Source organism: Perca fluviatilis, chromosome 5 (genome assembly GCF_010015445.1).
Source record: "Perca fluviatilis chromosome 5, GENO_Pfluv_1.0, whole genome shotgun sequence".
NCBI classification, from domain to species: Eukaryota; Metazoa; Chordata; class Actinopteri; order Perciformes; family Percidae; genus Perca; species Perca fluviatilis.
The window spans coordinates 1,207,004-1,267,951 of record NC_053116.1 but is presented as its reverse complement, the minus strand read 5'-3'; the positions used below and the strand labels follow the sequence as shown (position 1 = coordinate 1,267,951).

Genomic DNA, 60,948 nt, shown 5'->3' with positions numbered 1-60,948 from the left:
CTCATATCACCCTGCCTATAAGCTTCATTAGAGTTGTAATAGGTTAGTTGGCTCCAATAAATAAATTCAGTAAAAAGTCAATTTTACACATATAAAATTGTTCCAAGATCTAAAAACGTCTGCCTCTCTTTTCTTCTTATTTTTGTGAGTGTGGGACGTTTATGGGCGTCAACAAAGAGCCTTTAGGCCCCACGTGGCTGTGTAACCCCCAGCCAATAACAGCATGCAGGTTGTGCAGCTTTTTAGAACCAGAAGCTATGTCCACTTCTTTAAAACAGTCTACAGTATGCCTTAGCAGTATGCTAGCTTTGCTGTGATTTCAATCTCCAAGGTAATGTTAGAGCTTCCTGCTGTGCCATATAGTTCTGATAACAAGCTTCATAAGAAAAATGGTTAGTTTTAGGTATTAGGTAACTGATTGTCCAAGTGTGAAGACATTTTGTTAAACAGACGGCGCACCCTTACCCATACTGTATTGCAGGAAGTAATTGAATGTGCTTTGCCAAAATGTATGACCTAGATAGAACAGGAATCTAAATACATGTGGCAAGCAGTGACAAGCTGATTTCTAGCTGATATGTAACTGCATCGCATATCTTTTGATTATCTTACAGTTTTACATACAGTATGGTGGTAGTCTCAGCTCCTCGTGGCATGTTGAGGCAGGTCTGATAATGACTTTTGATTTTGTAGTATTTCCATCCTGTCAGCCTCCACAGACTGTAGGAACTAAGATATCACAGATGATTGATGAAGAGACTGGAGACTTGCATCATGCATCATCATTATTCATTCATCGTTTCAATCTGTGGTTATGACCGCATTATGACTGAAGCAAGATGGAAAAAAAAAATGTGCATTCTTTTTTGTTTTTTAAATGTAGAATGTGTATTCCTTACTAACGCATATTTATTACTTGTTACTGTTACGTAGTCTAGATCAACGGAAAGTAAATTTCCATGATAAAGCCTGAATTACGCTCTCTGTGTGATGCCATTCTCAAGTTTTCTTTTGCAGGGTACAAATGTTCCACCAAAACAAGTTCCTTCCTGAGACTATTTAGCCGAGTCACCGTCGCTGGCGTCGGAGCTCAGCCGCCGAGCAATTGTGATTGGTTTAAAGAAATACAAACAACCCAGAGTGTTTGTTTCCTCCTATCCTAAAATGTATGGATGGTGTAGTCAGACCTTACTCCATAGATAGAGCTAGGACGATAGAGCTGGCAATGCAAGACTACTATTACCGCTAGTAAATTGAAGGCCTTCTGGATAAGACAATTTACACTTACATGTATATACACACATTGTATGGCAACTGTGTAAAAATAAATGTAGGCCAGTTTAGAAGTAAAAACATACTAAACTCACTGTAGACTTGTTGCTGTCAGAAATAAATTGCACTTTATTTCTGTTCTGTTCCTATTATCTGAAAACTGTGTACAGCAAGGTTTTCTTTGTTAAAGTTTGAGGGAATATTGCACTTTATTTTTACATGGTATGTGATATGGTCCCAGCCCTAGTCACATGACCAATTCATGTTTCCATGATGACTATCCAAATATAGAAAATGTGTGTTGTATTTAGATACACAATTTGTTGAAAATAAAAAGGGAAATTAATAATGAATGTGATGTGTTTTGTTTAGCAAAATTACATGGTGTTGTTCGACCCTATCCAATATTTCCTATATTTCTAAGCAGATTTATTATGCTGTATTCTGATAAAATCCCCTGGGCCCCCCCTGACTGACTATTGGTCCTCGCTGTGCAACCCCTTTTATAAAATCCTGGAATCGTCCCTGCTTGTGCCACATGATCTTAAGATTATAGCAAGATACTAACATGGGGGTGACTCCTTGCTAGGCTCGACTCGACACCTAACGAGACTAATTATTTTCCGCGGAACGTGTGTGTATTGGAAGTCTAAAACTCTTAGGTATTACATTTTCTTCTATACGAATTTGCTAATGTTTTTAGCCATGCTAGCGCGGAAGGCTCTTTTAATATAACAATGCCGCACTGTTGGTCGGTTCACCGCTTTGGGTCAGAATATCTCAACAACTATTTGACGGATTGCTGTGGCATTTTGTACAGCCATTCATGGTGACCAGAGGATGAATCCTACTGACTGCGGCGATCACCTGACTCTTCGTCCAGTGCCATCAGAAGGGTCCAACTTTTCATTCATCCTGTGAAATATTTCAGCATCTACAAGATGGATTGTCATTCAAGGTTCCCCTATAGATGTATATACCCTTAATGAAGTTGGTGATTCCCAGACTTTTTATCCTGCCTAACTTGATTTATGGCTTCATAATTATGGAATAATTGTACAAAGACACTGTAGTTCCAACCTGGATTCAAAAGCTTTCTCTCCTCCCTTAATTGACAAATGTAACATCTGTATTCACCTTAATAACCCATTGGTAACCCTATGAACCATTTTAAAAAAACTATAAAAGGTATATAACAATCCCTGAATGACAGGTGAGTCATGTAAGGGTGCCTCGGTTTCTAGCTAACACTTGTTAGTGTTGTGTGTGTGTGTGTGTGTGTGTGTGTGTGTGTGTGTGTGTGTGTGTGTGTGTGTGTGTGTGGTGTGTGTGTGTTGGGGGGGGGTGGGAATCCCTGTATACGTCCATGAAACAGATGAGAGAACCCGACCACACAAACCACAACAGTAGTAGTAGGAATATACTTTCCATGCTGTGTGTGTCCATCTTTTGTTCCTGCTTTCCTGCCCTCTCGTTACTTCCATACATCTGTTTGCTTTTAATTATGCAAAAGCGACAAAGCATCCGAGGTCTTCCCCAGGGATACCCAAACATACAACATAAAAAATAACAACAACACCCCGCCTGGATGAAATGCCAAAGCAATGCCAGACCTTCCTCCACAGTGCTGCGGAGGAGGGTCAGGGACAGATGTGAGGGACAGATGTCAGGCTTTGTCCTGGAAATGTACATCTGGTAATCCAAATAAAATCTGAAAACGTTCCGTTGTCTGACTTCTTTCTGCAGATTTCATGTCCACTCGGAGACCTGCAACACAGTGGTGTTCTTATTAACCAAACATAACAACATACTCTTAATTAAAGGATTAGAGCATCAAAAACCTCTGTAAATTGCAAATAGCACTCACCTCCTATTGTCTATTATCTAACGCGTTAAGGAAAGCAGAGCCCCCGAAAAGGACAGGCAACATATCAGTGCATACACGATACGAAAAGCTCATGAAACTTCCAAAACCTTCCTCCCTCTCATACGACCCAATGGGGAGCATTTCATAAGTTAGCTTTTAACACCAAGATTACAAAACCAGAGATTGTAAGTCGCAATTTTAAACCCGCATACCATTGTATGACATTGTTTGGTTGTGTTTAGACACCAATTCTACTTAGTTAAGTTCAGAAAACTGGTCATGGTTTGGGTTCAAATGGACGCTACTTTCCGTTACGCATTACACATGATCCGGGGTCCGTGTTCACGCATCGCGTAGCGGTAGCGTAGGGCGTGCAGATTTTACGCCAGAAGCATGAATCACGCGTTTGTGTGGGCCTTTTTTTGGGGGAGGACAGTCTCTTGTGAACTTGAAACCATGAGGCTCCAAATACTACATTTATAACTCACTGTCCAACTCGTACACTTAATTTGCTTTACCATGAATTTATTATTATTTATTAGTTTTGTCTGCATTGATCCTCCATAGCTCACTATAAAAACAAGGGAGCAACTAGAATAAACAGGTACAGTATTGTAGCCTGACGTGTGTAGGCGGCAGACTGGTTGCCACACGCCTTTTAGGGAAAGCCTCCTCCGTGGGGTGTAGGATTCGCCAATCCAGAGAAAACCTTGGCATGTGTAATGTTAGACATTTTAGGATCCCCTTCCAACGTGTCGATGACAGGAGAACTCCCCTCTCTACTTTTCCCTGTGGGTGTTGTGGCTTGGTGCATGTTATCGCCCATCAGGAGAACACCAGGATGACGTAGAGTTCTTCAATTTAACTCCACACTGATACCATGTATTTCTGTTTAGTCTTTTTGTCTGGTGATCTGTGTGTTATCCAAAGCTCATACTACTTTGTTCCATCATTTAAAAATGAGTGAAAAATGATATGCAAATCTAATTATATAATATAAAATATCAGCTCCGTAAATTGCCCTTTTCAAACAGGAACATGGATTAAGCATAATCATAAAGCTATGTGTACTGTATTAGGTCCTGCACTAAGGTTATTGCAGGGTTGATGTTTTAAGTCGAAACATAAAATGCTGCAGATTGTGACAACTAATTTAGGAAAAAGGGTTCATGTTAAAAGTAGGACCTCACAATTGAACACTCAAAGATATCTGAATGACTTTCAAACCCGCTGGTTATTACTACACTGAATGGATTACATTTTAAAGCCCTGGAGTCTATAAGTGAATACAGCCAGAGGGCCCGGTGCAAAAAAAACAACAATACTTTTAAGTCGAAATAAAAAGGGATTCCACAGCTCCATGTGTCTGCTCTGGTAGCCTAGTTGTGTGCTCTCGTTTCAATAGCTGAGAAATGTAGCAGTCAAAACACACATTCGCAGTGAAGGAGTCAAAGTGGAATATCAAATTGAGATGACAATAGATTTTTGGCTACGGTCCATGTGTGGATGCCTCCGGTGTTTTCCCTCGATGCAAATGCTCTTTCGTCACCGCGGGAGCATAAATACAGCAAAGATTGATCGGAGAAAGGTAGACACTGAGAGAGCTGGGTAAGAGGATATCAGAGTTTATTCAAGATAACACGAGGACAGGTTCCCGCTTCACTCCAGTACTTTCAAGGAATTTGCTTCTGCTCTTTAGCCTCAGCATGGACATCACAACAATCATGGTGAGTACTGTCAACGATCTGGATGGGGCTGAAAGGGTTAGGAGATGGATACGGCTGACTTAATAAGTTCTAAAGTTATTCATTCCTGTGCTTTAATGTTGATGCATTCGCCATGCAGTGTCCCACTGTTAGACCTTCTGCTTCCAAAGAGAGGTCGGAGGTCCTGATAGTAGCGGGGATTTGGCTAACAGGACTCATTCAAATATTAGCCTGTGAGGGTTTTGTCTAAGACTTTTAGAAATGACCTTCAAAGAAAACAATTCTCAACTATCTATTTGGCAATTTTGTGATGGTGAATTACAGACGTTGATAATGTGACTAATATCTGTGTGTGTACATATTTGTGTTTCTAGGTCTTTCTGGGACTGGTGTGGACGGTGTGCAGCAGCCCCGTCTGTAGGGCTGGCTGTGAACCTTCTACCAATTTTAACCTGCCAGATTTCCAACACGTGTCGGACCTCAAGACCACTTCAGTTGCACCCTGGAAAGTGAAGTGAGTGTTCTTTCTGTTGGCCAGGATATAGAAGAGAGGAACAAAACATCTTAATCACCGCTAAAATACAAGTAGAGCTACTTTGTCAAAGATTTTCTCAACTAATGGCACATTTAGGGATGTATACATGAATAATAGCTTGTTTACAACATATTTGGGGTAAAGGCAAATAAGTTACTTTGCACAGATGAAGTTTATCTTAAGCTTCTAACAAGACTACGGGTCGGGTTAGAAGCTTGTGCATCACTGGGGACCTTTTGGGCTTTTACGTTTTTTATTTTTTGAAACCAGAATTTTTTACAGCATAAAATCCTGGATGGAAATATGTCAACAAACTGGCAAATACGTAGTTAGTAGTAGGTAGTTTTGATCAGGACTGAGCTGTTGTTCAAAATATTTAACTCGGTGAAAGTGGAAAATAATATTAGACTAATACAAAATGTCATGGCAGTGTTTTTGGATAACAAGAGGGAGTTTTTTTTTTTTAAATTGATGCACAATGGTTAACTTTGTTTGCCATGCTGCTTCCATTCATTCATGGACATTTCTTTTCCTTCTTTCAGTGTGAATATGACTGAAGGCAGAGAGCCGTATGCCATCCCGTATGCCGATTGCAAAAAAGGCACTGAAAACGACAGCCTCGTCAGGCCTATCTACATCGAGATCAAAGTCTACGAGATGATACGCCACGGCACTCATTTTACCTGGTGCAAGTGTCCCTTCAATCTGGCTGTCGGATGTACATTGCTCAAGAAGACACATTGAGGACATCAGGACAAGTCATAGTCCATGATGTAGTTGCAGTAGCTGTGTTTGTTGTAGCCAAAGTAGCCGACGTAATAGTTGTAATATTATTAGGACTAGTTTCACCCTAGTGCCTTGAAATCTCTTTTTCAACAACCTAGATCTGAAAGTCTTTCTAGGTTTTATTTTATCAGCCTCACGCCACTTTGCTCCATTTTGGTCAAGCTTGTGAACGTACTTTTATATTTATTCATGGTGTAAGACATTTGCTACTTTATGTTGGGTGTGCATATCTCATTTATTTATATATTCATGGGTTACACGTAAATATAGTATAGATCTATAATATAAAACTCCAATCCTTTATGACAGGCTAAATCTAATTTCATTGTAGAACCGGTCATAGCTGAAGTTGTATGTATGTCAGTGACATGAATTAACTAAAAACATGTGTTTTTAACATGTAATGGAATTTCATAAATTTCTATATTTTTGCCGGTGTTTTAACAGGGGGGGGGAATCCAATTTTGTGGAGAAACACCCCACGTGCTTTGTTTGTAAGGTCTGGTATGCAGCGTATGTATACCACACATTTGTCACATGTATCATGTAGGCAAGACAAGTTCATTTATATAGCACATTTCAGCAACAAGGCAACTCAAAAGTGCTTTACATAAAACACCAAAAGCACTGAGATTATGATATATTAAAAAGAACAAAATCAGCATAGACAATAAAAAGCTGAACTACAATAAGACAGGTATACTTAGTATCTAGTCTTCAGCCTTGATGCAAAAGAACTGAGAGTTGCAGTGGTTTCAGATATATGGTGCATACAAACTGAACACTGCTACACCTTAATACTTTCAAATATTTATGTACAACACAAATGTGAATCAGATTTTTTTTTTTGCATGGTGTGCTATGTTACCATGTGTTTATTGTGTGCCCTTAATAAACTGTATTAACTTCAAGTATATTCAGAATGTTTGGATGTTTTCTAACGGTCACTTAGTACAGTGGTTCCTAAAGTGGGGTCCGGGGACCATTCCAGGGAGGCCCCAGGAAAAAGGGGAATCATTTCTTTTCACTATAATTCCATCCATAAGTAACACAATGACAGGATGTGTGACTATTTTGGTCATGGGTTCAATACACTTTCTGTAATAAAAGCAAAAATCCTATCAGATGGGGTCCCTGGGACAAAATCAATTAAATGGGGCTCCGTGGGTCTATTTCATTTTCATTTTATTTCGGTTCCTTTTAATTATTTTTTTTGGGGGGGGGTTTTGGGAAAAAAAAAACACACCAGGAAAAAAAAAGTTTTTTCTGGGGGGGACTGTTAAAGGGACTGGTGTTTTCATTCAAACCAACATCTTTGTTCTACTCTTATGCCTACCATACACTAGAACACTTTGAACCGACTTTGTCTGACACTCTGACAACCATCTCACATCTAACGTTAAAGACTGTCATCAAAGGCTTCCAAATGGCAGTCCACATACCAATTGGTAGTCTCGCATTGCCAGACTTTTGAAAAATTTAACCAAGCTAGCTAGCAACTGCTAGCAGTAGCTGGTAACTTAAAGTGCCCATATTATGAAAAAAAATCACTTTTTCTGGGATTTGGGGTGTTATTTTGTGTCTCTGGTGCTCTGGAAGTGCGCCCTCGTTTAGAAGAAGTCTCCCGCCTAATCCTGCCTCGTACAGGCCGAAGTTGGAGAAACAGCTAGCTAGCTCATGTAGTCCTTACCTAGCTACTGAGCATGTGTGACTGCCAACAAAGATGTTACAGAAGTAGATGTCTCACTCTGTAGCTAAAACAGAGACCTGGAGCTGGAGCTGGAGTAATGTGCAGTACAACAAAAATATGGTGTTTTTTGATAATTAAACCATGTAAACCTATTCTGATAAAATCTCAAATAACAATTATGAACCTGAAAATGAGCATAATATGAACACTTTAAGGGAAAGTTTGCAGATGTTCTGTTCTGATGGGAACATAGGGCCTAATTTTAAGAACAATCTTAGAAATGTGGGAACATAGGGCTGTGGGAACATAGGGCTGGCCCCGTGGACAGGATATCTACATGGTTTTAGAAACGGGGTGTTTTTCAATCCCAAGAATGCCAAGAACAGACTTGTGTTCTTTGGGGAAACATTTTTGCTACTTGTTCTTAGAATGAACTCGCAAGTTCACAGGCACACAGAATGCTGTCGACAGTTTGAGACAATGCGTTCTTGCTGGTACAGCCCACAAACAACGCCTGCAGTGCTCTAAAATAACAGCCAGGAATAAAAAAAAAACCACATCACTTTCTCATGATTTCAACAATCTCCTGAGAAATAAAGCCTCATACCATTATTGCAATATTACCGGAAAAAAATGCATTGAGCTTCATTTATTTTTGTTTAGAACCAATGTGTTTACTTTAAACTGTAAGATACTGCATGGTTTAACTCCAACACCCCTTAAACTATTTGTTCATGGTGAAATAAGACAAACAAGATATTGCTCGACCACATTCGCCAAAATTGCTTTTCTGTAGAATGCTAATATATTCCTACTAATGCTAGTGTATTAGTTTTAGTTTAAAACTAAAAAGAATCATGCCTCTCTGAATGTATATGCACTGGAGTGTCCTATAGGTGTCCCTATTATGTAGAATTATCATTTTTATATTGGTATTATTGTGCACTATATACAGTACAGGCCAAAAGTTTGGACACACCTTCTCATTCAATGCGTTTCCTTTTTATTTACATTGTAGATTCTCACTGAAGGCATCAAAACTATGAATGAACACATATGGAATTATGTACTTAACAAAAAAGTGTGAAATAACTGAAAACATGTCTTATATTTTAGATTCTTCAAAGTAGCCACCCTTTGCTTTTTTATTAATAAGGAAAAAAATTCCACTAATTAACCCTGACACAAGGCACACCTGTGAAGTGAAAACCATTTCAGGTGACTACCTCATGAAGCTCATTGAGAGAACACCAAGGGTTTGCAGAGTTATCAAAAAAGCAAAGGGTGGCTACTAAGGCAAGTATTGACATTATGTTGAAAATATCACAGATTCATGTCCCCCAGGCATTGATCCTGATAGCACTATACAAGTGGATGAATCTGAAAATGTTTTCTGCAGGATAACATGTAGTACTAGTATTATTCCAGTAACGTGTAGTACTAGTACTATTCCAGTAACATGTAGTACTAGTACTATTCCAATTATAATCAACAACAGACCACACAAAGTGGTGAATAGAGGGGCAATACTTAACAACCTAATTGGAATTAAAACTACCACTGCATTGATAGAAAAGGATAGGAAAATTAGATGTGGATTACTAAATATCAGATCTCTGTCTTCTAAAGCAGTACTAGTAAATGAATTGATATCTGATAATCAAATTGATCTATTCTGTCTTACTGAAACGTGGCTGGGCCATGAAGAATATGTTAGTCTAAATGAAGCGACTCCTCATATTAATATATTAATCATATTAATACTCAAATTCCTAGAGGCTCAGGCCGAGGAGGGGGAGTTGCAGCCATATTTGATTCAAGCCTGTTAATTAACCCTAAACCCAAACTAAATTATAACTCTTTTGAAAGCCTTGTTCTCAATCTTCAACATCCAACACGGAAATCAAAACAGCCAATTATATTTGTTGTTGTCTACCGAGCTCCAGGTCCGTATTCTGAATTTTTATCTGAATTTTCAGAGTTTTTATCATGTGTAGTCCTTAAATCAGACAGGTATAAGTACTTATTGTAGGTGATTTTAATATCCATGTGGACGCTGACAGCAATAGCCTTACTACTGCTTTCAACTCATTACTGGATTCAATCGGTTTCAGTCAGAGTGTGCACAAGGCGACGCACTGTTTTAACCACACCCTCAACCTTGTGCTGGCATATGGTATTGAAATTGAGGATTTAATAATATTTCCGCAGAATTTGGTATTATCAGATCATTTTTTAATTACTTTTGAATTCTTGCTACCTGACCATACTAAACTAGATAATAGCTTCTACACTAGATGCCTATCTGACAGTGCTATAGCTAAATTTAAGGAAGATATTCCAACAGCATTCCACTCTATGTCGTGCCTTAACATAACAGAGGACCTGTATGTTAACCTCAGTCCCTCTCAAATTGATACATTTGTAGACGGTGCTACGACTTGCCTACGGACAACCTTAGACTCTGTTGCTCCTCTCAAAAAGAAGACGATAAAACAAAGGAAAACAGCTCCTTGGTATAACTCCCAAACTCGCAAATTAAAACAAATCTCGCGAAACCTCGAAAGCAAGTGGCGCTCCACCAAAGTGGAAGAATCCCGTTTGGATTGGCAAGAAAGTCTCAAAACCTATAGGAAGGCCCTAAGAAAAGCCAGATCAGAATATTACTCTTCACTAATAGAAGAAAATAAGAACAACCCAAGGTTTCTTTTCAGCACTGTAGCCAGACTGACAGATAGTCACAGCTCTACTGAGCCATCTATTCCTCTAGCACTGAGTAGTGATGACTTCATGAGCTTCTTCAATGATAAAATTATAACAATTAGAGATAAAATTCATCACCTTTTGCACTTAACTTCTAACAGTTCATCTTTAAATGCAGGACCGCTAGAACGAACGACTAGTCCAGACATATACTTAGACTGCTTTTATCCTATAGACCTTCAACAATTAATGTTAAAGATATCCTCAGCTAAGCCATCTACCTGTCTCTTAGACCCCATCCCAACGAGGCTACTCAAAGAAGCGTTACCCGTGGTAAACACTTCACTACTAGATATGATCAATATGTCCTTGTTAACAGGTTATGTACCGCAGTCATTTAAAGTAGCTGTGATAAAACCTCTTCTGAAAAAACCCACCCTAGATCCTGAGGTCTTAGCAAACTATAGACCTATATCTAACCTTCCCTTTCTATCCAAGATCCTTGAGAAGGTGGTTGCTAATCAGTTATGTGATTTTCTGCATAGCAACAGTTTATTTGATGATTTTCAATCAGGATTTAGAAAGAATCATAGCACAGAGACGGCACTGGTGAAAATTACTAACGACCTTCTAACAGCTGCAGACAAAGGACTTGTCTCCATCCTTGTTTTACTTGATCTTAGTGCTGCATTTCACACTATTGACCATACCATCCTGTTACAGAGACTGGAACACTTAGTTGGCATTAAAGGAATCGCACTAAGATGGTTCAAGTCCTATTTCTCTGAGCGATCCCAATTTGTTAACATTAATGATAAACCCTCCAAGCACGCTAAAGTCAGCCATGGCGTTCCTCAAGGCTCAGTGCTTGGACCAATTCTATTTTCCTTATATATGCTTCCTCTAGGTAATATTATTAGGAAACACTCAATTAACTATCACTGTTACGCAGACGATACCCAATTATATCTGTCAATTAAGCCAGATGAAAGTGGTCAGTTAGCAAGACTTCAAACGTGTATTGAGGATATAAAATCCTGGATGACCCACAATGTCCTGATGTTAAACTCAGACAAAACTGAAGTTATTGTGATAGGACCAACGCACCGCCGAACTTCGTTTTCGAAAGATATAGCTACTCTGGATGGTATTGCCCGGGCCTCCAGCACTGCTGTCAGAAATTTGGGAGTTATTTTTGATCAGGATATATCCTTCAACGCCCACTTAACAACAAACCTCAAGAATAGCCTTTTTCCATCTTCGTAACATTGCCAAAATTAGGAATATCCTGTCTCAAAACGATGCTGAAAAACTAGTCCATGCATTTGTTACTTCTAGACTAGATTACTGCAATTCCTTATTATCAGGTTGCCCAAATAAGTCCCTTAAGACTCTCCAGCTGATCCAGAATGCTGCAGCACGTGTTCTGACGAGAACTAAGAGAAGAGATCATATTTCTCCTGTATTAGCTTCTCTGCATTGGCTTCCGGTGAAATCTAGGATCGAATTTAAAATCCTCCTCCTGACTTACAAAGCTCTAAATGGTCAAGCACCATCATACCTAGAAGAGCTCTTAGTACCTTATTGTCCCACTAGAGCACTGCGCTTCCGGAATGCGGGGCTACTTGTGGTTCCTAGAGTCTCTGGAAGTAGACTGGGGGCCAGGGCCTTCAGCTATCAGGCTCCGCTTCTGTGGAACCAGCTCCCAGTCTGGGTTCGAGGGGCAGACACCGTCACCACATTTAAGAGTAAATTGAAAACCCTCCTCTTTGATAAAGCTTATAGTTAGGGAGTGAGGAGTTGCAGCGTCCACCCTAACCCGGCCCACCTGCTTCTCCTCGTAGTCATCAGTTTTATATACTGTATAATTAATAATATTGCCAGAGAAGAGGGAGGCAGGCCAGTACAGCCCGATCCGGTTGGGGAGAGTTCTAGCCCGACCAGGCACCTCTCTTTAACCTGCCTCTCTTAGTTATGCTATTATAATTCTAGACTGCAGGGGAGGCTGTTTCCTTCCTATGACACACTGAGCTGCTCTCTCATCTCTACTTGTTTCCTTTTGTATGCATCCTGTCCCATAATTGCTTGTTACTAATCTAGCTCTGGGGAGTTTACTCCCGAGTCATATGTTTCTTCTTCGCAGAGCTATGCGATGCATTCGTAATTCCCCGCCCGCATCCTGCTGCGTCCTGCTGCATCCGCCGCATCCATCCATGCTCTGCAGCGCCACGTTACATCCTGCAACGCCCTGCTGTGATGTTCCTATGCACAGAGTAGTCTGGATCCAGTATAGGGGACTGCACTACTCAGTATGACACGATGCCTACCAAGAGTCTGGGTCTGCCGAGGTTTCTTCCTAAAAGGGAGTTTTTCCTTGCCACTGTCGCGATAGCCACTGCTAATGCTTGCTCTTGAGGGAATTACTGTAATTGTTGGGGTTTTGGAAATTATAGAGTGTGGTCTAGACCTACTCTATCTGTAAAGTGTCTCGAGATAACTTTTGTTATTATTTGATACTATAAATAAAACTGATTTGAATTGAATTACTTTGAAGAATCTAAAATATAAGACATGTTTTCAGTTATTTCACACTTTTTTGTTAAGTACATAATTCCATAGTTGTTCATTCATAGTTTTGATGCCTTCAGTGAGAATCTACAATGTAAATAGTCATGAAAATAAAGAAACACATTGAATGAGAAGGTGTGTCCAAACTTTTGGCCTGTACTGTACATGCCCAGAGACAACAAATGGAAATTAGCACTAAAAATTCATTTGGTGTCTTCCCATAAGTCTAAATAACATATTCCGTACCATGTTACCACTTTATGTACAACTGCTAATTATTGACCATACAGACTGAAACTCAGCTTCTAAAATATCTGTGTAAGAAAAACAAATACAACAAACAATAATTATGAACTAAATATTAAATCAAATGTATATACATGTTATAATTTATTTACAGGTGTCATGAAGAGAGATGTTATGTCTTTGCCCTGTCAGACGCTGCTCTCTCCCCTCACATCTTCCCTCGTCGCTGGCTGCCGCTCTGTAACCTTAGCCGGTCTCCCGTTCTTCTTTTCCTAAACCCAACCCCGTTATTGTTTTCTAAACCCAACCGTCCGAAAAGCGATTATGCGTCTTGATAATGATGAATTGCCGTGTCATACACACGCCACTCATCCGCTGTATACGGCGTAGACATTACACGCGGATAGCTCAAAATGCATACAGATAACACGCCACTTGGCTTTAGGAAAGTGGCGTGTATGTTTATGCTAAGTCATGACGTCACGTTTTCTATTCATAAGAGTTCACAGTAACTAACAATGTGACGGTCCTCAAGATGAAAAGGAAACCGACAGTGTTCTGAGTAGGGCTGAACCGTTGAAAATGCGATTTGACAGAATGCGATTAGCTAATGGTGAAAACCGTAATTAATCAATTGTGCAATATTTAGTTGAATGTTTGGTGTACCATTTGGTTTAGCATTTTAATTCCTCTTTTTATTATTATAGTTACTGTCTTTTTTAAAGATAAATGCTGGAATAATATTACATATCATGTTGCACTTATGGACATTTCAGTTTGTATATTTCTGTTGCCTGTTTGTATATTTCTGTTCCCTTGTGTGTATTCATCCTGTTTTGTATATTTCTGTTTACCCTGTTTTGACAGTGTTGTACTTTGTGTTTCTGTTTCCCATTTTTGTTGCTTATTCTGAATTGTGTTCCTGTCGTCTCTGTTATCCCTAGTGTCGTGTCAAGTGTCTGTGTTTGGGTGATGTCGTGTTTTCTGCATAGGTGTGTCCTTAACCTGAGAGACATCTGACCAATAGGGGAAGATTTCAGTTGAGGAAACACCCAGGTGTAAGGAATAAATGTGGGATCAGGAGAAAGATTCGTGGCTTCAATCTGTGACCCCGCAAGGGGAGCATTTTGAAGACCGCTGTTTACAGTGTATTGTTTTGTCATGTCGCATGGCTGCTAACTGTGACCCGACAGGGGGAGCGTGTTTTGCAGTCTGCTGCTGGCAGGATTTTATGTTTCGTGTTTTATGTTTGATTGTGTTTTGACTGTTTTCATCGTCTTGTTCATTAAACCTTTTGCTTAACTTTCAATTTGACCCCAGCCTCTCCTTCCTCCAGAAATCTAAGTGACACGTCTTTTAGAGATTTCTTACACCTTCCCCCAGACTCCCGGCCTGCTAGCGGCCTTCCCCCAGACTCCCGGCCTGCTAGCGGCCTTCCCCCAGACTCCCAGCTAACCCCCGGCCGTGTAGCGGCCCCCCAGAGTTCCTTGAGTCCCGGCCGTGTAGCGGCTCCCAAGAGTCCCGGCTAGCTATCAGCTCCCCTGAGTCCCAGGCTAGCTATCAGCTCCCCTGAGTCCCAGGCTAGCTGGCTGCCTCCCAGATCCAGGGCCAGCCAGCTGCCTCTCACATTCCCTGCTAGCAAGTAGCCTCCCTGAATCCAGCCTAGCCAGCAGCCTCCCTAATCCATGGCCGGCTAGGAGCCCCCCTGATTCCCAGCTAGCTGGCAGCCTCTCTAGTGTCCCCGAGCTCTCTAGTGTCCCCGTGCTACCTAGTGTCCCCGAGCTCTCTAGGTTCCCCAAGCTGCCCAGTGTCCCAGCACTGCCCAGCGCCCCTGAGCTTCCTAGTGTCACTAAGACTTCTAGAGTCCCCAAGTGTCCTAGAGTCCCCGAGTTCCCTAGAGTTCCTAGGCTGGCTAGCAGCCCTCCTTGTCCCCGGCTGGCTAGCAGCCCTCCTTGTCCCCGGCTAGCTAGCAGCCTCCCAGATCCCCGGCTGAATAGCGGCCCTCTTGAATCCTGGCTGGCTAGCAGCTCCCATGAGGCCGTCTCCACGGTTCTCATTGGCTTTATAAGACTGCCTGGGAGACCACTCCTGAGACCTTGCCAGTCCCCGGCGCCCCTGTGACCACCCTGGAGATCGCCCCAGAGACTTCGCCAGTGTCGGTCAGACTAGCCCCGGCCCCTTGTTCCCAGCCGGCGGTCGGATCCACTCCTGCCCCTTGTGCCCTGTCGGCACCTCTGGCAACCTTTGTTTTGGTCGCTGGGTTGGCAGCTGACCCGCCACCGGGCTCCAGCACAGCTGACCCGCAGCCTGGCCCCGGCCCAGCTGACCCGTCGCCTGTTCGGCCCTTGGAGGGGCGCTGCCCTCGACGTCCAGCTCGGCCCTTGGAGGGGCGCTGCCCTCGACGTCCAGTTCAGCCGCCTGAGGGTTTCTGCCTTCGTCGCCGGCCGCCTGAGGGTGTCTGCCTTCAGTCAGCTCCCAGTTGCCGAGGCCTCTCTGTCTCCCAGTTGCCGAGGCCTCTCTGTCTCCCTGTACCCAGTGGTCTCTCTCTGTCTCCCTGTACCCAGTGGTCTGTCTCCCTGTCCCTAGTGGTCTCTCTCTGGCCCCAGGCCTCTCTGGCCCTCTGTTCCCTGTTCCCCGGGGGCCCTCTGTTCCCTGTGCCCCAGAACTCTCTGCTCCCCTGTACCCCAGTAACTTTTCGGCCTTCCCTGGACCTTTTTTCATCCTCGTTGGGTTGGTTTTTGTTCCCTGGACGCTTTTTGGACTCCTTTTGATTATTCCCCCTTCGGTCCCTCTCTGCCCTCCAGGTTCTACTTTTTTGGGACGTCTGGGATCCGCCCCTTGAGGAGGGGGTTCTGTTGCACTTAGGGACATTTCAGTTGCCTGTTTGTATATTTCTGTTGCCTGTTTGTATATTTCTGTTCCCTTGTGTGTATTCATCCTGTTTTGTATATTTCTGTTTACCCTGTTTTGACAGTGTTGTATTTTGTTTGTTTCCCATTTTTGTTGCTTATTCTGAATTGTGTTCCTGTCGTCTCTGTTATCCCTAGTGTCGTGTCAAGTGTCTGTGTTTGGGTGATGTCGTGTTTTCTGTCTGTTTTTCCTGCTTCCTGTTTTATTTTGTTAGTCTGGTTTTCTGTCTTGTCATGTCTAGCTTTGCTTTGTTTTCCCGCCTTTGTTGATTGTCCTGCCCCGCCCTGATGTGTTCCACCTGCTGTATCACCTGTCCCTCATTTGTTCATCACCTCATGTATTTAGCCTCTGTGTTCCCTTTGTCTCCTGTTGGTTCGTCTTGTGTTCGCCCCTGTGACCAGTGTTGTTTCCCTGTGCCTTGTGTTTTTGTCAGTTTACTCCTGCCTTTGTTTCGCCTGTCAGTTTTCCAGCCCTTGTGCTGCCGTTTTTTGTTATAATAAAATCCCTGGGTTCAACCATCTCCTGCCTGCCTGCCTTTATCTGGTCAGATATAACTTTGCTGACCATACCAAACAAATAAAACTTGGACTTCAGAATATATAAATTTTTTTCTGACTGTCTCTTTGAGTGGGCCAACTGTAGGTCCATCCAAACAACACTCCAGTTTTCTTTCACCTGCGAACAATACTGTATGTCAGTAGTTTATCACTCACAACTGTATTAATTATATTGATTACTGCAGTGTTTTCCCTACCTTTATAAAAGACTTAGGTGCACATAGTTGGCAGAGGGTTTAGGGTTTCTTACATTTTCGGCATCTTATAAAATAAACAAACCAAAAATGCGAAGCTCAAGAAGTTATTTTTTTCATTTGCAATAGTGGTGTGAGTTTACTTTTTGTTTTGTCCAGTGCTTTAAGAGCTTGTTCAAATGCTCAGCCTGGCCCAGCATACTGCAGAATAAATCGATTTAACTTGTTCATGCTGTACTACTGATGAACGCAGCAGTCGTCTGCAGCAGAGCCATCTTTCTCTATCACTCTGGTCTGCAGTAGTAGGCTCCACCATAGATATACACTACCCTTAAAGATTATTAGGAACACCTGTAAGATTTCTCGTTAATGCGATTATCTAATCAACCAATCAGCAGCTGCTTCAATGCATTTAGGGGGGTGGTCCAGGTCTAGACAATCTCCTGAATTCCAAACTGAATGTCAGAATTGGAACAAAAGGTGATCTAAGCAACTTTGAGAGTGGCATGGTTGTTGGTGCCAGACGGGCTGGTCTGAGTAGTTCACAATCTGCTCAGTTACTGGGATTTTCATGCACAACCATTTCTAGGGTTTACAAAGAATGGTCTGAAAAAGGAAAAACTTCCAGTATGCTGCAGTCCTGGGGGGGTGAAAATGCCTTGTTGATGCTAGAGGTTAGAGGAGAATGGGCCAACTGATTCCAGCTGATAGAAGATCAACTTTGACTCAAATAACCACTCGTTACAAACGAGGTATGCAGCATTTGTGAAGCCACAACACGCACAACCTTTAGGCAGATGGGCTACACCAGCAGAAGACCTCACCGGGTACCACTCATCTCCACTAAAAATAGAAAAATGAGGCTACAATTTGCACAAGCTCACCAAAATTGGACAGTTGAAGACTGTAAAAATGTTGCCTGGTCTGATGAGTCTCGATTTCTGTTAAGACATTCAGATAGTAGACGCAGAATTTGGCGTAAACAGAATAAAACAGAATAGAATGAGAACATGGATCCGTCATGCCTTGTTACCACTGTGCAGGCTGCTGGTGGTGGCTTAATGGTGTGGGGGATGTTTCTTGGCACACTTTAGGCCCCTTAGTACCAATTGGGCATCGTTTAAATGCCACAGCCTACCTGAGCATTGTTTCTGACCATGTCCATCCCTTTATGACCACCATGTACCAATCCTCTGATGGCTACTTCCAGCAGGATAATGCACCATGTCACAAAGCTTGAATAATTTCAAATTGGTTTCTTGAACATGACAATAAGTTCACTGTACTAAAATGGCCCCCACTGTCACCTGATCTCAACCCAATAGAACATCTCTGGGATGTGGTGGAAACATAGACTGTTAATATTAATGGACAGAGCATGTGTGACGTCACCCATTGGTTTGTGGAGATCTGAAATCCGTCGTCGAGTTTGCGTTTATGGGCGCAGCCATCATGGTTGCGGATGTGACGTTTTTAGTTGAGAAGGAGGAGTGAGGGAGGAGCCGTAGACAGTTGGGCGGTATCTGACAGTATTTTTTTTTTTAGCAACGCTGCTTACACCCTTCGTTACATTACACACGTTCACTGGCAATCTGGATGCAATTTCTGCTCAAAGCTAGCATACATAATTCAAGGTAAGATTTAGCTTTGCTAAGTTTTAAATATATCTTTGTCCCATAGTCATATAAGAGGAGTCACGTTGTAAAGTAAATGTATCTGATGTTACCATGTAAATTGTCTAACGTTAGCTAGCCACTTATGGTAAAACATGCTAACATTAATTTTCTGCAAATTGAAGTTTAGCTACGAAACGGTGATTGTCAATGCTTATCATTATCTAACGCTAACTATTAGCAAATGTTTAAGCAAATGTTTTTTATTAGAACGTTTGGCTAACTGTAATAACCATTAAGCACCGATAAAGTCTTGCTACTGCCTTTACATGCTTTTAAGAGCTAACGTTAGCAGAAATAAGATCATTTAACTGACTTAAAGTTACACTAAAGAACAATACACTGTTGTTAATTCATCTGTATTCTCCTAGATAATTAATGAAGTACAGTTACATGCTAGTGTGCATATATATTTAACTATGAGGGGCTCAAATGGAAATTGATGACTCTTTTTCTTTCTTTCAGAAATAGGAATGTGGAGAGCCACGATGGCATGTGCACCCAACCCAATGCCTCAGAATTAAGTAATAGTTACTTTTCTTTTTCCACTGTGCATTACAGAAAACCAACAGACTGTCACACTATGCTCACTGTAATTGTAAAGGCAGCTTTTATTTCTTTACCCAGGCATTTGCAGAATTCACTTGTGACAGTGAAGTTTGCCTTTACCTTGACCCACAGCAGTGATTTATGTGTGGAATTTACACTGGATTGTAAAAGGTGAACTACATTATTTAATTCATCAATTTAAACATGTTAAAAATATTGCCAGTGTTTGTGGTTTATGTAGTTTTTGAAGTTAATGCCCATTTCAATGTGAAATAAAGGTCTTTCTAAAGCTACGTTTGTTGTTTTTCTGAAGTAACTATAGGAACATACAGTATTGTAGTCATACAAGACATTGGTAATTTGATAGAATTTGTAATTGATTAAAAGTGTCTATTTGGGCTTTAATCAACATAAATGATTTCTTAAATGTTACCATACTTACTTGAATGTTGACAAAGGATCAGCAAAATGTAGTTTGTGCTTTTCTTGTGTGTCTTTATGTACTTGTCAATTTTAATCACCATGAAAACACTTCACCAAAATCCTTTTAGATTAATTTATATATTTGAATATATTTCAAATACGTAGTCAAGTGTTTAGTAGGTAATTGAAAATGCACTAGGTGCTGTTTAATCTGTGTAGGGTTATTGTAAATTCATTATAACAAAAGTATGATCACAAATTGCAAAGAAAAAACTGAAAAAACAACTTATTCAATGTAATAATTAAATCAATGTACCTTATATTTACTGCACTGACGTTTTTAAAGTATGAAAACTAAAAACCATACAAGGACATGCAATGTCAATATCTAATTCTAACAGTTTAATCCTATAAATAAAATATCTCAATTATATGCCTTATACATATTTCTAAAGTGCTAACTTTTAGGTTTGAATGGTGAACAGAACACAGAGCCAGGAGTGTGAATTAACAGGTTTTATTTAAAGTATCGAGTCCAGGTTTCTGAGGGGGGAAAAGCACGTCAAAGTTTCCAGGATGGAGAACGGGTCGGTGCTTTCTGGGAAGGAGCGGGTCCGTCAGAGGAACACAGTAGGCCGGCTAGTGGTGGGGGGTCCAGTGGGGGTGGCTGTCTGCTCCGGTGGATGGCAGGAGTGAAGCGGTAGCAGGAGTCAGGTTCCAATGGCAGCTGAGGCACAAGAGAAAGGATAAGGACAGGCAAATGTTTGTAATAGACAAACATGTAGTTAAGGCATGGTAGATCACAATCAATTATATTAATATATGCGCTTGTACATGAATCTATGTTTCAGTTGAGGACATATAGTATTAAGTAAACATACTCCTACATGTCAAATTTATCTTAGACAATGTGTATTGTACGCAACACTTTTTTAATGATATGTACATTTTGGTAATAAACAGCACTTGTAAATATAGATTGTAACATGTATGTGACTCATCTTAAAACAGACTAATGTGCTGACAGAAGGTCTTCAAATAGATTAGCAGACACAACTACAGTAAGTGGAAGAAAGACATCAGTGTAACAGCATCAACGCATATTCTGGCCCACTGCCCCGCCCAGAGACCTCCGTCTCCGAGTCTACGCGTTCCCCCCGCAGCTTTGTCCGAGGGTGAGGTGACGGTGATGCTGTGTGGGTGCCGCCGCGGCGAGGATCATATTATGTGCCTGTCCTTCAGGCACCTCCGGGTAACGTTGCCCAACTCTCGGGCAGGAACATATATTTCAGTATATTCAAGTAAAAGCAGTCTCTGCTTGTCCTGTGCGAATTCGCCACACGAAACTCAGATGTGAAGGGGTAATTTCTAAATCACACGCAGTCCAAAAATTATTCTAATCCCGTGTGAATATAGGGTTTAATATGACTTTGCACCATAGCATTAGCTATATCAGGCTTTGATTTTAAGCTAACATTAGCTACCATTACATGTAATGGTAGTGTTAGCTTGTGGGTTAGGGAGGCTAACATGGCTCTGCCAGATGGATTGCTTCGCATTTGCTCGGCATATCCATCTGGGAACTTTCCGTTGGAGAACTTTTGGGAAGGGGCGAAAATACTGGTTAGCTGATTGGATGAACCATCTGTCTATCACCTATGTTGGTGATAGATGGGCCAAATCAACCAATCAGATCAACGAAGCGTATGAAAATACAACCACAAGCCCGCCCCTGCTGCTGCAGGCAAAGCATAGCTCGTTAGCTCAGCATGCAAGCAACATGTCGGTAAAGGATATTTGCCGTTTGTGTAACGAGAATTTAGGAATAAAAGGCACCATTTCAGGTTCCCTGTCCATATTCCAAAAGAAGGATCCAAGAGAAAAAAAAGCATTAGCGAGTGGCTAACAGAATTGGGGCTACCGCTGTCTGAAAATACTGGTTAGCTGATTGGATAAACCATCTGTCTATCACCACCTAACCCACCTCAAAACCAACGCTGATTGGCCCGGTCGTTTGGCTAACGGCTCCAAATTGTTTCTATCTCAAGATGCCAGACTGATCTGCGAGTGGAAAACTGGAGCTCGCGAGATCAGGACAGTCTCACGAGGCTATAGGGAGGCATGCGCATCGATTAGCAATAACACCACATATGGTTAAAAATAGATCGCCGGCGAGACCGTTATGCAGACCTACTGTATACGACTGTAACGTTAAATATATATTAAAAAACACCCTCTGCTTTATCGCCGATTTTAAAATCAGCGAGACCATAATTCAAAAAATGAACATCATTCTGTGTTGCAGAAGACTTAAAACTAGCGATTGAGACCATAAACTCTTCAAGAAAATGTGAACTGAGGTAATAAATCAAGTGAGAAGTGGGTCACTTTCTCATAGACTTCTACAGAAACCGACCTCCTTTTGCAACCGCACGTGTCGCCCCCTGCTGGAATTCAGATAGAATGCAGGTTTAAGGCACTTCCGCATTTGCAGCACTTCGCGAAACCGGATGCGCTGTCCACTAATAATATACAGTCTATGGGTGGAAAGGGAGCTTTGTGCCCTGGATGTGCATCGCACAAATCTCCATCAACTACAAGAAGCTATCCTCTCAATATGGGCCAACATTTCTAGAGAATGCTTCCAGCACCTTGTTGAATCAATGCCACAAAGAATTAAGGCAGTTCTGAAGGTGAAAGGGGGTCAAACACGATATTAGTAGGGTGTTCCTAATAACCCTTTAGGTGAGTGCAGAGTGATAGAGAAAGACATATATCTTATATATCTATGGCTCTGGGTGAGTGTATATCAATCGGCTCCACGATGTGAGTCGCGCATGTGCAGAACAGCCGGCTTCTTTTGACAGCTAGCTACGGCTACACCACTTGGACAAACCACACGCGATGTGATTTGTGGAGATTCGCTGATGATGTAACGTTATACAGTCTATATAATAAGCCGTTTTTATTCATGTTGTAGTTGCCATATATATATATATGTATGTATGTATGTATGTATGTATGTATGTATGTATGTGTTGCAGGCTACCAACCATAGATCGATTTGAAGATACCAACATCCAACAGGGGGCAACAATTCATGGTGGCGACGTAAACACTAGAAAGAGTTATTCTCCTTCCGGGTCGCCTTCTCTTCCTTTCCCTGTCGGCCATTTGTCGCATACGGTGTGTTTCCATCGAGCTCTCTTCTTAAAAACGCTTAAAATTCACATTCTGTCCCTACATAACTGTCATTTTCTTACACTTTGTCAAAGTTAAGGTGACTATGTAGTCGTAGGTGGCCTTTGGTTGGTGTTTAGGGCAGAAATGATGTGTAAATATCAGACGTTGGTCGAGTGTGTGAGCAGCCACATGCGGCCCGCTCCGTGTGCTAACTGGTGTGCTAGCTAGCTGGCTAACTGCCCGCGCCGACTTTCCTAATGGCTGTTTCTGTTAAATGTCTTTTGTTTCAGATTTGTAACCGACCGCGTGGACAACCTGTAAACATGCAGAACGACGCTGGTGAATTTGTGGACCTTTACGTCCCACGGAAATGGTGAGTACAAGTCACGGTTTCCACACTGAAATACTCTTAATAACTTATGTCTTATTTGAGACAGGTTGACTATAACCGTAACCCAGACACCTGTTAAACAGGTGGTTTAGCAGGTTCATAATTAAGGACATTGTATGGGGAATTTGGGACGCTACACTGCACCTTTACCGAGGTTTACTCCTCGACGCCGCGGGACCGACTCCGACCCGCGGCCCGCTGCTGCATGTCATTTCCCCCTCCCTCTCCCCTTTCACTTCTTCAGCTGTCCTGTAAAATAAAGGCCCAAAAAGTAATCTTAAATAAAAGTCCTTTATTCAAAAGCTTACATAGTTATGTAAGACATAACAGCTAAATTCGAGTAGGCTACTTAAAGTATGTAAAATGTTCCCTCTTCTATCTGATGTTTCTGGGTTTATATTCCTGCTGCATTAATGTGTGTTGCATTTTACTGAGGCTGTTCTAAAACGCTTAACGTGAAAGGCTTAACGTGGTTTAATGTACCTAAACAATGATTACCAAATTTCTCTCTCATATTGCTCCTCATAACTACTGAAAACTGTCAAAGTATCAAACCCAAAGTCTTATTATTATTATTATTATTATTATTACAGTTTTCAGTGGTAATGAGAGAGAAATTTGGTGATCAGTGATCATTGTTTAGGTCAATTAAATAGGGTTGGGTACCTTTCACGTCTGAACCAATATCAGTACAGATACAAAACTGCCCTGTCGTGTATATGGGCCGGCGCCATCTATGGAAAACGGTCAAACCAGACGAACGCTGTACTTGAGTTACGTTACTGGTTGCACGGTGTTCGACTGGTCGTGGCTGTTTTTCCCAAGATGGCGCCTGCCTGTAGACGTGAGCGCTACAGTCTTTCATAAACTTCTCTTTTTAAGTTCTCAATGCTTCGGTTTACATGTAGTGAGTTACATTTTAATAAGTGCCGTTTTCGACGATAACAAAATGAGCCCTGCTGTGGTGTTAGTATGGATGGGAATCGCTATATACGATACGATTTTAAACTTCTTGCGAGATAACTGCAAATGATGACCTTTTCCAACTCCAGATTATGTCCCCAAAGGAAAACTTGTTTTCATCTAAAAAAAAAAAAAAGTTCTAATGGACTGAAAAAAAACTATTGATTGTATTGTACTAGAACCAAAAGTTAAATTCTAATATGAAATTTATGTTAAGAGATTGATTCGTGGTGTCTGTATCGGTGCACTATTTCATCGGAAAATATCAAGCGCTGCCTTGAAGTCGACGTTGGGGGGCTTAAAACTAGTGATGCACCGAAATGAAAATTCTTGGCCGAAACCGAAAACCGAAAAAAGAGGAAACCAAGACCGAAAACCGAAACCGAAACACCGAAAGAAATTAAGCCAATTATTAGTACCATTGCATTTATGGCTATGACTGTGTACTAACTTTACTAAAATCAAGGCATTGCAATTGTATAAATTAATATTAAAGTTTAATTAAAAAAATATCTAGCAGAAATATGGCTACAATCTGATAGTCACATACAGTATACAGTAGCCTAAGAACAGAATAGCTTACCTATTGTTATTATTATTATTTATTATTATTATTAATTGAGGCACTTTCTTGCAGGATTTCACTGAACATATCAGACAACGAGGGTGCATGCCCCTCATCTGGTGCAGAGAGACGAGTCTTTGTTTCGCGCTCTGATCTCCTCCTGCGCTTGGCGCTTCGTCTCCGTCTCCACGCGGGTTCTCCACATCCATCGCGGCCTGGATCATTTCTCGTGCGCGCTGCTTTATTTCCGCATCCAAGTAATGGTCTTTATAACGCGGATCAAGTACAGTCGCGATGAAGTGCTGAGGATCCGAATAGATCTCACTGAAACGTGTGCTGACAGACTCTAAGAGCACTTTTCATTGTTTTCACTCCGTGGTCCGTCTCAACCTCGTTGCCTAGGAGACGCTTTGCAGGTGGAACGGATCGGGTACTGACACACGTGCAGGTCGCGTTTTCTGTTTGCGTCATAACAACATTTTCGGCCGTATTGTTTCGGTGATAAAGGTATTTCGGCCGAATATTCGGTGGCCGAATATTCGGTGCATCCCTACTTAAAACGCCATCGAGCAGCCTTGTTATGCGGAGTATCGGTGCGGATGATGGTGACATTTCATTCACATGAACATTAATGTTGTATGTGTGTATTGCAGCTCTGCTAGCAACAGAATCATCGGAGCCAAGGACCACGCCTCTGTGCAGATCAACATTGCTGAGGTAACGGGAACATGTCACTGTAAACGCTTTCAAGTGTGTGAAACTAGTGTCTATATTGAGCCTCTACTTATGGTTATTTTTATATCGGCTAAATAGATACCGAAGACTTGGTATCGAACCACAACAATACCTGTATTAATATCTTGGTGTTTTGGGTAGAAACTTCTATTGAACATTGTTTTTTTTGTACCACATTGGCCTGAATACATTGCACTTTTAGTTAGATGTTAAACATTACACCTAAACTAGCTGGAGAGGTGCCAGTTCACCTCCTTGAGCAAGGCACTGAACCCCCCCAGCTGCTCGGGGTGCCTTCATGGGCAGCCCCCCTCTCTGACATCTCTCCATTAGTGCGTGTACTTTTCTGTGTTCTTTTTTTCAATAAAGTGTCTTAATCTTAAACTCGGTCTGTTAGTCTAAGCCCCACTATTGTTGGTACAGTGGTGCTCAGAAGTTTACACACCCATGCTAAAGTTGACTTAAAAAAAGCAGACCTGCCAACCTGTACGCATTTTGCGTAGTAGATACGCATTTTGACATCAAAATATGGTGATACGATGTCACTTTAAACTACGCAAAAATCAGGTGACTGCTTTGAGTTCACTCGTTGACATGTAGTAGCCGTCTCAGTCTAACTCTTGATGATAGTAGGCAGCTAAACTTATGGCTAAAACAGCGTAGCAGCCATGAGCATGCTGGGGGAAAAAAAACTAAAGAGTTCAACCAATCACACCCTCAGGTCCCTTCCTCTAATGTCAAGCGGGGTTATCGGCTACTGATAGTAAAACGAAAGCATCGAATGCAAGTGTTCCTCCCTCATTCCCGTTTAGTTTGGTTGGTTTCCCCCATATATCTATGGGTTTCCCCAAGGGAGGACGGTGCTTGCAAAGGTAAACTGATTTGATGTAGAAAGGTGAAATTAATTAATTTAAGTAGCCTACCTGTCAACTTCGGAGAAATATTATTTATTTATATTTTTTATTAATAAAGCCTTGCATTTTTAAAGTCTTGGATTTCGTTACAAAGGTCTTATATATGTTTTGCCTTTCCTAGGATTAAGTTCATACCGTAACAAAATTAACTGTTACTAATGTAGGCTAATTTAAAAACTGACCGGAGCCCGTCGCTGGACGCACCGGAGGACCGAGACACAAAGTAAACACGCCTCTCTGACCGGTACCGGGGGGTTAGCGGTTAAACTGAGCGGAGGATGTGCAGAATGTGTCGGTGTCTGTCGGACTTTGGCTGGCCGTTCGGTGCCTTCAGACAAAGCTCAAGCTAACGGCTTATTAGCTAGCCAAACACCGAGCGGTAACATCTGCCAACATTGGCTCTGTGGGCGCATCAATCTGCTCAGTGTGCGTCTTATAACAGAGCGAGCAGCCGGCGGACTCTAACATCTGTTGAGCCGTGGGGGACTTGACTGTGAGCGGACTGTTTAGAGACCATGTGACCGACCAGTAATTTTAGCAGTTAGCTGCTACTGTAGCAGAGCTGCAAGTAAACGCTGAACTGAGCTGTGTGTTTTCAGTGTTAAACTCTGCTGCAGGTGTTCATGCACAACTGTTGGTGGTGATCTCCAGAGGTGGAAGACTTACTCACATCATGTATTGCAGTAAAAGTAGAATAAATAGTGTTGTAGAGTTACAAATTACTTGTCAGTTACAAGTCCTGCATTCAACCTCTTCCCTATGTAATAGTACAAAAGTATTATCAAAATATACTTCAAGTACCAAAAGTAAAAGTGCTCATTATCAGGGTGGGAAATTAACTTTTTTGCCAAAGTGGCTGGTGGATGCCCAATTTTACCAGCCACTTTTACAGAACAAGCACTTTCATAAATTCAAATTTATAAAAGTGCACTAGCATACTTTTAATTGCTTTATTACATTACTTATTATTAATACATATTTTATTAATATACATTTATTTATTATGTGTCAGTAGCTTGTTGAGCTTTACATTGTTAGTTAATTTCCTATCGTGGCCTGAGACACACATTCATACGGTTTGATAAAGGACTTATTGGACTTAAACTTATCATTGATCTTACAATAACAAGTGTAGCTGTCCTCAATTTAGGTCATCCTGTACGTCTCATCTCCGGTTTTTCCTGTGTGTGTGTGTGTGTGTGTGTGTGTGTGTGTGTGTGTGTGTGTGTGTGTGTGTGTTTCGTCAGTCGCGGGGTAGAACTGAGCAGCAGAGAGCCGACAGGATTAAAACGGCAGCAGCTCCTTAAACATAGTTAGTCTACATTGACGTTAAAATGTCTACAGGTTGGCAGGACGGTCTGAAATGTTTTGAACGGTCTTTCACTGTTTGTCAATGCGCCACTTGTTGGAGAAGTACCTTCTCTTTTTCTGTACTTGGCTCTCAACCGTTTGTACATCCATAGCTACTGCTGACTCCGCGGCGGGCCTCTTAACACCGGGGATATGTCGCCACATTTTTTAACCGATCATTTTCCTTTCGTCTGTACCTCAGCTCAGCTAGCTAGCTACATGTGTCACGGACTAGCGTGGTGAAAACTAGCTACTCGACTATGCGTGGTCAAAGCCCCGGCTGTGAACGGTTTCATTTCCTGTAAGTTCTTCACAATAAAGGTCCTCCGTTTGTTGGTATTTGAATGTTTTTATTATGAAGCAGCAAAATCTGGACATTTTGGGGATTCATTAGCAGTAACGTAACGCGACTCCTATAAGCATTGTGCATTGTTACTTAACAACAGCATTCTTTGACAAAAACTGTCCAATCCGTTACAAGGAATGTTTTACAATCCACCCGCCACTGTGGCTGGTAAACAAGGCAAAGTCACCCGCCACTTTGAAAAAATACCCGCCATTGGCGGGTGGCGGGTACTAATTTCCCACCCTGCTCATTATGCAGTGTAATATATTTAATTTTATTGGATTATATTATGATCCAATTAATTGTATTAAATATGACCGATAATTTAAATAAAATGTTTTATTTAATTCAAGTAGCCTACTTGAACATAATTATTTTCTAGGGTTTAAAATGTATACAGATTTGACATTTAATGGCACATTTATTCCGCGTACGTGCCACCGTGTTCATGAACCAGAACTTCGACAATAAATCAGTAAGTTGCTACTCAAAGTTTTTCAAGGTTGGCAGGTCTGAAAGAGGAATTAAAAAAAATCAAAAAAATGCATCCTGAACTTTATCAGGATGCATAGTATCCTGGATCCATGAAATAACTGGCCTTTATAATAAACATCTGCCTGCCTCTATGGAGATTAACATAGGGCTGTACTGACTTATGCCCCCTGTATTTTAAGGAAGAACATTTATTTACAATAGATTATTCATTCACAAAGAAATTTGGTGTCCTTAAAGTTTGGCTTTTTCCTCTTTTTTTTTTTTTTTTACTTTTTTTTTTGTAAATTAAGGCATTAAGTTGAATTTCCAAAAGATGTTTTTTGTGAATCAGTTTTTCCATGCCAAACCTGCAGCTTGTGATAAGGTTGGCCACCGGCTTGGCGACACATGCTCCGCTGTCTGGATTCACTCTGTGTGTAGTTGTAAAACAAACGGTAGGCTCAGTGTTGGTGGAAGTATTTGCATGGAGTTTGCCACAAGAGTTAACCACAACAGCACGACGGGAGAGAGATTGAATAGTTTGGGGGGGGGGAGACTCCAACTGTAACAATGTAAAGCTGGACTATATCCGTCGCCACGAATAGGAATGGAATATGATTGGAATAGTTCTGTCAGCATAACAAGGAGTAATCAAGGAGTTATGGGAGGCAAAATGCCCCTGTTGTCTGAGGGCCGTGCCCGTCCACGTTACTTGTTGAACAATTTATTACACATCCCATGTATGCAACAGGCTGCTGCTGGTGTGTTACTGTAACCTATATTTACAGGCAGTCACTGGTTTTCTTTTCCAATGCACTTCATGTGATGTAAAAAAAAAAAATCCATATGGCAAACTTTTGGACATGTCTACATGTTTGATAAAGCCTACATACATTTAATCATTTAAAAAGTAAATCATTTTTTGTGTGGCAACAGTTAAGCTGCAGATTGTTTTTGAGAAGTACACAAAATACCACACAGTGGTAATATAGCTTTGACTGAGAGGGGTCATCCCTATGTTCCCACATTTCTAGGACATTTTAAAAATTAGGTTTTGTGTTCCTACATTTCCCTTTTTTATATTTAAACCCTATCCTCCCACAAGAGTGGTTAGGGGGAGACAGTCAGATACAAATTTATGAAAAAAGGAAATGTGGGAACATAGGGCCTAATTTTGAACAAAAAATCTTAGAAGAGCTGCAACCTGCCGAAACACCAGTGTGGTGCCTTTTCACGTGTTGGCATGTTTTTGTTGTCAATTATTCAAGATGCCAAATGTGAACCTAATTCGATGTCAGAGGATAAAGATTATTTATAAATATTTTTTTATTTATAAAAAAAATCAAGATTGAACAGCAGTTGTTTGGACTTGAGATGTTCTCACGCGGTGTGCTCTGTCCTCTTGCAGGTTGACAAGGTGACCGGCCGCTTCAACGGTCAGTTCAAGACCTACGCTATCTGTGGCGCCATCCGCAGAATGGTAAGTCTCTGCTCAAGTGTCCGTCGCAGTTCACGCTCACCGCCGTCTTCCAAACACAGGACTCGGTCAGTGATCAGGAAGAGGGGTTTAGGAGAGCGTTATCAGCAGCCTAGATGGCTGAAGTAGGGAGGGTGCCCTGGCCTCGCCATTTGGCGCCCCCTGCTGGTGTCATCACATTTGCATGTTTAGAAAATATGGGTTGATGCCATCTTATTTCTGACTTTTTGTCTGAGGGTTCAACACAAATAGGAATTTGTAGTTCATATCAGCTGTACTTTCATAGGTCAAAGAATAGTTTTTGTAGATGTGCAGTGTCTGCCACCCCTCCATTAAGAATTAGAGGAATGTGTTCCACTGCCTGCACTGGAAACGTGTGTGTGTGTGTGTGTGTGTGTGTGTGTGTGTGTGTGTGTGTGTGTGTGTGTGTGTGTGTGTGTGTGTGTGTGTGTGTGTGTGTGTGTGTGTGTGTGTGTGTGTGTGTGTGTGTGTGTGTGTGTGTGTGTGTGTGTGTGTGTGTGTGTGTGTGTGTGTGTGTGTGTGTGTGTGTGTGTGTGTGTGTGTGTGTGTGTGTGTGTGTGTGGTCTCCGTCCCCGTCCATTCATCCCCCGTCCGGTCCGTCCCGGTCCGTCCGTCCGTCACCCGTCCGATCCATCCGGCTCCCCCCGCTCACCCCGTCCGTCATCCGTCCGTCCCGCCCCCGCCGTCTGTCTGTCTGTTCGCTGGAAACATGCCTATGTCATGAGATTGGGTTATAAATTCTGAAAGCCTTTGTCTGACTGTTTTTGTTTTGTCCTCCCTTACAGGGTGAGTCCGATGACTCCATCCTGAGGCTGGCAAGGGAGGATAGCATTGTTGCAAAGTAAGAACCTGTTCTCAAATGACAGAACTTTGGCACAATCAGCCTTTTTGACATGTCACTCATAACCTCAAGGCCGGCTTCACACTGCCTGTGTGGCGTTTCTGTTGGGTGGCGGCTGCGTGGCGTTTTCTATGTCTTTTCCCACCAGAAAGGTGTCTGACACGGCGCTGCTGCTAGCCTTGTCTGGACACATGGATGTTTCCCATAAACATTCAGTATATGGATCTGATTACAGCTTCTCTCCTGAGAGTTGTTGATTTGAGAAAACACTGCTGAGAGATAAAACAGGCATCTGTTTATTTATTTAGACCCTATAATTTCACATTTTGATGGATGTTGTGGGTCAAAGTGTATCTTTTCAGGCAGGCGGTTTTCTCAAGTTAAAATCAGTATCTGTTGATGATTTGGATTTGACAGTATCATCATTTGTCTCTCCTCTTCCCCTGTTTTTGTCTCACAGGAACTTCTAAGAGTGATGCTGGAGCAGTGGACACTTTTGTCAAAATAAAATGATAAAACCAAAAACTTTCTTTGCCCTTGTTGTCATTTCCTAATAACAAATGAAAGATGTAAATGGGCCAAGTGCTCCTTGCTTGCATAAAGTGCGTCCTGTTAACCTGACTCCTCCAGACAGATCGCTTCCCATTTGCTCGGCATATCCATCTGGGAACATTCCTTTGGAGAACTTTTGGGAACGGGCAAAAATCCTGGTTAGCTGATGGGATAAACCATCTGTCTATCACCACCTATGTTGGCATAGACGGGCCAAATCAACCAATCAGATCAAACTTGCCGAAACCAGTCGGGAGAAGAGCAAAAACATATTTTCCTCTGAGAAAAGCCTCCAGTGTTGTTTTTGTTGCTCTTTTACTGAAGGAATGCTTTCTAATTCAGATAAAACTTGCGCAATAGCTACGCTCATCTCATCCGTGGAAGCCGCCACGTTGTTTAGACTGAACAGTCGCTTCTCGTTGGGTCACACCTAAACCCGCCTCAAAACCAACGCTGATTGGTCTGTCGTTTGGTGAACTGCTCCAAATGTTCTCTCTCTCAAGATGCCAGACTGATCAGGGAGTGGATAACTGGAGCTCGCCAAATCAGGACGGTCTCACGAGGCTAGCGTCAGGTATCTGTCTTGTCTACATTTTAGTATCCAGCCTTGAGGCAACATTTTTAGGGCTTTCCCCTATTAGTGGACTTATCAGTGGTTGTGGTCCCAGTCAACTAAGATTTCTTTAGTCAAGGAGTCATAAAGTGATGCTTGTGCATGATTCTTTGTGGAGAAACTCAGTTTTACAAATCTGTGGATGAAATCAACTAATCCATTAGTTGACAAAAAATCAATGTGACATTTTTCAACCCTTCTGAGTTTGCTGGTATGGTCTTAAAAATGTACAATTATTATGCACGTATGGATAAAATGTTAACAGTATTGACGACAAAGCAACATGGTCAGTGGTTAACCCTAACAAACCTAAGGCCATTTTTACAATTCATGGTCCGTCTGGTTTTATTTTCTAAAAAAGCTTGTAAAACATCAACCCTGTTGTCTACAGCCAATCTATGTACATCATTGTTTTCAGGAGGAACTAGGCTATTAGAATGTTTGGGCTGCAGTTAGGTCACTGTCAATGAGGCTAGTTATTGTGCTGATAATAGAAATATTGACTGGTCACAAGTATTACGGGAAGCAGATCCTGATCTAGCTTTGGAGGTTTTTACAAATTTATTAATGCCAATTGTTGACAAACATGCCCCATTAAGACGAATGACAGTAAGAAGTATTGCTTCTCCATGGTTAGATGCTGAACTTAAAGAATATATGAGGAAAATAGATAAATTAAAGTTAGAGGCAAGCTTATCAGGAGATAATGGATTATGGGAAAGGTACAAACAATTAAGAAATTTTGTTACAAAGTTAAACAGAACAAAAAAGAACTATTATGAATATAAATTTGAGGAAGTAAAATCAAACAGGAATAAATTATGGAACACATTAAACCAATTAACAGGGCGGGGAGATAGATCTGTACCAACATTTTTAGATGTAGGTGATACTTTTTTGACTAAACCTGCTGATATAGCTAATTATTTAGGAGATTATTTTACAAAGAATGTTCAGAATTTACTAAAAGAGATGATTTCACAGGAATACCCTGATTTATCTTTTAAGACAATTAAAGATTGTCTTCATCATGTCTTTCAATCATGTACATTTAAATTTGACAAAGTAAGTCTTACTATAGTAGAAAACATATTAAAGTTAATGAAAGATAAACCTCCTGGTATTGATGAACTGGATGTTAAGTTATTAAAGATGGTTGCTGATGCGATTACTATGCCTATATGTTATATTATTAATTTAAGTTTCGAAAAATGTGTTTTTCCTGATAAGTGGAAAAAAGCTAAAATTGTGCCTCTTCCTAAAAACAAAAGGGAACATTTCTCTGGGAAAAATAGCAGACCTATAAGTATTCTGCCAATTTTGAGTAAGATCACAGAGAAAATTGTTTATGATCAAATTAATTTGTATTTCTCTAAAAATGGGTTAAATTCACTTTATCAACATGCTTATAAGAAAGGGCACTCGACAACGACAGCCTTAGTTCAGATGATGGATGATTGGTTGCATGAAATTGACGATAGAAAATTAGTTGGTATAGTAATGTTAGATCTGAGTGCAGCATTTGATTTAATTGATTATGATCTATTATTGAAAAAATTAAGTTGTTATGGATTTGAAAAGTGTGCAATCCAATGGATCTATAGTTATCTTACTAATAGGGAGTTTAATGTACTGTTTAATGGTAGTTATTCTGAGACAAAGGTTCTGCGTTGTGTGGTGCCTCAAGGGAGTTGTCTTGGACCACTGTTATTTTCTATTTTCATTAATGATTTGTCTTTTATTTTGGGGTGTGCCCTTTATGCAGATGACTTGACTATTTTTGTGTCTGATCATGACTCTACCAGACTTAATACTGTATTAAATAATGAACTAAAATTAATTGAAAAGTGGAACAGAGAAAATAAGTTAATTATTAATATTGCGAAGAGTAAATGTATGATGTTGGAATCTAATCATCTTTTAAAAGATTCCCCTGCTCTTAACTTGTCAGTTGGTGGTTTGATCATTGAACAAGTGGCTGAGGCTAAATTGCTCGGTGTGATTGTGGACAGGTTGATGTGGAATGCTCAGATAAAACTAATATTGTATCAAATGGGCAGGAGTATGGCTGTAGTTCGCCATTGCAGGAAATGCATACTAATTGGCATACGGAAAATTCTGATGGAATCAATAGTTTTGTGTCATCTGGACTATTGTTCCATCATCTGGGCTGCAACTACAGAGAATAATTTAAACAGATTACAGATTGCACAAAATAAAGCTTCTCGGCTTGTCCTTAACTGTTCTTTTAGAACAAGTATTAGGGACATGCACAATCAGTTAACTTCATGTAAGAAGCAGAATTAATTATTCTCTTATTAAATTCTTAAAAAATATAATTATTACAAAAGTAGGCCTACCAGCAGTTATTTATGAACAGAGATGGGAAGTAACGAAGTACAAATACTTCGTTAGCTACTGTACTCAAGTAGATTTTTCAGATATTTTTACTTTACTATTTATTTTTGTGGCGACTTTTTACTTTCACTCCTTACATTTTAACATGAATATCAGTACTTTCTACTCCTTACATTTTAGAAAATTGGCTCGTTACTTTAGTTTTGTACAAAAGGTCGTCTACCAGGAGTGATTGTGAGTGCATGTCGGAAAATAGCGCGGACACGTGCCTACACCGCGAGCGGGCCCACACGGAGAAAAAAATGAGAGAAAAGAAAAAGTCCGGAGGATAATCAGTTAGATGGTGTGTGTGCGTCCTTGAGAACTGTAAGTCTTATAACTTATGTTGTCAGTTAATGTAAGCCTGTTGTTGTATTGGTCTATAGTTCTTGCAAACTTAAAGTAAGTTAGCTAGTGATTTTGTTGTTTGTGTTAACCTGTTAGCTAGGTTACACGTTGCTTGATCTTAATAAAGCATCAAAAGAGAGAAGTTGTCTCCGTCTGTGTTTTAACAGACACACCTGGGGCGGAGTTGGAAACCAGAATCAGCTTTAAATACAGTCCTAATCTAGTCATCATTAACAAGTTTCAAATAATTTCACTGGAGTACCCGTTATTATTTTTCGTGTTATCAATACCGAATTCAATCTAATTGATAATATACTTGACGCACCACTACAAGACGACTCGACAGATTCGGCGGCATTAATTTTCGGTAAATCATTGCAGCATGATGGTGGTGATGTTAGCACTAGTAGTATGGATGGCGACATGAGAGATCCCAGAGATTCAGCAGACAAGCAGCAAGACATTCCCAATCATCCTTGGCCTTATCTGAGAGAGATGTTTAGGCATCAAGAATGACTCCTGGCCAATGTGCTGCGTAACTCTTAAAGTATGGGGAACTTCTTAATTAATGTCTGTTTAGTAATTCATATTTAATCCCTTATTTTAACCCTTTTCACAAAGAATCTGATTCATGATTTAAATCGATCCCCCCCCCACACACACACACACTTAAAATGAATCTGCAGATGACAAATGACAAGATCTCACACACACACACACACACACGGGGCATGTATACCATTATGATTATTCATGCCAATTTTATGTAAATATTGGTCTGAGTGTTTTCCCTATCATTGTATTGGGGGGGCGCCCTCTGTGAAAGAGTGAAAAAATGATATTATGCTATATATTGAACAAATTATATAATAATGTTATATATTCAACAACCACTAAACAGATGCGTGAGATAAAGCTGTTTTCACACATACAGGTAATTCACTTCTGTTCCTCAGTAAAAGTTCAATTCATTTTAACTTTAGTCGCGCAACCTTGCCCCTATTTTCTGGTGGCCAGGGGGCCCCAAGCAGCCGCTTAGTTCGCTTATGCCTCGGGCCGGCTCTGTTCCTTTAAATGTTAAGGGGAAGATTAAAAAAAGAGAAACTGGATCTGTGAATTTTAACAGAATCACAACTGAATTCATATCTTACTACTCAGTCAGAATCTTATTAACCTGGAGTCCCAGTCTCTGTCACAATAATCATATATGTGATGTTTTAGGCCTTGGCAGACATCCATTTAAAATGTAGGTAATGGCATATAAAGAGCCTTTTTTCCATGTCCACTGAAGTTTCTCAGCTTGCACTCTAGTAACATTTGTGTGGTCAAGGTAGCTTTGCATGAAAAATTGTATTCATTCGCCAGGCTACTTTTGCTTTTATACTTTAAGTAAATTTCCAAGCCTGTACTTTGTTACTTTTACTTGAGTAAAGAAGTTAAATCAGTACTTAATTAAGTATTTTTTAACGCAAGAATCTGTACTTCTACTTGAGTACGAGAAGTGAGTACTTTTGCCATCTCTGTTTAGGAAAGATTGACCTTTTTCAGTGACATTCATACTCATTCCACGCGCCAATCAAGTGAAGGGCGTTTCTTGTTACCCGTCTGTCGAACAAATCAACTTCAAAGAACATCATGTTATAGAGCGATGGTGGCATGGAACTTGCTCCCGTTATTTTTGGTTTCAGAGAGGCACAATGTTAGTTTTTCCAAAAGACTGAGACTGTATTTATTTACTTTGGAGTAACTGTAATTATGCTATTAATAATGACTATATAATGAGCTACGGCAATGGAAATGTGATTTTTATTTTTTATTATACCTAGAGAGTGGTAATATTTTGTACATGTAAGAGCTTATATATTGTTATATGGTTATGTTGTTATGTTTAGTGTATATGTGTTATGTTGTGTTGTGTGTTAGTTAGATGATTTAGAAGATGTTATGTGCACTTCTGTACTTGTCCTCATTGTTGTACAGCTTTGATGTTAATATTTTGGTAAAAATTAAGACCCCAGGAAGAATAGCTGCTGCTTAACGGAGTAGCTAATGGTGATCTAAATAATAAACATAAACATAAACTGTCCACTAAGTGTGAAAAGGCTAATGCACTGTGGTGTGTGAGTATTCTCTACCATTCAGTGTGGGGGTGTAGTGTTGCCAGAGCACCCCCACAATGCTGCTCCGCCTCTTTCTTTCTTTTATTTTTTCAATCACAAGTGAGTAATGGAAGTTGAGTTATGTCATGCAAAAGAGACAATAAAAACAAAAGGAATGTTCAAAGTTGTCATTGCCCTTTTACAGAAAAAGTACACAAAGATGAACCCCCTAATAACATTTTAACAGCGTGGAAGCATACACATACCAGCCCTACACTGGCTGTTGTCTTTTATTGTAATGAGGTACTGAATAGCGTTAATATCATGCATTTATTAGAAAGTCTAGGATTTATGTTAGCAATGAGCAGGTTGCAAAAATATTAATTTTGACTTCCATTTTCACTATGAATGCGTATCGGTTATCTATATATAATCTCCACATGTAAACATAATCTTTTGCAATGTTTTTGTAAAATTATTTTCCATCCACTTTAAATCCCTCGATATTTGATCCAGGAGTTCTGTATATACAGCTCACAACAATGTTTACTAATCCTTTCCGAACACATATCTACTATTATGCATTCCAGCAGGTCATAAACGGCTGCTGTCATACTCTCCACCACCTTATAACTCATAAAACATACTTTTACCCACATATTTACACACATGTTACCACACCTCTGCTTCTATTCGCTCTGTTTTCATAATTCACTTCATAGCCATCAATCTCAAAATCCACACTCTGATATTGATATGATGTTGTGGTCATTGAATTGTCATAAATATTCTTTTATGCTATGAAAGTTGGCATATAGGCTTCTGCTGTTTATTAGAATGCACTTTATTGTCCCTGAGGGGACTTTATTTTTTTTTTTGGATAGAAGTGGATAATTGGAAAGTTTTATTAAATTGCATATCTGTGTAATAACTGCAGCTATTACTTATACTGATAAGTAAGTTATTTTCAGGATCAATATTATTTTCAATGTCCTGCATTTTATGCTCTGTATATGCAAAGTTATCTAGCCCTGATGTAGATGAATGCTTATTTTCAGAAAATGAAAATGTATTGTGTATAGTCGTTCCTAGCTACTGGGTGTAAAAGCTATTACCTTATTATCGTTTGTCTCATTTGGTATTTATCCAGCTCCTCCAGGTTCCTAATGACTGTATTTATGTATCTGTTTATATGTGAGCAATCAGATTGAAATCATTACAGGTACTGAAGGGTGAACAGTTACTATCGCCTGAATCAGGACTCCATCTTCACCGGCTGATCCCAGCAGAGGGCAGCACAGGACAAGAAAAGGAATTGGTTCCTGCAAAACCAGAAATACCTGTTTCACACTTCTGAAAGACAAGACAGACTTTGTTGTCCCCCAGGCTCCAAGCTGCTGCATCACAAAACACGCATGTCACAAATATCGCAATACACATACATGCAAAGAACATATCATACTTACATGTAAACAGATCACAAGCAGAGAAGGAAATCCAAGTCTGGACTACACTTTAAATGAAGTACTAGAAATGGAAACCTCTGCAACTATACCCTCTCTCTTTAGTAACTGAGTCCAAGGCACATCACGGCTGATTTTAGTGGAAAGTACCTAAGTACATTTACTCAAGTACTGTACTGTTCAATTTGTGAGGTATTTTAAATTCATGCTATTATTTCCGTCAACTCCACTATACATCTCAGAGTTAAATGTTGTACTTTATCCTCCACTGTGTTTATTTGATAACTTTTCTTACTTTGCAGGTTGGGGCTGGTAGCTGAAACGGGTAATTGCATTGTTTCAAAAATGAGTGGAATAATTACTTCTGGCATAAATTTTATAAATACTTTAAATAACACAAAACAACTAAATGGTGATAGGTAATACATCTGATTTCATATACTGCTTTAGTAAAAATAATATTTTTTCAGGGCTCTGCCTCTCACCTGAGACCATTGTCGACGCATATGCAAGACGCAAAAAAACAATAATTTGTTGCACTAGTCGGGACATCTTACCGTGCCCATGTTGCAATAAAGGTTGCCTAAATGTCATGTATATAAATTCGCTGTCAGCTTACTAATTGATTGTGCGATTTGTGTAGATTTGGACTTTTATACGTTTTATTCCACTTTGTTTAAATGGTGAAGTTCACCTCGTTCACCTGTTTGGAGCTGACTGGTGAATGTGACGAGCGTAGTATAGGCCTTGCTGGATACACCGTCACCGTGGATGACTTTTTTTCATGTCATTGGATTACGGCAAAATACAGATCTTTTTTCTTAAAGTGTCTTAACGTTTTATGGTGTGATTGCGCTTGGTTTCTGAGTTTGGAGAGGCATCTCAACAGACTGTAGGTCCAACACTGATTGTTCACTGTTACATTTTAGTTTAATTTAAGTGTCAGGGAATTCTATCACTGTCTGTCTATTGTGCTCCAACACAGCCATGCCGTGGTTGGATTTCATAAGGGCGAATTGTTACATTCAAATCTGCTTTAAAAAATAAACATATGTTTATTTAGCATGTTTGTTTTGTCCATATGTGATCGTGCTGTGTTCCCAGGTCTCAGTTGCTACAATGAGGTTTTTTTTGTTGCCCCTGGCTCGAATGTCAAACTCTGCCTATGCACAACAGAATCAGAAGACAAGTTTCTGAGAGTCAACAGCTTGCGTGATAGGCGGCTCACAGGACAACAGCTTCAAGAACAGCTTAATAGTGGTCGTAATAAGCAAGTCTCAGTTTAGACTGTAAAGAGAAGACTTCGATCTGCAGGTTTGATAGGTCGAGTTACAGCAAGAAAGCCATTGCTAAGACGTCAGAATAAGAAAAAGAGGCTTGCCTGGGCCAAGAAACACTGCCAATGGACTACTGAAGACTGGAAGAAGGTGCTATGGACTGATGAATCAAAATTTGAAATCTTCGGTTCATCACGCAGGAGTTTTGTACGCCGTCGAGTAGAGTAGGCAAAAGGATGGTTCCTCAGTGTGGGACATCAACTGTCAAACATGGAGGAGGAAGCGTGATGGTCTGGGGCTGTTTTGCTGGATCCAGGGTCAGTGATTTGTACAGAGTGAAAGGCACCCTGAACCAAAACGGCTACCACAGCATTTTGCAGCACCATGCAGTACACTCTGGTATGCGCCTAGTTGGTCAGGGGTTCATCCTACAGCAAGATAATGACCCAAAACATAAGTCCAAGCTATGCCAGAACTACCTTAGGAAAAAAGAACAAGATGGTAAGCTTAAAAACATGGAGTGGCCAGCACAGTCACCAGACTTAAACCCCATGGAGCTGGTTTGGGATGAACTGGACAGAAAAGTGAAAGCAAAGCAACCGACAAGTGGCACACATTTATGGGAACTTCTGCAACAGAGTTGGGAAGAACTTTCTGAAGAATATTTGATTTCCATTGTAGAAAGAATGCCACAAGTGTGTTCAGCTGTTATATCTGCCAAAGGGGGCTACTTTGATGAGTCAAAAATTTAGAATACATTTTGGTTGGTTGGTTGATTCCATGATTTCTTTTTTAACTTAAATTGTTCATTTGTTATATTCTTTCATTTCAGAGTACAATAAGACATTGAACTGCATGAATTTCAATAAAAACCTGGAAAAATTGGGGTGTTCTAAAACTTTTGACCGGTAGTGAATATAACTCAGCAAAATATATAACTCAAATAAATGATGATGTATTCTAATAGGTTAAGACAGTGGTTCCCAACCTTTTTGGTCTGAGGTACCCCCACAGCCCGGTTAGAGAAACTGACGTAGCCTACCCCTTAATCAATTCCAAATGTATGTTCCAAATGTAAAACAGTATTCATTATATAAAAGTGGATATTGTTATATTTTTTTTCATACATTTGAACTGTTAATATTTAGGTTGGTTTGGTCAGTTTGGTACTACTATTTCTTGGAGTGAAGCTAAATGTGTCAACAGTTTATCCAGTACTTTTAGCTAACTAGAACTTTGTACTTTCAGCTAACTATTTGAGCCGCGTATGCAATACTTTTAGCTAACTATTTGAGCTGCTTAGTCAGTATTTTTAGCTAACTATTTGAGCCACGTATGCAATACTTTTAGCTAACTATTTGACCTGTTTAGTCAGTATTTTTTGCTAACTATTTGAGCCACGTATGCAATACTTTTAGCTAACTATTTGACCTGTTTAGTCAGTATTTTTTGCTAACTATTTGAACTGCTTAGTTTTTTTTTGCCATATATTTGAGCCGCTTATGCAATACTTTCAGCTAACTATTTGACCTGTTTAGTCAATATTTTTTCCTAACTATTTGAGCCACTTATGCAATACTTTTAGCTAACTATTTGACCTGTTTAGTCAGTAGTTTTAGCCTACTATTTGAGCTGCTTATGCAATACTTTTAGCTAACTATTTGACCTGTTTAGTCAGTAGTTTTAGCTAACTATTTGAGCTGCTTAGTCAATATTTTTTCCTAACTATTTGAGCCACTTATGCAATACTTTTAGCTAACTATTTGACCTGTTTAGTCAGTAGTTTTAGCCTACTATTTGAGCTGCTTATGCAATACTTTTAGTAATTTTTTTAAGTAAGTCAATTTTATTTATACAGCGCTTTTCACAGACAAGGTCACAAAGTGCTTCACAATGTGCATAGGCAATAAAAACTACAAAATTACAACGGATACAATTATCAATAAATAAAAGACATAGGCTACCCAAAAGCTAGCCTGAACAAGTGAGTCTTCACTTGTCCCTTAAAACAGCTTTATGCAATACTATTTGACCTGTTTAGTCAGTATTTTTTGCTAACTATTTGAACTGCTTAGTTTTTTTTGCCATATATTTGAGCCGCTTATGCAATACTTTCAGCTAACTATTTGACCTGTTTAGTCAGTAGTTTTAGCTAACTATTTGAACTGCTTAGTCAGTATTTTTTTGCTAACTATTTGAGCTGCTTATGCAATACTTTTAGCTAACTATTTTACCTGTTTAGTAGAGTTTAGATTCTCCGGGCCCTTGAGCAAGCATTTGTGTGTTTTTTTTAATCATTACTTTATTAGCCGAATTGGGTGGGGAGAAAGCTATGCCATAATTTGATTTGATTTATTGGTTTATTTAGAAGGGGACAGTGCAATTTCATAAAACACATGAACAAACATGGTTAAAAAAGCCAGAATTAGCCAAATGGCTATTTTTCATCTGTAGTCCCCCTAATCAGAAATCAGAAATATTATCTATATAGGCTATATTTAGGCCAAAGTAACAAATGCGTCCAAAAAGTTACACAAGTTACACAACTGTAGTTGGACTACAGTTACAAAATGTAACACGTGTCATGCGCGAGTCTCCTCCTCTCGTACGCATCACACCGGGGCTGCTGGGCTGTATGGTGTAGCACCACACCGGGGCTGCTGGGCTGTATGGTGCAGCATCAGGCTTGCTGGGCTGTATGGTGCAGCATCACACCGGGCCTGCTGGGCTGTATGGTGCAGCATCAGGCTTGCTGGGCTGTATGGTGCAGCATCACACCGGGCCTGCTGGGCTGTATGGTGCAGCATCAGGCTTGCTGGGCTGTATGGTGTAGCACCACACCGGGCCTGCTGGGCTGTATGGTGGAGCCATCACACGCTGCTGGGTGTATGGTGGGCAATCACCACACCAGGCCTGCTGGGCTGTATGGTGTAGCATCACAACCGGCCCGCTGGGCGGTATGGTGTAGCATCACACCGGGGTTCTTGGGCTAGTATGGTGGAGCATCACACCAGGCCTGCTGGGCTGTATGGTGTAGCATCACACGGGGCGGTGGCCGGCTGTATGGTGGAGCATCACACCGGGGCTGCTGGGCTGTATGGTGGAGCACCACACCAGGCCTGCTGGGCTGTATGGTGTAGCATCACACCGGGGCTGCTGGGCTGTATGGTGGAGCATCACACCGGGGCTGCTGGGCTGTATGGTGGAGCACCACACCAGGCTTGCTGGGCTGTATGGTGGAGCATCTCACCGGGCCTGCTGGGCTGTATGGTGGAGCATCACACCGGGGCTGCTGGGCTGTATGGTGGAGCATCACACCAGGCCTGCTGGGCTGTATGGTGGAGCATCTCACCGGGCCTGCTGGGCTGTATGGTGGAGCATCACACCGGGTTGGTGCGCTGTATGGTGGAGCATCACACCAGGCCTGCTGGGCTGTATGGTGGAGCATCACACCGGGCCTGCTGGGCTGTATGGTGTAGCATCACACCGGGGCTGCTGGGCTGTATGGTGGAGCATCACACCGGGGCTGCTGGGCTGTATGGTGTAGCATCACACCGGGGCTGCTGGGCTGTATGGTGGAGCATCCCACCAGGCCTGCTGGGCTGTATGGTGGAGCATCACACCAGGCCTGCTGGGCTGTATGGTGGAGCATCACACCGGGGCTGAGGGCTGTATGGTGGAGCACCACACCGGGCCTGCTGGGCTGTATGGTGGAGCATCACACCAGGCTTTTGGGGCTGTATGGTGGAGCATCACACCGGGCTGCGCGGCTGTATGGTGTAGCATCACACCGGGGCTGCTGGGCTGTATGGTGGAGCATCACACCAGGCCTGCTGCGCGGTATGGTGGAGCATCACAATGGGTCTCACGCTGGGCTGTATGGTGTAGCATCACACCGGGGATGCTGGGCTGTATGGTGTAGCATCACACCGGGGCTGCTGGGCTGTATGGTGGAGCATCACACCAGGCCTGCTGGGCTGTATGGTGTAGCATCACACCGGGGCTGCTGGGCTGTATGGTGCAGCATCCGGCTTGCTGGGCTGTATGGTGTAGCATCACACCGGGCCTGCTGGGCTGTATGGTGCAGCATCCGGCTTGCTGGGCTGTATGGTGTAGCATCCGGCTTGCTGGGCTGTATGGTGCAGCATCCGGCTTGCTGGGCTGTATGGTGCAGCATCCGGCTTGCTGGGCTGTATGGTGGAGCATCACACCGGGGCTGCTGGGCTCGGACACAACGTGCATGGGCTCGGGTTGGGTCGGGCTTGATTATTTTGGGCCCAATCTAAGCTCTACTGTTTAGTCAGTACTTTTTGCTAACTATTTGACCTGTTTAGTCAGTACTTTCAGCTATTTCAGCTGAACTATTTTCTCCCATTTAATCACTTCTTATGTCAACAGACAATTGCTGAAGGTGAACTTAGTGATCTATAAGTAGGAAAAAAAAACTGGTTTCAGGCAGGTGAACAGTAACAAAAATCTTATTTAATCTGACTGTGCATTGGTGATTTCTATCAAAAAGTGAATGCAGCCTTTACAAAATCGAAGCATCATTTCTTTTTCTCTGCTTCTCACCACTGAGCTCTACACTTTGTCTGATGTGCTGGAAACTTTATTACAACAATACAGTGAATCACTGGTACAAACATTTACCCGCCGTGTGGCCGATAGCCCTCTGAGATTTACTCGCCAAAAAATATACCCGCATTTGGCGACTGGCAAGTGTTCATTTCGGACCCTGTCAGTGATGTTAAACTGTGGATTTGCTAAGTGTATATCTACGGCTACCTTACCTTAGCCGTAATTTCCAAAGTGAGTGGGACAGATTGTTAGGGAGGAGGCTTTTTATTGTAATCCGCAGGTAGTTTAGGGAGGTCTAGGGTCATGCCCCCCAAATCATATCAAATCATAACAAGCGTTATCTCAAGACACTTTACAGATAGAGTAGGTCTAGACTCACTCTGTTATTGAGAAAGCCCCAACAATTCCAGTAATTCCCCCAAGAGCAAGCATTCTGTGTGACAGTGGCGAGGAAAAACTCCCTCTCAGGAAGAAACCTGGGACAGACCCAGGCTCTTGGTAGGCGGTGTCTGACGGTGCGGGTTGGGGGTGTGATGAACAGTGGCTATTATAGTGACAATAAAGATAATGGAACTATGACTAGAAATAGTAATTGTAGTAGTTCATGGCGGAGCAGGGCACTGCAGAACGTAGCAGGGTGTAGCAGGCCACTGCAGGGCATAACAGGACGTAGCAGGGCACTGCAGGGCGTAGCAGGGTGTAGCAGGGCATAGCAGGGTGTAGCAGGGCGTAGCAGGGCATAGCAGTGCGCGGAGCGGGACCACGGCGACAGCTGCAACCATGATTTAGGTGCCACTCTAATCCAAGGGAAACTGCAGGGCGAGAAACATTAAGAACTCCGGGGAATAAGCTCCCCAGAGCTAAGTTAGTAACAAGCATTGTCAACGTGGGACTCACAGGGCGAGGTGAAGGCAGGGAGGTTCCAGTGGTCATTAGGCCAATCAGTGTGGAGCTGATGGTCCAGTGGTGTGTGAGAGCTGTTTCAGGGCATCTTTAACCCCGCACAGCCTCCAATGATAGCTGTCATTAACAGCTGCTTTACTGCTTTGTTCCCACACAGTCTCTCTCTCTCTCTTTTCCCTTCAGGTGAGTGACTGCGCAGATTAGATGTATGTCATCAAGGCCTTCATTACCCCCCCCCCCCCGCCCCACCCTTCCTCTCTCTTTCCCTGGCTTTTTCCCAGAAGGCCTGGTTGGATCGGGACCAAGATATGTGAATATTTGCTTTACCTTCCATTTGCCTCCACTAAAAACCACTCAAATGGCTCTTACACCGTCTAGTTCACATACACTGACCTGTAAATCTGCAAATCCAGCCAATAGAAACGGCTGCTGCTCCGGATGTGACTCTAGTGTGATCATGCCATTTTGCACAACAATGCTCAGAAGAAAAAAAAAAACTAAAGATGCAGCAAAGCCTGTTGCCTTTCTCAAACATCATGCAGATAATGATTTTACGCTTGAAAAACTATGTTCTAGGTCAGTGGTTCTCAACCTTTTCGAAGTCGCACCCCAATATAATGAAGTTGGTGTTTGCGACCCCACCCCTCGACAATGTACATTACCTCGACAGTAATGTAAAAAACATTCCCCAGTCTAGAATATGTTATTTCATTTTTTTTCTCCCCAACCATCTGGCGAAAGGTTCTTGCGACCCCAATGGGGGGGGGTCCCGTCCCCCAGGTTGAGAACCACTGTGCTATGTAGCCAGCTCTCACCCTTCTCCTCTCTCTCTCTCTCTCTCTCTCTCTCTCTCTCTCTCTCTCTCTCTCTTTCAGGTGAAATGACAGACTCCATTGAGTGGGCTCTGCTGTTCAGCCTTTTAATTGCTTCCCTTCCCGTTTATGGACAAATGACTAACTGGTAGCTGCCTCAAACTGTCTGGCGTGAGAAAAACTCTTGGCAAGATGCACTGGTGTGTGTGGAGACTCACAGAAGGAAAGATTGTTTTCTTTTAAAAAACATGCTAAAAGTCCATATTGAAGTTGATGTATGAACCTGAAAGATATGTAAAAAGACAAGGACAATTCCGGCGCAAAACGAACCTACGGGTTAATAACATATGTGTACTGAGTCGACCGTTCTCTGGGATCTGTTTTCATGCTAATGGAATACGTTGCTAGCTTTAAACAAGCTACCGCAAAACCGGTGGTTAGCTGCTAACGCTAGCTTTCAGGGCACATGGTAAAACGCTATTTTATACCACTAACAAGGCTCAAAATAGCACCACACTTCAACTTAGCATAATGAGGGCTCAGTACACATGTGTTATTAACCCTTGGGGTCATTTTGCATCGGAATTGTCCTTTAATGTCCGCAGTTGGCGCTGTGCTAATGCTCTTTACATAATGAAACTAAACAGCTGGATGAAGACAGCTATAGATTCTGACATGATGGGGCAGAAATATTTTAAGGGCGCTTTCACACCTATAGTTGTCGAACTCGGTGCGGTGATGAAGGGGTGAAGTTGCAACATTGTTGCATTTTTCATTTGGTTCGGTTTGCGTTCGAGACGGTCTCTTGTTCATTGGACAAAATTTCCAAAACTCACCAACACTTCTGCTGTCAGAAATAATGGAGCAACACTGCGAACAATGATCAGCTGACAGGACAGCGATCGAAGGAGAGAGAGCGAGATGATGATGATAATGTCCCGCAGACGACCATCCCCAATCTCTGTCTGTTTAGTTGTTGAGTAAATGGCCAACTTGGTGAACAAAGTGCTTTTGATAGCCCATCTCTAAAACCCAAAGGATCCTGTTATTTTTTTTCTTCTTTCATTTTTCTACTATGGGTCTATTTAAGTATCTGTAAGTCCAAACACAGTGTACATTCTTTTGGAGCCAAACTCTTAATCAGAATTAAACGCGAAATGTTTCTCGGCCTGTGGCAGGGAGCGCCCCGGCAAGTCACAGCTCGCCAAACAATGATCCAACATGAAGGGATGGAAGCCTCTAATACCCCGAACCCCCTCACCTGGCCCCCCGCATACCTTTGACACACACACACACACACACACACAAAGAACACTGTTTCAGCCTTCAAAGAAGGGACAGGGAGCTGATATGGTCCTACAGCAGAACCATGTCAAAGTATACCCTTAATAGACTTTGACAGTATTTGTGCTAACACATAGATGTGTTCTAGCTTCTATCAGCAGGTTTTGGGGTCAGTCCGTGAAGCAGCTTCATTTACTGACTTTCAAAAGAAGACCGTGTCCCTGATTATTGCATCACAGCACTGATCCAGGTGAGTTTAGGAGGAAGCAGCAACCAGGGCTAAATGTTAAAACCAGGATTTATGTGCACCCCCAGCTGTTCCTTTAAAGGGCTGTCAAAATTGGCCAAAAATTATGTTTGAATAATGCCTCTAAAAAAAACATGGGTTTGGTTATATTCGAATGTCTCATTTTGCGCATTATGTCGATAAGAGGTCAAACCAACACGAGAGACAACATAAACATGTATTTTAAAAGATCTGCATACCTTTTTTTTTAAATCAAGACTTAAAACATTTCTTTATTCAAAGTATTATGGACATGTTTAAAATCCATAACTTTTGAACCATTGTTTTATTGTTTATTTTATTATGCATTATCATTCGTTGTTTTATTTCATGTCTTAATAATTTTAACCTGTGGTATTCCAATTACATTCTTTTTGTGTTGTTGATTTTATATTTTATATTTAATTCTGCCTTTTATATTGGCTAAATTGTAAATTTTCAATTTTGTTGTGAAGTGTTCTGAGACTATGGTCCATGGTGATAATTCACTATAAATAACAATAAATTGAATTGAATTGAATTGAATTACCTACACATAACAAAATATGTACATAACGTTTTTATTTGTACATATAATAATAATAATACGGAGAAACCAATCTGAGTAGCAGTCAAAATGGCTCAGTGGAGAAGGTCTTTATCTTCCTGAAAATGCAACGAAATGTAAATGACAGTGTCATCAACAAACTTAAAGATTTTTTGAATGTCCACGTTTCTCCCATCCAAGAATGCTGTGTGGACTAGCCAGACCCTCCTCCACAGTGCTGTGGGGGAAGGTCTGGCAATGCGAGACTATATATTATCTTACAGTTTGTCTTCCCGTCCTGCTTTGTGTTTGTCCAGCTCTCTCTCCATGCCATACCTACTCCTCACTTCTCTTCTGTCTCTTGCCGTGCCTCTCTCTCTCTATCTTCCCCATCTCTCGCTCGTCCTTTTGTCCGTCTTCAGAAGCCGCCCCAGCTCGTTTCTTTGTGTCTCTTTGTCCGCTTTCAGACGCCAGCGGACTTCAAAGTAGGCCAGATCCGTGAAAGGAGAGAAGGTGAAAGAGACACTGGTGAGAGAGAAAGAAAGGGAGAGAGAGAGAGAGACAGAAGGAACACACGCTGGACATAGAGAGAGAGGGAAAGAGGAGTTCAGAGTTGTTTACTGTCCCTGCAGCAGGTGGTACAAAATACAACAACAAATCAATGTAACACACACACACACACACACAATAAACAAGGCATGAAACATCTTGATTAAGAACGATTCCATCACTTAAAGGAACACGCTGACTTATTAGTACTTTGTCTTATTCCCCGTATCCCCCAGAGTTAGATAATCCATACATACCCTTCTCATCTCTGTGGGTGTCCTAACTCTGTATGATGCCCCCACCACTAGCCTAGCTTAGCACAGGTCCTGGAGGTAACCGGCTCCATCTAGCCTAGCTTAGCACAGATCCTGGAGGTAACCGGCTCCATCAAGTATACTGCTCCCAATAAGTGACAAAATAATGCCAACATGTTCCTATTTCCATGTTGTGATTTGTATAGTCACAGCGTGTACAAATAACAAGGTCACATGACACACAGCCATCTTCTAACGATATACATACTGGGAACTATCTTCTCAGAAAGGCGAAGCACTGCTACTCTCTAGGGATTAGCTCAACACCTGAGAAGCCCCGTGGTGAGGAGCAGAGAGTAACAACGGGGCTTCTCAGGTGTTGCGCTAATCACACCGCCTGTTATATCTGTAAAACGTTCAGTATTGTGTCCTGTTGGACTCTGTTATGTTATGCACGGCAGGTGACAAGTTACTGTGCCTTTAAGGCTTACAGCAGTGTTTTACGGCAAGGGTCGAAAAGTAAGGTTGGCGGCAGTTCAGTAAACGAAACATGAACGGAGCTACACGGTGTGGTTATTGAGTCCAACACAAACATAATATTTGGCGAACGAGGATGTCTGAACTCGTCTTACCACCACCGCCACCTTTCCTGCCTGTTCCTGGTGATCCCGCTGTCCCCTGGGATCGCTGGCTGACGTCGTTTGAGGATTATTTGCTGGCTTTGGGACACTCGGACCTAGCGGAGCGGGGAGGCGCGGCGCTCCTGCCCCCATTGTCTCGGGCAGGAGGGACAGCGAATCTTCGCCACGCTCACCTTAGCGGATGATAAGTACGTCACAGCCACGGCCGCCTTGAAGGCTCACTTTAGCTCCGGAAGGAGCCGGCGGATGCACCGTTTTGAGTTTCGTCAGAGAACCCAAAAGCCGGGTGAGAGCGTTGCCCACTATTTATCAGCATTACGTGAGCTGGCTAGACTCTGTGATTTTGGGGCTTTGGAGGATGGACTTATAGTTGACCAGTTAATAGAAAAAACGTCATGTAACCAACTGAGGGAGAGACTTTTACTAGAGCCAGACTCCACGACACTGGCGGACGCTTTAGTGATTGGAAAACAGTTGGAAACGGCCCTGATGGAGGCGCGCAAGTTCGGCCGCGCTGTGCACGACCCTGTGACATCATCACCACCACCGTCAGTTCAGCACACAGAGCCTGCAGAGACGGTTGACAGGGTGAGTGACAGTTTGGATGTACAGAGAGTGGACAGGGGGCCCAGGGAGAGTGGGCACAAGAGCTGTGGCAACTGTGGCTCCACTAAACATACAACCAGGGATCAGACATGTCCTGCCCAGGGGAAACGTTGTCGTAACTGCAACAAGTTGAACCATTTTGCACGCTGCTGTCGCTCCTCTCCTGCTTGCCATGATACTGCTGCTGTTCCCATAAACACTGTACAGACCTCACAGCCTTCGTTCAAGCTCTGCACATGCCGTGTGGGCACGGCTCTCATTCCACTCCTCGTGGACACAGGAGCAAAAGTGTCAATCCTGAACAAATGCACATATGACCGCTTTTTCAGTCACGTGCCTTTGGAAGCAGCGGCTAAACCCCTATTAGGCTACGGCCATTTCCCCATCTCCACTCTGGGTGTGGCTCGCCTCCCCGTCAGATATGATCAACAATGTGCACCTTCCACCAAGTTCTGCATCACCCGGAAGGGAGCCAACATTATGGGCCTAGACTTGTTCCTTGCTCTGGGTTTTACTGTGAGTGATGCTAGGGGCCTGCATGTCCTGCAGGTCGCCGCCTCCTGGCCTGACCGCTACCCACAACTGTTCACTGGGCTGGGCCGCATGACTGGATTTGTACACCAGCCTACTGTTGACCTATCAGTCCGCCCTGTTATCCAGCCCCTACGGCGCATTCCCCTGGCTCTCCGTGATGCTGTGGAAGCAGAGCTGCATCGCCTGGTGGAGGAGGACGTCATAGAGCCCATCAACGCCTCTCCGTGGGTGTCTAACCTGGTGATAGCCAAGAGAAGGGGCGGTGGACTGCGACTCTGTGTCGACCTCACGGATGTGAACAAAGCCATCATCCCTGATAAGTACCCCCTACCTACGGCTGAGGAGCTCACTAGCCATTTCCACGGCTCCACTGTTTTCAGTAAGATGGACTTACGTAACGGCTACCTGCAGGTCCCTCTGGCTCCTGCCAGCATGGACCTTACAGCGTTTGTCACGCACGTGGGGGTCTTCAGATTTAAACGCATGGCATTTGGACTCTCATCAGCCCCGAGCTGTTTTCAGAAGATAATGTCACTCATACTGGCAGGTATCCAGGGCATCTCCATCTACCTGGATGATGTGGTGGTGCATGCCCCCTCCACCGCACTGCATGACGATCGCCTGGAGCAGGTCTTTCGGCGGTTCGAACAGCATGGGGTCACACTGAACGCTGAGAAATGCATGTTCGGGGTTGAGGAGGTTGAGTTCCTGGGCTTCAGGCTCTCAAAGGAGGGCATCGCCCCGATTATGTCCCACACGGAGGCCATTCTGTCCCTGCCAGACCCGCAGTCGCCATCCCAGCTGTCTTCCTTCCTGGGGATGGCCGCCTACTACCTCAGATTCATGCCACACTACTCTGACTCAACGGCCCCCCTGCGCCGGCTGCTCAGGAAGGATGTTACATGGGAATGGACCCCGGCCTGCCACGAAGCCGTGCGCATCATCAAACGGCAGCTCACGTCCCCGCCTACACTGACCCATTTCAGCTTGACCGCACCCACCATGGTCACCTGTGACGCTTCCGGGGTGGCGCTAGGCGCTGTGCTCTCCCAGACTCAGGAGGGGGTGGAACGCCCGGTGGCTTTTGCCTCACGGGCACTTACTCCAGCAGAGCAGAAGTATTCGGTAGGGGAGAGGGAGGCCCTGGCCTGCCTGTGGGCGTGCGAACGCTGGCATGTTTACCTATACGGGAGGCCTTTCACCATCCGCACGGACCACCAAGCACTGACGTCACTGCTGGCGACTCAAGGCTCGGGGCACCGGCCCATGAGACTGCTGAGGTGGGCTGACAGGCTGAACCAATACAACTTCAGTCTGGAGTTTATGCCTGGACGGGCCAACACGGTGGCCGACCTCCTGTCTAGAGCTGTGTCAGTGACGAAGGAGGCAGGCGGAGTGACATCAGACACAGAGAGCGACGAAGACTGGGTCCACATCCTGCATGGGCCCCTCAGTTCAGTAGTCACTCTGGCGGAGCTACAGCAGGCCTCAGCCGCTGATGAGGTCTTCACAACTCTCCGTACCTACGTCCAGGACGGCTGGCCTGCCGAAGTGGACGACAGGCTGCTGCCCTATTACCGCTTCCGCAACGAGCTCTCTTGCTGGGGGGCGGTGTGCCTAGCCCGTGGCCACCGTGCGGTCGTTCCGGAGATTCTCAGGTCCAGAGTACTACACATGGCGCACGAGGGGCACCTGGGGGTGGTCAAGGTGAAGCAGCGCTGCCGTGACACAGTGTGGTGGCCCCACATAGACTCTGATGTTGAGGAGCTGGTACGTAACTGCGCCTGCTGCCTCCTGAGTGGGAAAACTGGTCAGCCTGCCACAGCCCCTCTCACCCCGACCCCTTGGCCGTCCTCACCCTGGGAACATATTCAGGTCGACCTCTGTGGTGAACTTCATGGGGCACCTGCTCACGCTCGCTACTTGCTGGTTGTGCACGATCTTCATTCTAAGTGGCCAGAGGTTTTTCAGCTGAGCTCCATCACTGCACACTCAATCATCGACCGTCTGGACAACCTATTTGGGCGCTGGGGCCTCCCCGGTGTCATCACAACGGATAATGGGCCCCAATTTGTGTCGGCAGAGTTCACAGAGTTTCTCACGATGCGGTCTATAAAGCACATCAGGACGCAGCGATAACCCAGAGAGTAATGGCGGGGTGGAAAGGCTGAATAAAACGCTCAAGAACGGAATCCGAGCCTGTCTGGAGGAAGGGAAAACCTTCAGCGACGCACTCAACCAAACTCTCCTGACCATCCGGGCATCCAAGCATTCCACCACAGGAGTGTCACCTGCATTGCTTATGATTGGGCGAAGCTAAAGCAACCACTGGACTGCTTGAGAGCTGAGCCAGCTCCTGCACGGGGGGCCAGGTCTCCAGAAAGCAAGAGCTCAGGTGAAAGGTTCGCAGGTTCGGATGAAAGAGAGGTTTGATACCACGCACAGAGTGCAGACCCCCTCACTTTCTGCAGGGGTTTGGGTCAGGGTCAAACACCTCCACCGCCAAAATAAGCTACAGTCATACTGGTCAGAGCGCCTCGGCGGTGACTAAGCAGTTGGGGCCGGCCACTTACAGGCTGGAGAATGGGACTCGTTGGCACTCAAACCGCCTGCACAGAGTTGCAGCCCCACAGTACCTCCATCACCTCTGTATCCGGCGCCGGCTCGTTGGCAGCCCAGGCCAAGAGCTAACCGGGTGGGAGGTAATCCACCAGCACCGCCCCGCGGCAGCTTCACGGTCCGCGGCCTCAGAGAATGAGGGTCCCGCCTGTCTGGCATGGGGACTATGTGACATGATGATAGTGCCACTGGGGAATGTGGGCTAAATGTTATTTCTGTTTTCAGGGGGGTGGGGGGAAAATGTTATATCTGTAAAACGTTCAGTATTGTGTCCTGTTGGACTCTGTTATGTTATGCACGGCAGGTGACAAGTTACTGTGCCTTTAAGGCTTACAGCAGTGTTTTACGGCAAGGGTCGAAAAAGTAAGGTTGGCGGCAGTTCAGTAAACGAAACATGAACGGAGCTACACGGTGTGGTTATTGAGTCCAACACAAACATAATACCGCCCAAGTAAGCAGTGCTTACCGGTTACCTCCAGGGTCCGTGCTAAGCTAGGCTAGTCAGGCAGACTCTATAAGACACACCAATCTGACATAAAGCCAAATGTTTGCCATTCAAAATGACACTACATGAGCTAAGTGGCTAATACATGTGCCAAACACCTCAATGGTTCATTGTTACCACTTTAATCATGCCTCTTTTATATATATATATGTTTTCTGTAATTTTCTTTTTCAGTTCAGTGTAAATATATCTGCTGTGCATATGTTGCACTGACTTGTTTGGTAAAAAAATAAAAATAAATGTTTCAATAGCATGTCTGTGTATCTGCAAATATTTTAACAATCTGAGGAATTTTCTACAATTTGAACTATTTTAGTATTATTGCAAAGGCATACTAAAGATGAGAGTAGCTTTTCATTATGCCCAACGGTGTGTAGTTGGTGTGACAAAAATCTGGTAATATTTATCAATCAGTGTTCCCGAGTACCTACAGTATAGACTCAGCCACCTCCAGCACCGGGCCCTTGGTTGTGCTAGGGGGAGGTGTATGTGTTTTTTTTCTTCTAAAATCAATAACCGTGTTTAAAGTCAAATTAAGTTATAGGCTGAAGTTTAAAGTCAAATGAATCCTCATTCATCATTGTAACTGCACAAAAACATCTTCAACATTCTGCAATTTAATTCTACAAGAAAAGCCCATGGAGCTCAGAGGAGCATTAATGTGTCTATTAAACCGAATGGCCGTTATTTTGTACAACATTTGGGCCTGAGAGTGGCACTTGAGGAAGAATCGGGGGTGGGGGGCGGGGTCACCACATACCTTACTCTGACTGGATGGACGAGTGAGTGTCAGATGGACGGTTGGACCGGGCGACCCGTAGCCATCAATACCATCAGGATCCTTTCTTTAGGGCAGGAAAAGAACTCGTGGGGGGACAAAAAAGGGAGAGGGGGAGAGGGCCCACCAGAAGTGTGTGGATTGAAGTGTCTTGTTGGAGGAGACAAAGAGAAGGGCATGTCGGTACCTGCCACACACGCACACACACACACACACACACACACACACACATTTGAGTCCGCTGTCAACCCCAAACATCCCCTCCCCGGCCCACAGCACTTCAAACATATCCGCCCTCAGCACTGTGTGTGACGTGTGTGCGTGTGTGCGTGTGTGAGTGTGTGCGTGTGTGTATGTGTGTGTGTGTGCGTGTGCGTGTGTGTGTGTGTGCGCCTCAAAGACCTATCTGATCCACAATGTGAGGTGGAACGTCTGTGGAATGCTGAGAATAGAAAAGCAGTATTTACTCAATACTGTTATCTGAATATACTGAAGTTATGGCTGTGAAATGGAAGGAAGGGGAAATTAATTGTGTGTGTGTGTGTGTGTGGCGTGTGATAAGAGCATTAAGGATTTAGTTTTGACTGAAGGCAGATGCTAACAGATGGATTTAGATAGAAGCGTCTGGTTGTCACTATACTGTAAGAGTGAGGACAGAGCTGCTCCTGGCTCACGCCGACACTAAAGCCTACCTACCTACACATGATCAAAGTTCAGATTATAGCCTAACTACATTTTTTTTTTTACTATGTTTTTGTGTGAAAGTGAGTGATGGGAACACCAATCTTTGACATTGGTCCAGCATTAAGAGAGATCGCTGCAGTCGGCAGCAGCGAAACAAGCTACAATGTAAGTTTTTTTTTAAATGGAGTCTGGTGAGTTAAGCAATCGCTTGTGAACTTGTAAAAATGTCTAAGTTTAACACCAAAAGTTGCCACCAAACACCGCTCGATGGTGTTTTTTCCCTCCAACGTCGCCTTCCAGGCAGCTAACCCTAACCTTAACCCTAAACGTAACCATTGCCGCGTTGCCTGGAAGGCGAATTTGGGGGCAAAAAAACACCAAACACCCAACAAAGTGCATCCTCTCTCTGGTGACGCCGAGTTTTTTGGGGAGTTTTTCCAGCTGACTGCTGCTCTCCCCCCGTGCTGCTGCCACTCCAGCAGAGAGGAGTAGGAAATAGAAGGTGACACGGGACTCAATTGTTGCTCCCATCCCATCCCGAGCCCACGAAAATACTCCCGTCATATGTGGTGGATGGGTCAAACTTTACTTTTATTTACTTTTGTTTACTTTCTTACTTCTTATCATACTTCCTTATCTGCTTTTGCTCCCTCCCCCCACCCCCTCCCATTCATTCTTTCTTTCCAATCCAATTCCTCTTCATTTGTACGCCCCCCCCCCACCCCTCCCATCAGGGGGTAGTTGGGTTCAATTGATGGAGCAGTTAGCCGTTGCCACGACAACAAGTGGACTATCCCTCACCTCTCCTTTGGTCTCCTTGGGATCCAGGAAGTCGATTAGTTATAGAGTTGAGGAAAAAAGACCAAGAGAAGGAGAGAATTAGTGAGGTGAAACGACAAGCCCTCTTCTCTTTCTTCCTCTCTTTACTTGTCTCTCTCTCTTTCTTCTCATCCTTTTTTTCCCCTTTCCCAGGTTTTCTCTTCACTCTGATGGAAGACGGACATTTCAAAGCTCTCCATTCCTCTTCCAATCAGAGTTAAATGTTTGCTATGTTGCTTTTCTTTCTGAGAGTTAGATAAGAAGGTTGATAACACACTCATGTCTGTGCATTACAGAGTCACAGAGCTAGCGCCTTAGCTTAGCATAAAGACTGAAGGCGGGGGTAAACAGCTAGCCTGACTGCAAACTTTTTTTTGTTGCAGGATGGTAGGGGAAGACTCATAAATATTCATTAGGGAACTCATCCCTGATTGGCTAGTACTCGTTGCCTGCTCTGGTTGGGTTGGTTGGGCTTAGGCAAGAGGAGTGGGACTGGTTATGGTTAGGGTAAGGATGTCAGGGCGAGCCAATCAGGGAGCAGCCTTCCCCTAACATCCTGCAAAAAAAAGAAAAAAAACTTTTGTCCAAAGTTGAAAAAATATACACACTATATGTCCATCCATCCATCAGCATCCTCATATCTGGGGTAAGGGGACCCCAAACTTCCCTTTCCCGAGCCACACTAACCTAGCCTGGAAATCCAGACCCAAATCCCAAAGATTAAAGATCTGGCATTGAGTAATGAAAATGGCCCAATTCAAGGGGCATGCATTTGAAGATCTCACTGAACGCATTTGGATAACACTACGATCAATCACAACAATCCACGGGGTGACATATCCAGAGCGTATACCCATATGCTTAGCTACCAGTGGAGCTAACTGGCAGATTTAACCCCACCCCCGCGCTTTAGCGCTGTGTTCGCTGACTGACGGGTAACCCAGAAGCTTTAGCACTGCGTTTGCAAGGAATTTGTTTTGGTGGAATGTGGACGTTCAAAAGTAGTTTTAGTTGTGTGAGAGAAAACTCCGATTGGACAGATAGTCTAGCTAGCTGTCTGGATTTACCCTGCAGAGATCTGAGGAGCAGTTAACCATAGTCCTCACAAATCCACCGGAGGTTAGAACGCCAACACAGAGACAGAGAAAGGTGATATCTGGCCAGCAACGGAGTGGAACGACGGCTACGTAGGTGGGGGGAAAAAACAAGACATTTAAAGAAATCCCCTTAAGCTCTTGGAAACTACAAACTGGAAACTCTTACATTTTGTCAACTAAATGAAATATTATTTTTAATTGATAATGAAAATTGGTGTAAATTGCAGCCCTACACTGGAGCCCAGGAAAGTGTCTCCAGTGTGACCCGTGAGCCCCCAAACAGCCTGTGGAATGTTCTAGTGTGCCAGTGAATGAAGCTCTGCTGCATTAACACACTGTCTCTAGACTCCTTTAAACCACAGGAGGTCACTGACCCCTGCTTGTGTGTGTGTGTGCGTGTGCGTGCATGTGTGTTGTGTGTTGTGTGTGCGGTCAGAGGTCAGCATGTGTTCGACAGACGATGGAGGAAGTAGATGTGTGAGGTTTCTGGACTCTGGACAGTCAATAGACTACCCAGGTAAAAAAGTAGTATACTTTAGTGTATTAGAAATATGAATGAAGTACATGAAGTATAAAACAAGTATGCTTCTACTTGTTGTGCTTTCTTTAAAGAGTATTTAATATGTACTTTTTAAAAGTATACTTCAAAATAGATGTAATTAAGTTCAACTTCAGAGTCCAAAAAGTACAGTGCCTTGCGAAAGTATTCGGCCCCCTTGAACTTTTCGACCTTTTGCCACATTTCAGGCCTCAAACATAAAGATATAAAACTGTAATTTTTTGTGAAGAATCAACAACAAGTGGGACACAATCATGAAGTGGAACGAAATTTATTGGATATTTCAAACCTTTTAAACAAATAAAAAACTGAAATATTGGGCGTGCAAAATTATTCAGCCCCCTTAAGTTAATACTTTGTAGCGCCACCTTTTGCTGCGATTACAGCTGTAAGTCGCTTGGGGTATGTCTCTATCAGTTTTGCACATCGAGAGACTGACATTTTTGCCCATTCCTCCTTGCAAAACAGCTCGAGCTCAGTGAGGTTGGATGGAGAGCGTTTGTGAACAGCAGTTTTCAGTTCTTTCCACAGATTCTCGATTGGATTCAGGTCTGGACTTTGACTTGGCCATTCTAACACCTGGATATGTTTATTTGTGAACCATTCCATTGTAGATTTTGCTTTATGTTTTGGATCATTGTCTTGTTGGAAGACAAATCTCCGTCCCAGTCTCAGGTCTTTTGCAGACTCCATCAGGTTTTCTTCCAGAACGGTCCTGTATTTGGCTCCATCCATCTTCCCATCAATTTTAACCATCTTCCCTGTCCCTGCTGAAGAAAAGCAGGCCCAAACCATGATGCTGCCACCACCATGTTTGACAGTGGGGATGGTGTGTTCAGGGTGATGAGCTGTGTTGCTTTTACACCAAACATAACGTTTTGCATTGTTGCCAAAAAGTTCGATTTTGGTTTCATCTGACCACAGCACCTTCTTCCACATGTTTGGTGTGTCTCCCAGGTGGCTTTTGGCAAACTTTAAACGACACTTTTTATGGATATTTTTAAGAAATGGCTTTCTTCTTGCCACTCTTCCATAAAGGCCAGATTTGTGCAGTATACGACTGATTGTTGTCCTATGGACAGAGTCTCCCACCTCAGCTGTAGATCTCTGCAGTTCATCCAGAGTGATCATGGGCCTCTTGGCTGCATCTCTGATCAGTCTTCTCATTGTATGAGCTGAAAGTTTAGAGGGACGGCCGGGTCTCGTGAGATTTGTAGTGGTCTGATACTCCTTCCATTTCAATATTATCGCTTCACCAGTGCTCCTTGGGATGTTTAAAGCTTGGGAAATCTTTTTGTATCCAAATCCAGCTTTAAACTTCTCCACAACAGTATCTCGGACCTGCCTGGTGTGTTCCTTGTTCTTCATGATGCTCTCTGCGCTTTACACGGACCTCTGAGACTATCACAGAGCAGGTGCATTTATATGGAGACTTGATTACACACAGCTGGATTCTATTTATCATCATTAGTCATTTAGGTCAACATTGGATCATTCAGACATCCTCACTGAACTTCTGGAGAGAGTTTACTGCACTGAAAGTAAAAGGGGCTGAATAATTTTGCACGCCCACTTTTTCAGTTTTTTATTTGTTAAAAAAGTTTGAAATAGCCAATGAATTTCGTTCCACTTTATAATTGGGACCCACTTGTTGTTGATTCTTCACAAAAAATTACAGTTTTATATCTTTATGTTTGAGGCCTGAAATGTGGCAAAAGGTCGAAACGTTCAAGGGGGCCGAATACTTTGGCAAGGCACTGTAAGTATACTAATTTGCCAGTAATCAAATAATTTTTCATTAGTGTATTTTAGTGCACTTGAAGTTTAAAAAAGTTGTTCCATTTTAGTATACTATTTACACTTGAAGTGTAGTCAAATAGATGTTAAGTTGAAGTTAATACATAATTGAATACACTTAACTATACTTGGATTTGACAAAAATAGTACAAAATGTAGAAAATATACTTAGTACACTTTATTAAAGAATATTTTTAATAGAATTATTTTTCACCTGGGTAGGCACAAACATGGCAACAATTTCACCTGCCTGACTAAGGTATATTCGATTTGACTCACCTAAGCAGCTGTTCTCTGTCTGTGTGTGTGTGTGGCAGAGAAACCCTTTAATCTTCTGAAGTGGTTCCTGTAGCGTGATTAGATGGCGGTGTTCCAGAGTCCATGAGAAAACACACACACACACACACACACACACACGCACACACAGCTGCTCAGGTGTTCCCTCAAGGTATACAAGCTTTAGCCCAAATACAGGCGTCTGTGTATGCAGAGGAAGTGTTTTTTTAGGGGATTTTATTCTCCAAACAATCAATTCTGAAGTGATTTCTGGTGCTCGGAACTTTAGTTACATCATCTTTCCATATTGTAATTCCACGATTCCTCATATGCTTTTTTGGGGGGGATTTTCCATCCGTTCAACAGGTTTCTTGTGATGTCTCTTTGTAATTCAACAATCACCAGAAAATGTGCCTGAACCTGTTGTATTTCACTGAGAGTAACATTGTGTGTGTGTGTGTGTGTGTGTGTTTCTCTTCAGATGTGGTATATATGTCATTACTGAGCTACCAAGATGGAAAAAACATAGCCTGACATGGTCATACTCAGATTCTAGTCAGAATATGAGTTAAGTCTGATTCTGCTCCATTGGGCTGTGTTTCATTGACGTGTTTCAACCCAACCAGGAAAGAAAATGCCTCTGCACTCAGTTGGATAGACCTACAACCAATCAGAGCAACAGAGTTGTCAACGAATTCAACCCAAGCACTCTTCGGTGACGCGGTTGATTACGTTACTGTTGATCATCTGTCCATCATCGTATAAAGCCCGCCCTGACAATTTGATTGGTCCGAACAGCTCTGGTTCGAGCATATAGTTGCTCCACAACGGATCAAGTCCAGACCCAACTTCCCGACCTCAAATGTTGTGGGCGGGGCCAAGTTCGGCTGGCATCCAGGCTAGGAAAAACATGCACGCCTACGATGAAGTTGTCATTTGCACCAATAGGCCTCCGAAGCAAGGTTATAATCGTTAACGAAAACTAGGTGGGAAAAAAACCATTGTCGATAACTGATATAAAAATCAAAACGAGGCATTACAAAAAAACTATTTCTAGGCAAATAACATTATATCTTTCAGAGTTGACATTTCCTGTGCCATAGACATATGTAGTTTCCGAATGGGAACCCAGAAATTCCGACATTCTATGCAA

General features: G+C 42.6%; 1 protein-coding gene and 1 long non-coding RNA gene across 2 annotated transcripts; one reads left to right on the top strand and one right to left on the bottom strand.

The window, feature by feature from the left end:
• Positions 1 to 20,180: 20,180 nt before the first annotated feature.
• LOC120559832 lies at positions 20,181 to 23,112 on the bottom strand. The gene is made up of 2 exons (XR_005639370.1): positions 22,733 to 23,112; positions 20,181 to 20,406 (listed from the first exon to the last, which is right to left on the bottom strand). It is a non-coding gene; the product is annotated as an uncharacterized LOC120559832 (long non-coding RNA).
• Positions 22,724 to 31,464, top strand: rps21 (ribosomal protein S21). Its single transcript, XM_039801864.1, has 6 exons — positions 22,724 to 22,865; positions 23,153 to 23,235; positions 25,435 to 25,498; positions 30,009 to 30,080; positions 30,884 to 30,939; positions 31,400 to 31,464. The coding sequence occupies exons 2-6, from the start codon at positions 23,186 to 23,188 to the stop codon at positions 31,407 to 31,409; spliced, it is 252 nt and encodes an 83-aa protein (XP_039657798.1). The 5' UTR covers positions 22,724 to 22,865; positions 23,153 to 23,185; the 3' UTR covers positions 31,410 to 31,464.
• Positions 31,465 to 60,948: the final 29,484 nt, after the last annotated feature.

Excerpts from the sequence above, each read along its gene's own strand:
- rps21 (XM_039801864.1), top strand. The coding sequence starts at position 23,186 with ATGCAGAACGACGCTGGTGAATTTGTGGACCTTTACGTCCCACGGAAA. Across the intron at positions 23,236-25,434 it reads CTTTACGTCCCACGGAAATG|CTCTGCTAGCAACAGAATCA; the intron begins GTGAGTACAAGT and ends TGTGTATTGCAG. Across the intron at positions 25,499-30,008 it reads TGCAGATCAACATTGCTGAG|GTTGACAAGGTGACCGGCCG; the intron begins GTAACGGGAACA and ends GTCCTCTTGCAG.